General features: G+C 45.6%; 1 protein-coding gene across 1 annotated transcript; it reads right to left on the bottom strand.

The window, feature by feature from the left end:
• Window positions 1-14,235: 14,235 nt before the first annotated feature.
• On the bottom strand, window positions 14,236-70,533 carry fam20a (FAM20A golgi associated secretory pathway pseudokinase). The gene is made up of 11 exons (XM_070858212.1): window positions 70,181-70,533; window positions 46,332-46,507; window positions 43,180-43,230; window positions 39,905-39,983; window positions 34,576-34,668; window positions 31,011-31,126; window positions 29,555-29,735; window positions 27,428-27,537; window positions 23,199-23,280; window positions 16,859-16,918; window positions 14,236-14,556 (listed from the first exon to the last, which is right to left on the bottom strand). The coding sequence occupies exons 1-11, from the start codon at window positions 70,531-70,533 to the stop codon at window positions 14,289-14,291; spliced, it is 1,569 nt and encodes a 522-aa protein (XP_070714313.1). The 3' UTR covers window positions 14,236-14,288.
• Window positions 70,534-72,089: the final 1,556 nt, after the last annotated feature.

The raw sequence follows: 72,089 nt of genomic DNA, 5'->3' as shown, positions 1-72,089 counted from the left end.
GCGCTGATGAAAGACCTGCTCCAACCCGAGAAGCCGGCGAACAAGTCCTTTGAAGAGCTCAGCACACTGATCGGTGAGCACATCAAATCGGCGAGCAGTATACACATGGCCCGGCACCAGTTCTATACACACCGTCATTGGGAAGGACAAAGCATATCGGACTTCGTTGCGGACCTTCGGCATTTGGCCAGCCTCTGTAAGTTCACAGAAGCCTGCAGGGGGGAGATATTAAGGGATTTCTTCATTGAGGGCATTGGTCATGCCAGGATTTTCAGGAAGCTTATTGAGGACAAGGACTTGACTTTGGAAAGGGCAGCGTTGATAGCTCAGACCTTCATGGCAGGGGAAGAGGAGACCAAGATAATTTACGCGCGCAGCCCTGGTTCCAACGTGGCGATGGACCAGGGAGTTAACATTGTAAATGCAGCTCAGAACCCCGCAGAGAGGCAAGGGCAATTCGACACCGCCCAGGCAGCAACAGACTCTAGGGTGGGCCAGCAACAGAGACAATGGCAGGAGAATCGGCAATTCACGCCATCACAAGGGACAATGCGTCCCGGGATGGAACCATTGACACTCACCAACAGAGTGCTCAGGAGTAATCAAAGAGACATTCAGAGAGGAATGCCTGGTAACAGTTCCTTTGTTCACAACAATCTCAGCTCATGCTGGAGGTGCGGTGGCAGACATGCTGCGAAAACCTGTAGGTTCAACAATTTATCTGTAGAAATTGTAACTTCAGTGGACATTTGGCCAGGATGTGCAGAAAGCCCATAGCAAGGCTAATCTACGAGGCAGAGGAACCAGACGAGGGGTCTGCAAGGCAGGTTGATGCTTGGGGCAAAGCTATGGATGCTGAAGTCCAGTGGGTTCATGTGGCAGACATCCACAGCTCGCATACCAAAACGCCACTTATGATGATTAACGTCCTATTAAATGGCATCCCGGTACACATGGAGCTGGACACAGGAGCTAGCCAGTCACTTCTAAGTGCCCAACAATTTGAAAAACTATGACCACTCAAAGCTAACAGGCCCAAACTGGAACGCATTGACACGCAGTTACGGACGTACACCAGAGAGATCATCCCAGTGCTAGGCAGTGCAAACTTGGTGGTCACACACAATGGGTCGGAGAACTGGCTGCCACTCTGGATTGTCCCGGGGAATGGTCCCGTGCTCTTGGGGAGGAGCTGGTTAGCCGAGATGAACTGGAAATGGAGGGATGTGCACGCCATTTCATCTGTGGAGCGAAGTTCATGCTCACAGGTCCTACAGAAATTCGAGTCACTTTTTCAACCAGGTGTTGGGTCTTTTAAGGGCACCAAAGTAGTGATACGCATCACCCCGGACGCCAGACCAGTGCACCACAAAGCCAGAGCTGTGCCGTATGTGATGCGTGAGAAAATTGAGAGTAAGTTGGACAGGCTGCTAAGAGAGGGCATAATTTCACCTGTTGAATTCAGTGACTGGGCAAGCCCCATCGGTCCTGTCCTTAAAGCGGATGGCTCGGTCAGGATTTGTGGCGACTACAAGGCCACCATCAACCGAGTGCCACTACAGGACCAATACCCGCTTCCTAGAGTGGAGGATCTTTTTGCCACGCTGGCAGGTGGCAAGCTGTTCACCAAGTTGGACCTCACTTCAGCCTACATGACTCAGGAACTGGCTGAAGAATCCAAGCTTCTGACCACCATCACTACACACAAGGGGCTATTTGTTTACAACAGGTGTCCGTTTGGCATTCGTTCAGCGGCCGCTATCTTCCAGAGGAACATGGAAAGCTTGCTTAAATCCATTCCTGGAACAATCGTATTGCAAGATGACATCCTAATCACGGGGCGAGACACCGAGGAACATCTCCACAACCTGGAGGAGTTGCTACGCCGACTGGACCGGGTAGGCCTGCGACTAAAGAAGTCCAAGTGTGTGTTTTTGGCCCCAGAAGTCGAGTTTTTGGGCAGGAGGGTTGCCGCAGACGGGATCCGGCCTACCGAATCCAAAACGGAGGCAATCCGTCGTGCGCTCAGGCCCGGCAACACATCGGAGTTGCGTTCATGTCTGGGACTATTGAACTATTTCGGGAACTTTCTGCCGAACTTAAGCACATTGTTGGAGCCGCTACACGTGCTCCTCCGTAAGGGTTGTGAATGGTTTTGGGGGGACTGTCAAGAACGGGCTTTCAATTGGGCGCGGAAGCTGCTTTGTTCTAACAAGCTGTTGACCATGTATGACCCCTGTAAGAGATTGGTTTTAATGTGTGATGCATCATCCAATCGGGTTGGATGCGTGTTACAGCAGGGTAATGATGAGGGCTGACTACAACCTGTGGCTTATGCCTCCAGGTCACTCTCCCAGGCAGAACGGGGATATGGGATGGTTGAAAAGGAAGCACTCGCATGTGTCTACGGGGTGAAAAAGATGCACCAGTACCTTTTTGGCAGAAGATTCGAGTTAGAAACGGACCACAAGCCGTTAACATCCCTGTTGTCAGACAGCAAGGCTGTCAATGCTAATGCATCAGCTCGCATGCAGCGGTGGGCCCTCACACTGGCTGCGTATGACTACACCATACGGCACTGGCCAGGCACCGAAAATTGCGCTGAACCGCTCAGCAGGCTTCCACTGGCCACCACTGAGGGGGCGTCGGAGCAAAGCACGGAGATGGTCATGGCCGTTGAGGCTTTCGACACTGCAGGCTCCCCCATCACAGCCCGCCGGATCAAAATCTGGACTAACAGAGATCCCCTCCTATCCCTGATAAAGAAATGTTTTCCTGACTGGGGATTGGGTGCCCGCACATGGAACGTGCCTGAGGAGCTCGGACCGTTTCACAGATGGATGGACGAGCTCTCCATCCAAGCCGACTGCCTACTATGGGGCAGCCGGGTAGTCATGCCCAGAAGGGCAGGGAAGCATTTTCAGGGAGCTCCACAGCGAGCACCCAGGCATCGTGCTAATGAAGGCCATAGCCCGGTCACATGTATGGTGGCCGGGAATTGACTCAGACCTGGAACACTGTGTTCGCAGGTGCACGACGTGTGCTCAGCTGGGAAATGCCCCCAGGGAGGCCCCACTCAGCCCGTGGCCCTGGCCCACCAGACCATGGTCACATATTCTCGTAGACTACGCGGGCCCGTTCATGGGAAAACTGTTCCTCATTGTTGTCGATGCATACTCGAAATGGATCGAATGCATCATATTGAACTCGTGCACGACATCCACCACTGTGGAGAGTCTGCGTACGGTCTTTGCGACCCACGGCTTGCCGGACATCCTGGTTAGCGACAATGGCCCGTGTTTCACTAGCTATGAATTCCAGGAGTTTATTTTGGGTAATGGCATCAAACATGTCAGGACAGCACCGTCCAAGCCGGCTTCCAATGGCCAGGCGGAATGTGCGGTTCAAATCATAAAACAGGGCATGCTCCGGATTCAAGGGCCCTCCCTTCAATAGCGCCTATCGCATCTCCTGCTGGCCTATAGGTCCCGACCGCATTCGCTCACGGGAGTCCCGCCCGCGGAACTACTCATGAAATGCACGCTTAAAACGCGGCTGTCCCTCATTCATCCAGCCGTGTCAGACATTGTTGAAGGCAAGCGCCAGTCCTAAATCAAGTGCCATGATCGCAACTCAGTGGGGAGATGGATAGAAATCGATGACCCTGTATTCGTTCTCAATCATGCTTTGGGACCCAAGTGGCTTGAGAGTACTGTAATTGGCAAAGAGGGGAATAGGTTCATAGTGGTCAGACTGAACAATGGGCAGATATGCCGCAAGCATCTGGACCAAGTAAAGAAAAGGTTCAGCATGGACACTGAGGAATCTGAGGAAGTTCATGAGATATTACCCACACCACTGCCAGTGAACAAGCAACAAAGACATTCACCAGCATGCACAGTCCCTGCAGCCAGCCCGGACAGGCCGGAATCACCTCAGGCGACAGAGATGCATGCCAAGGCTCAACCACCAGAGCCCCAACTGCGGCGCTCCACGAGAGAGCGTCGACCGCCTAAAAGACTCAATCTTTGACCCAAAGACGTTGGGCGGAGTTGATGTCATGTTTGTAACCTTCACATAACTGTAACCTTTATGTCACAACACTGTACACTGTATGCACCTGAGAAATGCACACCTTGACCACAGGGGGTGAACTTGTGGGAGACACTCCTCACCTGGTCAGGGACACACACAAACAGCAACCACCAGCACTCTACTGCCAATCACTCACCCAAGATTGAAATAACCCGCCAAGGTTCAACCAGACAGAGCTAAGGGAGGTCCCACGCAGGGTCAGCACTCCTTGGTCCTGGGAATAAAGGTTCAGGTCATGTAGTGACCTTGTCTGCAGTACATGCCTCGTGTGATTCTATAGTAAGGTGTAAGGACACTACAGCGCCCAAACCACGAGGTGATGTGCTGAAGAAAAAGATGGCGGTGGCCAGACCATGAGGTGAAGCGCTGCTGGAGCAACACGTGGCACCAAACGGAGAAGAGGATTGGGGTAAAGATATCGAGGCCTGCAATGCACCATACTTAAAGGGACAGTTCCACATACTCAAGCAATGTAATAGCAACTGTGAGTTAAAAATAAAATGTGTAACTGATGATCAGAGTTGTGCACATGCAATAAGCAAGGAAAAGTCGTGCGATTGCAATCGGAGCTACAGGGTATTCACAATAAGTAATGAAACAGTGTGCGATGTAGGATTTCAACTGCACACAGCCAATGCAGCGGGCAAACACCCATCGGGAGCACACAGGTCCAGCGAGCTACCCAACACTCTAGACTGCGTCCCTGGGACCAGAGTTATGCACCATGGAGTGTGGCCACAAGCAGCCAATACACATGAGCTGCAAAGCAAGCGATCTCAGGAGGGCAACGGCACCAGTATCAATACCCTGCCCCTGATCAGCTCCACCTCTCGGGCACCAACCGCCACGAGCCTGAAAGAGCAAACTGTGCTAAGGCGCAGCCCCCAGACCCCATCACCATCAAGGCCATACCCAGGGACGAAGGGTCACCCGCAACAGACCTCCCAAAGGGGATCGGGACCAGCCAGGATCCCAAACCAAACAACGCCCAGGCTAGCGAGTCAGTGGTTCCCTGTGCACTGCTAGATGACAGCTCCTCAGGGAGCAGCAGCAACCCAGGGTGCAAAAAAAGGACAGGGAGGTCACAGGCATCTGTGAACCTGCCCGACGATAGCAGCAACGGCTACAGCCCCAAGAGCAGGCAACTTGAGCCAACCGGGTTCCCACTGCCAGCACTGGGCAACGCGCCACCACCAGACTGCCTGGACACCATCCAGCAGTTCTGGAACTAGCTTGTCCTTACGCACTGGTTACCCATTCCCAGCATGCATTGATAATGTATCTCACCAGTCTAAAGTACTTGTCTCACAACTGAACCATAAATGCAATACAAACTTGTTTTTCTGGACTTGAATGTACATGAATGTAATGAGCCTCCAGCATAATCTATATGTGTGTGGTGGGGGGCGAGGGGGCATGGGGGGGGGGCGAGAATGGAGTGGTCAGGGACACACACAAACAGCAACCACCAGCACTCTACTGCCAACCACTCACCCAAGATTGAAACGACCCGCCAAGGTTCAACCAGACAGAGCTAAGCCCAGAGCACAGTCAATGCAAAGGTGATTTGCACTAAGGGAGAGTGATGTCATGTATCCTATATGGCTACTGTTGGTACTATCACAAGGTGTGCCACCAGAGGGCACATCAGTGGGAGACTTGTAGGTTACCTGTACAGGTGTGCCTGGCCTAGTATAAAAGGCAGGCCACCAGATGTGATCCTCACTCTGGAGTTATCAGTAAAGGACTAAGGTCACTACAGTTCAAGTACAACACATTGCCTCGTGGAGTCATTATCAGAGCATCCAAGGACATAACATCATCGGAAAATCGGAACTCAGCAAGTACTATAAACAAGATTGTATCGTCATTTGGCAGGGCTGCAGGTGGCAGGGCCTACTCGACTGCGTATGCGAAAACTGTGGCTGCTCAAAGTCCGCCAATGGGAATGAATCTGATTTCACCGTGTTGGCGTTGTGGGGTAATCATCGGCCTCATCAGTGTCGGTTTAAACAGTACATTTGTAAAGGCTGTTTGAGATGGGTGCATCTCCAGCGCATGAGTCCGCAACTGAGCAAGTGTGCTGCGGCACACCACGTGGAGGATGATGACCAGTATAGCGCGGATCCGGACATGCAATCCGAAGTGTATGGACTGTATTCGTTTCTAACAAAGAGCCAACCGATAATGATTAACGTGAAACTGAACGGTGTGCCAGTACCGATGGAATTGGGCGGGTGTGAGTCAATCAATAATGAGCCAGAGAACATTCGACAGGCTGTGGGATACTAAGCCTGTGAGGCCTAAGCTGAGTCCAGTCAATGCCAAGTTGATTACATACACTAAAGAACTCATAACGGTGATTGGCAAGCAGTAGTCAAGGTGTCGATGATGGTGCGGTTCATGATTTACCATTATGGATTGTTCCAGGCAATGGTCCAACACTGTTTGGCAGGAAATTGCTAGAAAAAAATCAAATGGAATTGGAATGATATCAAAGCATTGTCGGCAGAGGGTGATACTCCATGTGCTCAAATGCTGAGCAAGTTCCCCTCGCTGTTTGAACCAGGCAAAATCACAGGAGCCAAGGTGCAGATCCGCGTGGACTCGGATGCAAGATCCGTCCACCATAAAGCTCGGGTGGTGAGGTCGAAATCGAACTGTACAGACTCCAGCGTGAAGGGGTCATATCACCGGTCGAATTTAACGAATGGGCCAGCCCCATTGTTCCTGTGTTGAACAATGATGGCACTGTCAGGATTTGTGGAGACTACAAGATTACGATCAACTGAGTTTCGAAACAGGATCAATACCCATTACCGAAGGCTGATGACCTGTTTGCCACGCTAGCCGGGGGGAAGTAATTCATTAAACTGGATCTGACATCGGCCTACGTGACGTCAAAGAAACTTACGTGCATCAACACTCATAAAGGACTGTTTATCTACAACAGGTATCTTTTCTGAATTCGCTCGGCTGCAGCCATATTTCAGAGGAACATGGAAAGTCTACTGAAGTCTGTCCCTAGAACCATCGTGTTCCAAGATAACATCCTGGTCACAGGGCGTCACACCGCTGAACATCTGAACAACCTGGAAGAGGCTTTACATCATCTGGACAAAGTTGGACTCAGACTGAATCGTTCGAAGTGCGTCTTCATGGCACCGAAAGTCGAATTCCTGGGGAGGAAAATTGCTGCTGACGGCATCAGGCCTACGGACTCGAAAACTAAGGCCATCAAAAATACACCCAAGCCTCAGAATGTGATGGAGCTGCATTCATTCCTTGGTCTACTCAACTACTTCGGTAATTTCCTACCTAGATTGAGCACTTTATTAGAGCCACTGCACATGCTGCTAAGAAAAGGCAACAACTGGGTTTGGGGTGCGTCACAAGACAGAGCTTTTGAGAAAGCTACTAATCTGCTTTGATCCAACAAGCTGCTGGTACACTATGATCCGTATAAGCGTCTAGTATTGGCGTGTGATGCTTCATCATATGGAGTTGATTGCATGCTCCAACAAGCTAATGAGTCGGGTAAACAATAACCTGTTGCGTATGCTTCTAAAAGTTTGTTAAAGACGGAGAGCTTACAGCATGGTAGAAAAAGAAGCATTCGCCTGTGTGTATGGGATTAAAAAGATGCATCAGTACCTGTTTGGTCTTCGGTTTGGACTGGAAACAGATCACAAGCCACTCATTTCATTGTTTTCAGAAAACAAAGGTATCAATACCAATGCATCGTCCCGCATCCAGAGGTGGGCGCTGACATTATTATGTCATTCGCCATAGACCTGGCACCGAGAATTGTGCCGATGCACTGAGCCGTCTGCCATTGCCCACACCGGAGGTGGAGACGCCACAACCTGCAGACCTCCTGTTAGTTATGGATGCTTTTGAAAGTGAAGGAACCCGTCACAGCTCAACAAGTTAAGACCTGGTTCAGCCAGAACCCAATATTATCGGTTGTGAAACGTTGTGTCCTTAGTGGTGATTGGTCTGCCATACCCAAGCAAATGGGCAATGAGACCAAACCTTACAACCGTCGCAAAGACAAACTATTCATTCAGTCAGATTGTTTACTGTGGGGTAATTGTGTTGTTATGCCGAAGAAAGGCAGAGAGAAATTTGTACATGACCTATATAGCACTCATCCCGGTATTGTCATGATGAAAGCCATTGCCAGGTCTCATGTATGGTGGCCTGGAATTGACTCTGATCTGGAATCATGTGTGCATCAGTGCAACACTTGCATGCAGCTAAGTAAAGCACCAGCAGAATCACCGCTGAGTCTGTGGTCGTGGCCATCTAAACCATGTTCCAGAATCCACATCGACTTTGCAGGTCCCGTCCTGGGAAAGATGCTTTTAGTTGTGGTGGATGCATATTCCAAGTGGATAGAATATATAATCATGTCATCCAGCACATCCACAGCGACCATTGAGAGCCTTCATGTCATGTTTGCCACTCATGGTCTGCCCAACATCATTGTAAGCGACAACGGACCTTGTTTCACTAGTCTGGAGTTTCAAGAGTTCATGAAACTTAATGGTCTGAAACATGTGAGATCAGCAGCATTCAAACCCGCATCTAATGGTCAAGCAGAGCGTGCTGTCCTAACCATCAAGCAGAGTATGAAATGTGTAACTCAATGTTCACTGCAGGCTCGCTTGTCACTCATATTGCTTAGTTACAGAACAAGACCCCACACGCTTACCAGGGTCTCCCCTGCTGATCTATTGATGAAGAGAGGTCTGAAGACCAGGCTCTCTCTTGTCCATCCTCACTTGGATGATCATGTTGAATACAGACATCAAAGTCAGCAGTGGTATCATGATCACGCTGCTGTGTCACGCGACATTTCTGGTAACGATCCTGTGTATGTACTAAATTATTATCAAGGTCCCAAGTGGATCGCCGGTACTGTTACGGCCAAGGAGGGTAACAGAGTGTTTATCGTCAAGCTCAAGAATGGACAAACATGCAGCAAACATGTTGATCAGATAAAGCTGCAGCACCCGGATGAACTGGAACAGTCTGAGGAAGACACAATCAGTGACCAACCAACCTACCCTCAGTCATCAGAGGACTCCGATGTCATCAATGAATCTGGACTTTCAATCCCTGACATGGTCATTGCCACTCCCATCAGATCGGCTACCCAGCCCCCAGTCATAACTGACTCAGAACGCTCGCCCAAGGCTGGAGTTGAACTGAGACGATCAACTCGGGAGCGGAAAGCCCCGGACCATCTCAATTTGTAAAAAGACTATTACTAATATCTTAAAGGGGGATATTGTCATGTAGTAGTGAGGTTGGGGACAGCATCAAACAAGAAATAAGGGATGTGTGCAATAAAGGTACAGCAGTTATCATGGGCAACTTTAATCTACATATTGACTGGGCGAACCAAACTGGTAGCAATGCGGTGGAAGAGGATTTCCTGGAGTGTATTAGGGATGGTTTTCTAGACCAATATGTCGAGGAACCAACTAGAGGGCTGGTCATCCTAGACTGGGTGATGTGTAATGAGAAGGGACTAATCAGCAATCTTGTTGTGCAAGGCCCCTTGGGGAAGAGTGACCATAATATGGTGGAATTCTTTAAGATGGAGAGTGACACAGTTAATTCGGAAACTAGGATCCTGAACTTAAGGAAAGGTAACTTCGACGGTATGAGGCATGAATTGGCTAGGATAGACTGACAAAGGATACTTAAAATGGTTGACGGTGGATAAGCAATGGCAAACATTTAAAGATCACATGGATGAACTTCAGCAATTGTACATCCCTGTCTGGAGTAAAAATAAAACGGGGAAGGTGGTTCAACCATGGCTAACAAGGGAAATTAAGGATAGTGTTAAAGCCAAGGAAGAGGCATATAATTTGGCTAGAAAAAGCAACAAACCTGAGGACTGGGAGAAATTTAGAATTCAACAGAGAAAGACTAAGGGTTTAATTAAGAAGGGGAAAATAGAGTATGAGAGTAAGCTTGCAGGGAACACAAAAACTGACTGCAACAGCTTCTATAAATATGTGAAGAGAAAAAGATTAGTGAAGACAAACGTAGGTCCCTTGCAGTTGGATTCAGGTGAATTTATAATGGGGAATAAAGAAATGGCAGACCAATTGAACAAATACTTCAGTTCTGTCTTCACAAAGGAAGACACAAATAACCTTCCGATTGTACTAGGGGACAGTAGGTCTTGTGAGAAGGAGATACTGAAGGATATCCTTATTAGGCGGGAAATTGTATTAGGGAAATTGATGGGATTGAAGGCCGATAAATCCCCGGGGCCTGATAGTCTGCATCCCAGAGTACTTAAGGAAGTGGCCCTAGAAATAGTGGATGCATTGGTGATCATTTTCCAACGGTCTATCGACTCTGGATCAGTTCCTATGGACTGGAGGGTAGCTAATGTAACACCACTTTTTTAAAAAGGAGGGAGAGAAAATGGGTAATTAAAGCCTGACATCAGTAGTGGGGAAAATGTTGGAATCAATCATTAAGGATGAAATAGCAGCGCATTTGGAAAGCAGTGACAGGATCGGACCAAGTCAGCATGGATTTATGAAAGGGAAATCATGCTTGACGAATCTTCTGGAATTTTTTGAGGATGTAACTAGCAGAGTGGACAAGGGAGAACCAGTGGATGTGGTGTATTTGGACTTTCAAAAGGCTTTTGACAAGGTCCCACACAAGAGATTGGTGTGCAAAATCAAAGCGCATGGTATTAGGAGTAATGTACTGAAATGGATAGAGAATTGGTTGGCAGACAGGAAGCAGAGAGTTGGGATAAACGGATCCTTTTCAGAATGGCAGGCAGTGACAGGTGGAGTGCCGCAGGGCTCAGTGTTGGGACCCCAGCTCTTTACAATATACATTAACGATTTAGATGAAGGAATTGAGTGTAATATCTTCAAGTTTGCGATGACACTAAGCTGGGTGGCAGTGTGAGCTGTGAGGAGGATGCTAAGAGGCTGCAGGATGACTTGGACAGGTTAAGTGAGAGGGAAAATGCATGGCAGATGCAGTATAATGTGGATAAATGTGAGATTATCCATTTTGGGGACAAAAACACGAAGGCAGAATATTATCTGGATGGCGGCAGATTAGGAAAAGGGGAGGTGCAACGAGACCTGGGTGTCATGGTTCATCAGTCACTGAAAGTGGGCACGCAGGTACAGCAGGCGGTGAAGGCGGCAAATGGTTTGTTGGTCTTCATAGCTAGGGGATTTGAATATAGGAGCACGGAGGTCTTACTGCAGTTGTATAGGGCCTTAGTGAGGCCTCACTTGGAATATTGTGTCCAGTTTTGGTCTCCTAATCTGAGGAAGGACGTTCTTGCTATTGAGGGAGTGCAGCGAAGGTTCACCAGACAGATTCCAGGAATGGCTGGACTGTCATATGAGGAGAGACTGGATCAACTGGGCCTTTATTCACTGGAGTTTAGAAGGATGAGAGGGGATTTCATAGAAACATATAAGATTCTGACGGGATTGGACAGGTTAGATGCGGGAAGAATTTTCCCAATGTTGGGGAAGTCCTGAACCAGGGAACATAGTCTTAGGATAAGGGGTAGGCCATTTAGGACTGAGATGAGGAGGAACTTCTTCACTCAGAGAGTTGTTAACCTGTGGAATTCCCTGCCGCAGAGAGTTGTTGATGCCAGTTCATTGGATATATTCAAGAGGGAGTTAGATATGACCCTTACAGCTAAGGGGATCAAGGGGTATGGAGAGAAAGCAGGAAGGGGTACTGAGGGAATGATCAGCCATGATCTTATTGAATGGCGGTGCAGGCTCGAATGGCCGAATGGCCTACTCCTGCACCTATTTTCTATGTTTCTATGTATATATGCTTGGAGTTACTAGCAACTAGTTGGCGTGACTGTCGGAGGTCATTGGGCTGTACGCACGTGCGTGCAGCCCAGGTATAAAAGGCAAGCCATCTTGTAATGTAATCACTTTGGGCCCTAATAAAGCAGAGCCAGGTTTGTACCTGTGTTAGTTTACAGTATTCAGTCTATCGAGTTATTACATACATAACAGAATCACCCAATAATTTCACAAGAATGATTCCTGAGATGAAGGGCTTGTCATATGAAGAAAGGTTGAGCAGGTTGGGCCTGTACTAATTGGAGTTTAGAAGACTTAGAAGTGATCTTATTGAAACGTATCAGATTCTGAGGGGGCTTGACAGAATAGACGCAGAGAGGATGTTTCCCCCTCAGTGGTGAAATCTGGAACTAGGAGGCATAGTTTCAGAATAAGGGGTCGCCCATTTAAAACGGAAATGAGGAGGAATTTCTTCTCTCAGAGGGTTGTGAATCTTTGGAATTCTCTACCCCAGAGAGTTGTGGAGGCTGAGTCATTGAATATATTTAAGGTGGAGATAGACAGATTATTGAGTGACAAGGGAGTCTCAAGTGTTATGGGGAGTGGGTGGGAGGAGAAGTGGAGTTGAAGCCAGGATCAGATCAGCCATGATCTTATTGAGGCTCGAAGGGCCAAATGGCCTACTCCTGTTCTTATTTCTTATGTTCTTATGTTGAATGAAGCAACAGAAATAACACCGCAAAGAGAATTTAGTGACAGAAAATTTGAATTGTCAGCACATATTAAATTAAGTGGAACAGACTGTGCTTGCGTGGTGTCTAAAATGTGACAGCTGCAAATTCAGCACAAATCTTTTATATCGATAGATATAAATATAGATAAAAAATAAATAAAATTAATGTCGTCATCGTAGGATAGACCATTTTTGCTTTGTATGCGATGTCCATAAATTTGTAGAATACAAACTGGACACCAAAACTCCTTTCTCTCTTGCTTCTCTGTGTTCTGACATGGCGACATTAGGACGAGTTTAACTCTCTCCATCCGAGGGCAGTGGGACGGTAGCAGAGTGTTCTTGCCATGTTAGCCTGGGCCTTCCATTGGGTGGCCCGGTCACCTGACTGTGTCAGGTGGGAGCCCCATGAATCTGCGCAAATCAGGGTCCTGTGATGTACGTGGGACCCCAGTGCAATGTTGCAGGCTTAGTGGTTGGAATGTGCATCGTAGATGCTCCATTCGGTAAACCCGGTGGTCAATAGGAAGAGACGCCAAAAAGGTAAATCTAAACTTATTTTTGTGGGGGCAGCAGGCTCGATGAGAATCTGCCACTCCAGGCTATTCCCCAGCTCCCCCCCCCCACCGCCCCCTTCATTCTTTCCATGATTGCACCCCTCCCAGACTGACCTCCCCGCCGGTCGGGACAATCTCCAGACCGCTGGCTACTGTGCCGACCTGCGATGGGTCACCCTTACAGAGCGTGCAGTTCACTGGCGGCATGTTAATGAGGACTGGCCTTCAAAATAGACCCAGCCTCCCACCCGAGGCTTAGGTCGCCTGGCGTGTATACTCTGCAGGGGGATACACTTGCTCCAACTCGCTTGCTCTGCAGGCCGACCCACGCGCTCTGACCCCCACGCTCCGACCCCTGCGTTCTGACCCCCGCGCTCCGCAGGCCATCTGCCCGACAGTGAAATTCGACCCCATTACCTTTTCAGGCTACTCAGTCTCCAGTAAAGTTTCGTCAGCACAAAGCAAGCAACAGAACTCGAGCCACAATCCCATCTCCTGTCCTCCTCCATTTATCCCCCGTTAAAAGATGTGGAAGTAGCAGAGTGTGACAACCCTACAAATGGTATTATACTGGGAGTACTGGGCAGGATTGCAGTCCAGGTGTGGACTTCCCTGCTGAAGTGCCTGTGCCCACCTCGGAGCAGGGGCAGCTCACGGAGCAGGACTTGATGGACAGAGGCTCCTTCACCCAACTAGTGCAGTATTCACCGATGATCCGGTGCTCCACCTAATGGCTCAGATAGGGAATGAACATGTTAACCTCATGCAGCGAAATCAAGTAGTTTCTAGGAAGCTCCTCAATCTGTCCTTCAAACTATCAGGTTGGGGAGCCAAGCCACTTAGATGGGCAAAATTGCCCCATTTTAAACATCGCTGAGAGTCAGTCGACAGTAGTGCATCTTCAGAAATAGTTGAAAGTGGCACAAGAAATCAAAACAAAATCTAACACATCAACAGAGAGTCTTCTTTTTAAAGGCGGGGAGAATTCTATTCTCGCTGGAGTTTCCGTCCTTGCCTTTCTGTGGCTCTGGTCCATTGTGATTATGACTGGAAGCACGCAGCCAGTTACCTGGCCAGCACGCTGCTGTTAAAGTCCATGATGTCAAACGCATCTCCCACATCGTCATTGATCACATCAGCAGCTCCGTGTTGGTGCACACATTCCTGAACTGCCTTCAGTATTGCGAGCAGACGCCTGTCGAGTGCAAGCAGGTGAGGCTCTGTCAAAACTGGTCTGAGGGCATCGAGAAGCAAGGACTCCCGCATGACGTCACTCAACCGATAATCCGGCTGCGACAACAGCTCCAAACGCAAGAGTGTTGACTTCTTTATTCTATAAAAGAGACAATAGGGTGTTGAGTTAGAAACGTATAGAATCATAGAAATTTTCAGCACGGAAGGAAGCCATTTCGGCCCATTGTGTTGGCGCCGGCCAACCAAGAGCTATCCAGCCTTATTCCATTTTCCAGCGCTAGGTCCGTAACCCTGTAGGTTACTGCACTTCAAGTGCACATCCAAGTACTTTTTAAATGTGGTGAGGGTTTCTGCCTCTACCACCCTTTCAGGCAGTGAGTTCCAGACCCCCACTACCCTCTGTGTGAAGAAATTTCCCCTCAAATCACCTTTAAACTTCCCCCAATTACTTAAAATCTAAGACCCCTGTTGTTGACCCCTCTGCTAAGGGAAATAGGTCCTTCCTAGCCACTCTAGCTAGACCCCTCTTAACTTTATACAGCTCAATGAGGTCTCCCCTTGGCCCAGATTATGCATTAAGAATAACAGTGAGGCTCTCCGCGCTCACCATTATTGAGGAGTAAATCAGACAGCAACTTCTGGCATCCACACATGCGCAGTCAAATCCGGAGATCAGGAAGTTGCTGTACCAAGTTGCCCTGCTCCTTGACAAGCTTCACTACACCGGTACCTCACCGAGTGATTCAGTATTGAAACACATGAAGGGTGTGAAGTTTGTGTACTTACCCATTAGATACCCAGTAAATACGCCAGAAAAAGTTAGGGCTTGTCCATTCAAGTGTAAGTGAATGTTCAACGCGGCAGTGCATTGATCGGGAGATCCCATGCAGGCTGCTCACCAAGTGTTGCTGCTGGAAAAGATACTGTGCATGCGTGGCCTGACAGTAAATTTAAAGGGACCGTGCATGAAAAAAAATCTAGAGCGCTTTGGGGATAAGTTTTAATTACTGTCAAACAACCTCTCTAGCACTGAAATTTTACTTTTAAAAGTGTGGAGTCTCATTGCTTCAAATTTTAATTATTGTTGGAGATTTTTTTAAATTATTATTTTTTTAACATTTTCTTTCTGTCCCTTTTATCTATATTAATCCCATCTTTCTTTCCTGCTCTTTATTTTGCTTTCTGTTCATGATTTTGCATTGAATTAAATATTCTAACTCACACTTCCTGGTTTAGACTCTGCGTGTCTCAGTGAGGATTCTTCAATCTGATTGGTTGAAGAGCCATGCTTTTGCTTGCCCTGTTCACACATGCCACAGATCCCCTGTAAAGGGCGCCCCGCTGGAAAGGATCTTTAGTAACTGCAAGTTTCCGCTCAAACGCCCGCTGTGGGCAGCTGAAAGCGTAATGAATGGTGAGTGCCATTCCTTCGCCGCTGACAGCAAAATCCAGGCCACAGTTACTGGTTTATGCAAGAAAAAACCTGCAATAGCTAACACAGTATGCACTGGTCAAAAGGCATCCTGCTAATAGTAACGCTGTCTAATTCAGTCACTCTTTCCAACCCCAAAAAAGTGTACAGCGAACAAAGGGACTATTTTGCTAACCAAGGCAGTGATCCCATCTTCCCAGTTTACAAAAGCAATATTTAAAAATGGTTCCAGACATCTCAATAATCACATGGGTTGTCAGCATTATCTCTGAGCACCAAGCAAGTTTGACAACCAGTTTCACAGAGCCAATATAAAAAGAAGGCAGCAAATTCACTTAAAATATTAAATATGTCCCTGGTATCACAAAACTTTACTTTATCATCCTTAACTCCTTATAAATTCAAAACATGGAACGGATGAAAAACACAATTTACTCCAGCCAATACTACATCATTTTGTACTAAAAACTGATGTCCCGTAGTTTTAAGAGTGTTTGTCGCTCTATATAAATACAAGTTGTTGTTGTTTTTGTGCTCCCGAGTGTACTGACTCCAGTTGGCTGGCAGCCAGGGGGAATCTCAAAGCCCATGTGACCAAGAGCAGAGCTGCATCGGCTTCTGTCGGGCTTCACTAACTATTCAATTTTTTAAAGGTGGCTATTTGGACCCTGAATTTGGGGTGAAGCTTATCCAGCATGGTCTGAGAGTCAAATAGCCGAGCAACGAGTCTGAGTTTTGTTTCGGGCCCAGATACGATGCCGTGCGGCCAGCACCCGCCCCGAACCGAGAGACCCAAGGGTCAATGCAGATCAGTCCTCGGGCCACATCAGCAGTCTCGGGGCGAAAGATTAGCAGCGCGACCAATGCCCATGCAGATTGGGCACAGACCATCCCACTGCTAAATTCGTGTGCTTTGCACCCGTTTTACACCCGAAACACAGGCACAACACATACCAATTTCGGACCCATTTGTTCTCTATATGATATCATGCTAACAGTGTGGGATTACCTGCAGCACTGAGTCAGGGGGGCAAGGATGGAGAGTTCATCATGTGAGTGTTTCCCAAACCTAAGAGAAAGAAAGAAATGGGTTTAAAAACTGGTTCGGCAAAGTTGTAATGCATCCTTCAATTAGTTGTTACTTTGCACAATAAGCAGACTTATTCATTTTTCTGCTCATGAAAAGCATGCAATATCACACCATGGTTAATAGATTATATGAATTTGCCCTTGCTTCAGCTCATCTACTGCTGAAGCCCTCATCCATGCCTTTGCTAGCTCTAGACCTGACTATTCCAACACACCGGCCTCCCATCTTCTACCCTACATAAACTTCAGTTCATCCAAAACTCTGCTTCTTGTATTTTAGCTTGCACCAAGTCCCATTCACCCATCACCCCTGTGCTCACTGACCTACATTGGCTCCTGGTCTGGCAACGCCTCAGTTTTAAAATTCCCATCCCTCCATGTCCTCGCCCTTCCCTATCTCTCTACCCTCCTCCAGCCCCACAAGCCTTTGCGATCTCTTTACTCCAACAATTCTGGCCTCTTGCGCACCCCTGATTTTAATCGCTCCACCATTGGTGGCCGTGCCTTCAGCTGCCTGGGCCCTAAGCTCTGGAATTCTTTCCCTAAGCCTCTCTACCTCTCTCTCCTCTATTAAAACCCTTCTTAAAACCTTCCCCTTTATGACTAAGCTTGTGATCATCAGTTCTGTGGTGTATGCAGCACACAAATCACTGACTCCACACGGTCTGGTGTTAATCTAACTGCTGTGACCTTCGTCCTTTATTGAACAGCCTCAGAGTGACTCTCGGGTGTGGTGGTCAGCCTTTTATACTGCCTCTTGCAGGTACTTCCGGGTTTCCCACCACAGCACCCTCTGTGGTGTACCATTGTGCTTATTATACATTTAAGGTACCAGGACGATACACACATCAATACATAACATCTCACTCCCCCCCCCAATCCCAAAGCCGTTGCCGGGGATCTCGACTTTGTTTGTCCAACGGAAGGCAGGTAGGCATAGAGAGTGCGTTAGTATGGTACATGTTATCTGGTACAGATGTGCGTCAACGGGTTGCGGGTACACTGAGCGGTTAGTTATTGACCGGTTAAGGATCCCTGATTTCCTTATTAGCTCTTATCATTAATTGTACTTCATATCCATTATTTTACTCAAACACAGTGACCATTCAGCATTAAAATATTAATTCTTATTATAAATCCGCCATCTCACATCAACATAGCTCATGTTAGACTCGCTCTTGCCTTACAGAAGTACTTTATGGGGACCACCACGTGGTAAGGCCCTTTTAAGACTCCCGGGTGCATTTCCTTTTTAAGGCGCCATCTTTGATGCAGCAGGATTCCATGAGGTTTCTCCTTGGGCGCCGCCAACTTTGATGCGCTGCTGCTCTGGACACGAGGCCGCCGCCATCTTGCTCTCTGCCGCTCCGGATGCCCTCCGCCGCCGCAGCCTCCGCTCCCCTCCGCTGCCACCTGACTTGCCGCCTCTCCTGCGGTCGTCATAGTCGCTTCTCCGGCTGCCACCGTAGCAGCCTCCTCTGCGGCCGTCATGGCCGCCAACTGCTGCCGCCGCCCGACTCTCCCTCTGTGTTTGCCCCTCCGATCCGCCGGCCATCCTGGATCCCTCGCACCCCGCCCGCAGCGCCCCGCCGGCTCACCCCCGCCCCCCCATTATCCTGCCTCTGCAGGGCTACTTGCCTGTGGGGGCTAAGGCTGCCGGATCTCTATGGCTTGAGGTCCGGGGCTGGGGCTTGCTCTGCTTCCCTGTGGGTGGATTGAGGCTGCAGCTCCAGCTCGGTCGGCGCTGCTCTCTGGGGACCCGGGGCACGGCAGCACCCCGGGGAGCAGCAGCCTGTGGAGTGGTGAAGTCTTCCCAGCTCCCACGGACCAGGAGTGTCGGCCCATCGCCTGCAACGGCCCACAAAGGTAAACCGTGCGTCTCGTCCCGGTGGGATACCTGCACCATCGCTCTGCCGAGAACAGGTATCAGTTCCCTGGTGTAGGTACGCAGCTTCGCCGTGACCGGGACCAGCTTGGGTCGTGCAGCTGGGTTAATCCACAGTTTATCAAAAGTTCTCCGACTCATCAACGACGGACCCGAGCCCGTGTCCACTTCCATACTCACAGGGACTCCGTTGATTTTTACTTCCATTATCACTGGGGGCGAATCGTCGGTGCACGTGTACAGTCCCAACACCTCATCTTCTTCTGCCTGCTCCTCGCTGGATGGTGGATCATCTCCCATCACCTCAGCCACATGGTGAGTCCAATTTCTTTTACACATACGCTGAAGGTGGCCTTTCGTGTGGCAGGTATTGCACGTGTACTCCGCAAACCTGCACCGGTGAGCCCCATGGCTTCCTCCACAGCGCCAGCATGGTGCTGCTTGATCGGCCCCCCTCAGCGGACTCTGAGTTCCAGGACCCAAGGTCCGTGCTCTCTGCCCTGGGCAGAGCCACGTTCTGCAGTTTTGTCCGTGGTGGGCGCTATCCTGTGGACAGTGCCTGCCGGGTTCGAGACTGTGTGGATTATTTGCTTGGTGCTGCAAGTCGAGGTCATATGTGCCCGGCTGATGGCGATGGCCTTTGTCAGAGTGACTGTGGGTTCCGTGGCCAGCAGCTTGTGAAGGAGGCCCTCGTGGCCAATCCCCATAACGAAAACGTCCCGCAACGCCTTGTCAAGGTGTGCACCAAAATCACACGGCGCCGCGAGTCTCCTGAGGTCCGCAGCATATTTAGTGATATCTTGGCCCTCAGGTCTGCAGTGACGGTAAAATTTGTATCTGGCCGTGAGGATGCTCTCCTTCGGTTTCAACTGGTCACGAATGAGTTCAGTCAGCTCCTCGTATGACTTGTCCCTGGCGCTCCCAGGTGCCAGCAAATCCCTGACGAGACAGTAAACCTCATCTCCACAACTGGAGAGCAATATCGCCTTACGCTTATCTCTCATTGCATCCGTGTCCTCCATCAGGTCATTTGCTGTGAAGTAGTACTCGAGCCTTTCCGTAAAGGCCTCCCAATCATTGCCCACGGTAAAATCCTTTAGTGAGCTCAGAGTAGCCATGGTTGTGTGGAGTTCGTCCGCTTCCTTGTCGCCAATGTGGTGTATGTAGCACACAAATCACTGACTCCACACGGTCTGGTGTTACTCTAACTGCTGTGACCTTTGTCCTTTATTGAACAGCCTCAGAGTGACTCTCGGGTGTGGTGGTCAGCCTTTTATACTCCCTCTTGCAGGTACTTTCAGGTGTCCCACCACAGCGCCCTCTGTGGTGTACCATTGTGCTTATTATACATTTAAGGTACCAGGACGATACACACATCAATACATAACAAGTTCTACTATCTCCTTATGTGGCTCAGTGTCAAAGTTTGTTTGATAATGCTCTTGTGAAGCACCTTCGTTAAAGGTGCTATATAAAAACAAGTAGTTGTTGTTCTAGAGATACCAAAAAGTAGGTTTGTGACGGCATAGGTGCAACAACAAGAGTATAATGGATGTCTGCAGCTGGGTGGAATTCCAGGCAGACTATCTGTAAATTCCACTAGAAATGACTAAGAAAGTTCATGTTCGAGATTACAGTGATTTAACAAATAATCTGTTAGAACCAGCAAAACCAAGCAATTACCAGGATGATTAACCAATCACTGAAACTCCATGCTGGGACAGTGCCACATTCCAATTGCGGATTTGACTGATATCTAGTGACCGGCAAGGCTGAACAATTGTCTTGTGTTTTGGGCAGTGCCAGAAAGCGTGACGCATCTTTAAATCAGATACAACTTCTGACATTTTCCAAACTTGTTCATAATGCTTGTTGTTATTGCTAAGCTGGCTGTTCCGTGATCAGCAATGTTAAAGAAACTCTAAAGATACCAGCTCAGCGAGGAGACGGTAACCTGCAAAGCTCAGACACCTTTGCATCTCCAAGTAGCGTGTTTTTCACAGGTGTCTGGAATATCGTTTGTCTCTGTGCTCGTACATGCAAACCGAAATATTTAGAGGAACTGGAATCTCACCACAGAAATCACTTCTACGTAAATCGCAAAGCTAGCCTAGACTAGCTATAATAAACCCCAGCTGGCTGCCTACTCATTTCATACACATCTTTTGGAAACAGTGACAGTGCACTGGTGGTTTTCCATCAGCCGACTTGTATGCAGACTTATTTTTCACCACAAGCACCGTGGGGGTGTTTTCAGTTCAGACTGCCCTGCAGTTACCTGGACTGAGATTCTGAGACACCTCTACGTTCATTTTCTGCTTGTAGTTTGCAATCCCGATCATCGATAGTCTTCATAGTCTGACAACTTTTCTTTAATGGCCCCGAATTTGCGGACCAGATGACAGTGAACTGGCAGGGTTCGCTGTCATTCCGCCTTTGACACTGACCGCAACTTTGAGATTTGGCGTATGCACCTGATAGCTGCAGTTGCGGTCTGTCATTCACTGCTCCTTCACAGGCTTCAAGGGCTGCACTAAATCATTAGCCTTAGTAATGGTCCCTGTCCCAGTCAGACATCAGCAGTGACGGGCCATTTTCCACTGGAGAAAAGAACTGCTGCCCCGATAAGGGCTAAAAAAGGGAGGCCACCTTTAATAGTGCACCAGCCAATAATATTTTTTAAATGCTTCCCTCAACACAGCTGGAGTTGTGTTCTCAATGGGCAGGATTCCAGCTCTATGTCTGCTCAGCAGCTGGATGGTCTTAAAGACTTTTTAAAAATTCTCCACTGCCAAGCTGCAGTTCACAGCTGGGCCAGATGTTCCTACCTTCCCTCCCTTTGCTGCATCTGGTAAGGAATCAAGTGATTGAAATCATTCCCTCAGAGTCAGAAGTTAAAGGGAGCAGAAAGCATGGCTGTTCTCCACTGGTGGTTATTTGTCATGCCCCACTAATCAGGACATTTATCCCCTTGGTCCGAATGCTCTATTATTCAAATAGAGTTCCCACAGAATTTATAATGATACCATCATAAGTAACTTATTAAGTATTAAACATGGACACAATGCAGTGAGACTTGACAGGAAATTGTGACTGCAAATGTAAAACAGAAAGGGGTAGAAATTCTACAGATATCCCGATCTTCTGTGACTCCGGCAGAAACTCTGGAGAAACGGCTGTTATTTATCCGTTTACAACTTTCTGCATAAGATCATAAGAAAAAGGAGCAGGAGCAGGTCATTCGGCCCCTCAAGCCTGCTCCGCTATTCAATAAGATCATGGCTGATCTTCTACCTCAGCGACACCTTCCCGCACTATCCCCATATCCCTTAGTATCCAAAAAGCTATCGATCTCTGTCTTGAATATATTCAACGACTGAGCCTCCACAGCCCTCTGGGGTAGGGAATTTCAAAGGTTCACAACCAGGGGTTCTGCTGACCTCCACTGAAGTTATAATAGGAGATTGGAAGTAACCTTGCAGAACTTACAAGCCAAAATCTAAATCAGGACAGTTGAGGTCACGCGAATTTGTGTGTGTACGTGTATAAGTGAGCATGTGACTGCAAGTGACAAGAATCTGAGTGTACGATTGAGTGCGTTGTTTTATGGCCTATTTGTTTGTCTGTGTATAGAGTAATTTGATTCCTTTATGTTTAGTGAAATTGTTTGAAATGCTTGAGAACAATAATCACCCAGGGCATTGTAAAATCTGATCCATCATATTTCTGTATATTTCCCTCTCAATGTTTCTCAATAAACAGAACACAAGACATTTGGAACAAAAGCAAAATGCTGCAGATGCTGGAAATCTGAAAATAATAACAGAAAATGCTGGAAATGCTCAGTGGAGAGAGAGACAGAGTTAACATTCCAGGTCGATGACCATTCGTCAGAAATTCTGATCGACCTGAAACGTTAACTCTGTTTCTCTCTCCACAGATGCTGCCTGACCTGCTGAGCATTTCCAGCATTTTCTGTTTTTATTATACCCTGTATACAGTGTTGGCTTTGGACTGTTTGAGGATAGCGAGTTACAGGAACCTTACGGAGGTCAGCAGTCAAAAGTGCCGATAATTCCATGGGTTAAGAATTCTCTGACATGTGCAAACAGTTGTGTGAGCTGCAGGTAAACTGGAGGTAGACTGAAGGGAACCAATCAGGAGTGCAGAATCTGAATGGGGACAAGGTGACTGAATGAGCCTTCGTTGTAGCCTTGCTCTCTCATCCTGCTCTGTGTCAACTTGTAATATCTAAGAAATCAAATTCTAAATCAAACCCTAACCCTAACCCTAACCCAAAAAGGTTATAATATGTTTTACTTGTTCTCTTTGGCACTCGGATTACATTAATGGCACCGTATATATAAACTGTTACCCTCTCGCGTTGTCAAAGTGGATGAGATAGCCGTCATTTCCAAACTTTGTGAAGACCTCAAAGTGATGTCGATCCATATTACCTGAAAATAAATGTGGAAACATTGACTGAATTAGCAGCAGGAGGAGGTTTTCCAGGGATGACTTCACACTGAGAGATTCTTTGTTTAAATTCACTTTTTTTTTTTAGCCCAGCTGAACTGCTTTTGTCCTCAATGAGCTTGACATAATTCATGATGCAAGTCAGGTGTAATTAAGTATAAATATTAATCATTGAATCTATGGTGGAGCCCCTGAATCTCCTCGTGGGGTTTTTTTGTCTGGCAATGGTAAAATGCCTTTCAATCCTTCAGCTGTTTGCCTCACTTTCACTCGACAAAAAGAATTCCTTTTACACAGAAAATGTCCCAAATATGCTTCACACAAGAGAAGCAGACACCAAACCACAGTGAAAGGGCTGGGAGAGATGAGCAAAAGCATGGCTGAAAAGATAATGAGGAGGCTTTAAAGGTGGAGAGAGAAGTGGATGGGTTTGGGAGGGGAAGGAAGTTGCAGAGATTAGGGCTAAGAATGGTACAGAGGGGGAGGGGCGACGAAAGCAGGTATGAAGGGGAGCTGCATACAATAGCAGCAAGCATTTCCTTATTCTGATACAATTTGAATACAGTAGGAAGTTCATAGAATCATAGAAATTTACAGCACAGAAGGAGGCCATTCGGCCCATCGCATCCGTGCCAGCCGACAAAGAGCTATCCCGCCTAATCCCACTTTCCAGCTCTTGGTCTGTAGCCTTGTAGGTTAATGCACTTCAAGTGCATATCCAAGTACTGTTTAAATGTGGTGAGGGATTTTGCCTCTACCACCCTTTCAGGCAATGAGTTCCAGACTCCCACCATCCTCTGGGTGAAAAAGATTCTCCTCAAATCTCCTCTGAACCTCCTACCACTTACTTTAAATCTATGCTCCCTGGTTATTGACCCCTCTGCTGAGGAAAATAGATCTTTCTTATCCACTCTATCTAAGCCCCTCATAATTTTAGACACCTCAATTAGGTCTCCCCTCAGCCTCCTCTGTTCCAAAGAAGACAACCCCAGCCTATCCAATCTTTCCTCATAGCCAAAATTCTCCAGTCCAGGCAACATCCTCGTAAATCTCCTCTGTACCCTCTCTAGGGCAATCACATCCTTCCTGTAATGTGGTGACCAGAACTGCACACAGTACTCTAGCTGTGGCCTGACTAGTGTTTTATACAGTTCAAGCATAACCTCCCTCCTCTTATATTCTATGCCTCGGCTAATAAAGGCAAGTATCCCGTATGCCTTCGTAACCACCTTATCTACCTGTCCTGCTACCTTCAGGGATCGGTGGACATGCACTCTACGGTCCCTCTGTTCCTGTTTCTCAGTGTCCTACCATTTATTGTGTATTCCCTTGCTTTGTTAGCCCCCACCAAATGCATTACCTCACACTTCCAGGAATTGAATTCCATTTGCCACTGTTCTGCCCACCTGACCAGTCCATTGATATCTTCCTGCAGTCTACGGGCTAGATTTTTGTCGAAAACGATAGCTTTACACCAAAATTACCATTTTCGTTGCGCTACCATTTTTAGTCCTAACTTTTGGCCTTTACATTTGCACCAGGGTTGGTAAAGTCGGCGTTGTCGACGATTCGCGGCGCAAACCACGAGTTTCGGCAACTTTAGTCCGGGGCTGGTAGTGCTGCGAGAAAGGCCTGGGGAGGGGGGAGAAAAAAATTGCAAAAAACATTCACAAAACCCTTACCTACTAACTCGCTGAAAAAGAATTTAAAAATAAGAACTTTAACTTACCTTTTTTGCAGGTCTTCATACTTACCGCTGCTGGCAGGGCTGCACCGACAGGTTTGACCCTGTCACTGCTCTGGGCGTGGCGTAAGGATCGGGAGAGAGCCGAAAGTATGACGCAAACGCAATCTGTGTCCTTGCACGTCAGCGCATCTGTCCATGGCGGTACGTCGAAGCACCACCGCAAACAGGTGCCCGAGGATCCCGCTGACCGGGTTTTTGCCGCAGAGGGTCAAATTGTGGCGAAAACCTGATCGCAAACGTGGCAAAAATCCGGCCCTTTTCTTCTTCATTATCAACCAAAGGTTGGCAGTGGTTACACTCTGAAATTATTGAAATCAATGTTGAGTCTAGAAGGCTGTAAAGTGCCTAAACGAAAGATGAGGTGCAGTTCCTCGAGCTTGTGTTGAACTCCGTTAGAACAGTGTAGGAGACCGAAGATGGCGAGGTCAGAGTGGAGTGAAGTAGAGAATTAAAGTGACAGCCAACTGGAAGCTCAGGGTCACACTTGCGGACTGAACGGAGGTGTTCTGCGAAGCAGTCACCCAATGTAGAGGAGACCATATCGTGAGCAGGGAATGCAGTATACTAAATTGAAAGAAATACAAGTAAATCACTGTTTCAACTGGAAGGAGTATCTGGGGTATTAGTCATACATGACCTTTCCTTAACAAATCCATGCTGACTGTCCTTGATTAATCTGTATCTTACTACATGAAGATTTATCCTGTTCCTCAGAATTTTTTCCGATAATTTTCCCACCACCGAGGTGGCCTGTAATTACTCGGTCTATCCCTTTCTCCCTTTTTAAACAATGGTACAACGTTAGATGTCCTCCAGCACCACACATGTAGCCAGAGAGGATTGGAAAATGATGCTCTCCCTCCTTCCCTCTCTCGCTCAGTGGCACGAACAGCTGCATAATTCTCCCTGGCTGAAGCACTTTCACACAGGTAGGAAGATGGTTTATTTAATCTTTTCTTGGCTTATAAATGTTTATTCAGGTTGGATTTATTTGTATAATATTTGTAGAAGTATAAATAAGGATTTATTGTCGAATTTAATGAGTTCCCTTCCCCCCCACCTCGTTCTGGACGCCTAATTTGTAACCTGCGCCTGATTTTTTAATGTGTAGAACAGGTTTTTTCAGTTCTACAAAAATCTTCACTGGCTCCATTCTACTTTAGTTTGGAGTACATTTTCACTGTGGAAACTTTCAAATCAGGTGTCAGTGGCCGGACACGCCCCCTTTTTGAAGAAAAAATTCTGTTCTAAACTAGAACTGTTCTACCTGACTAGAACTGCAGAAAAAAAAATGTGGAGAATTGTGATTTCTAAAATAGTCTGTTCTCCACCAGTTGCTCCTAAAAATCAGGCGCGAATCATGTGGAAACTTGGGCCCATAGAGGGGTAAGCTGGTTCAATCAAACACAGAATCAATCTGACAGACTTCCCTTCGCTGTGCTCCCTCTGCTGGAGTCTTCTGTTACTTCAGCTTGGTTTTGGAAATCTTGTGTTAGAAGAATTATTTGCTGTATTAAAATGTGATGTCTGCCTGTTGTGTTGGCATATGATTTATTGCTCATTTTAAAGTAACTATTGCTTGTATTGAAATGTGGTTTGTGTTTGTTATATGGAGATGGGACTTTGTGTTTCTCCTTTACTTTCTCTCATCCTGTCCTGAAAGCACTGAATCACGCTCGGGGACATTCCTGCAGGTGCCAGCTGCCCTCTGGTACCTTGGCCAGCCTTCCTGTTTGTGTAACTGTCAGGCTAATCAACTGTAAGGGCATCACAGCTAAACTGATCCTGCCTTTCTCCAATGTCCTCATAATGCATAAACCAACACAAATGACTGGATGCGAATAAGGGTGAGACTTCAGGCCAAATTTCACCTTCGTAATCCAAGGGCATTGTGGTCAATTGTAGCAATCCCTGAGCTAACTCATCACTGCCTGGGGAACGCACAGAGGATGTTGTGATTTCTGAGGGGTTATTGAGTGACAGATTGGGGTGTGGACGGGGGGGGGGGGGCGGTGCGGGGGGTTACTCCTGCAAATCTATACGCAGGCAGTTTCCAACATCAGCAAAAGTGTTGTTGAGGCACCAAGGTTAGGCCAGCCAGTTCGCCACAGGGAATTAAAGCCAAATAGTGCTTTATTAGTAGAAACCTCTCTGCCTCTCTTTCTCCCTTTAAGACGCATCTTACAACCTACCTCATTGACCAAGCTTTTGGCCGTCTGTCCTAACATCTCCTTATGTGGCTCGGTGTCAAATTTTGGTTTGATGACGCTCCTGTGAAGCTGCTTGGGAAGTTTTACTACCTTAAAGGCGCTATATGAATACAAGTTGTTGTTGAAACAGTTGGAAGGTGATGAGAAAATTATTTTCCTGTGAATGGTTACCTGTTAAAAAGTCAAATATGGCCATATCGATAACGTTCAGTAATCTGCTACCCATGTTGTATGGAGGAGTACGTTTGATCTTTTCACAGTAGTTTGGATTGGTCTCCCACCTGCAGGAAAACAAAGCAGCAAGCAATTATAAAAATGTTCAAGCTCCACATCATAATAACATGAACAGCACATCATAATGTCAACATATCCATTAGTGCTTAGCCAAATAAAGGTTACTCCAAGGCAGTTCAAACTGGTCTCATTTTTATCATTTTGACTACATAGGACCTGACGGGTGGCTAAATTGTTCCTGACTTTTCTAATTGCTAATATATTTTGCCTCCTTCCTTATCAAGACCAATTATATTATTGAATTAGACCGACCAAGGCCGTTTTGACAAATACTTCAGGGAGATTACTTCAGGAATCCTCATTACTCTTCTCTGCTCCGTCCCATTATCAGTTGTTTCACTTCCTGCAGGGTTCCCCCATGGTATGTTCCTTTCCACTGCTGAGACCACAACCAAGGCCCAGCTGCCAGGCCCCCTCCAATGTGACTCTCTGTCCAGATGTTCAGTTGTATGTGAATGTTTTGGATGTATCTGCACCGTGACTGTCCCCTCATCCCTGTAAGGAAGTGTCACAGATCCTCATCTCCGCAGACTTCTCTCAACTGTCAGTGGAAATCGAGGAAATTGCACATGGCAATCGTGGCTGTGCTCTCGTGCCCCAGCACTCCCAGGTCAACCAACTGACCGCCTCAGAACTCGGACACTGCAGCCCCGATATTGACTGGGGGTTGGGGGGGGGGGCGGGGGAGCATAAGGAAACCCCGGCAAGGCAGAGGACGTGGAGGTCCTGCCGAATTTGATGGCAGGACTTCATTATCATTTTTTTCCTTCTGTTTCCCACCTGGCAGCATGGCCAAATCGACATGCTGGACAGCTTTCAGGCGGGAAAAACCACTGGCAGGATGGGGACGGCAATCAGGAGGGAGGATGCAAGAGATCGGGGCTTGTGCAGGTGGTGGAAGAGAAAGGCCATCGCGAGAGGGAGTGAGATATTGGGGCTTGTGTGGGGGACGGGGGAGGAGGGGGACAGGGGGAGGGGAGGAAGAGAGAGTCCAACATGGGAGGGAGGGAGCGAGACATCAGGGCTTTACGGGAAGGGGGGGGGTGAGGGGAAGAGAGAGTCTGTCATGGGAGGGAGGGAGCGAGACATCAGGGCTTTGCGGGGGGAGGGGGGGGAAGAGAGAGTCTGTCGTGGGAGGAAGTGAGAGAGAGATTGGGGCTTTGTGAAGGGTGGGAGAAGGAAGGCGCCTTGAGATTAAAACTGGATGGGGTGGAGGGGGGCGGTGTGAAGGCCGGCAATTGTGGCAGGAAGGAGACAGAGGCTGCGATCGGTAAAGGGGTGGCTGAAGGCCTCATTGAGAGGCTGGGGGAAGCACTACTGTTCCTCCTGACCCATGAGGAGTGCTGTAAAAGGCTCATATTATGGAGCCCGCAGCTCCTGCCTTCCGTTCACTGCCGGGTTTCCTGAGCCCTGGGAAACCCACGAGGCAACTGTTAAACAGTGGGAGCCTGATTTGCATATGTTGACGAAGAGCCCCTCCCTCACACGCCTTGAAACACACTGCCGTCAAAAATGGTAATGGGCACATATGTAGTGGGTTAGGGCCACGTTCCCTCCCTCCAGCCCTCTCCTGCCCATCGTGGGGGGGTTAATATCAAGGCCTGCATGTTTGTTACATGCTGTCTCAGCAAATTGTGGAAAATGTGATAAGTGTATGTTACTCCACTGGTAAGATGCGTCCGCTGATTGAGTATCATTGACAGGTGGTTGAATGCCATCACTTGAACAGGATTGTCCTAACTCTTTTTTATAATACAGACCTCTTTCGTACATATTTGGGGAAATTCATTAATCAAATTAAATAGAAAGCATGCAAGCGGAGAACAAAGAAACAATGAAGTCATGGAAAAAGAGTTGAACATAAATCCTGGCTGGTTTGTTCTTCTCGTGGTCCCCAAATTGCTGGCCCTAAATAAGCCTGTTCTACTTCAGTTGCTAATATCTGTAAAGAAAGAATGTTGTAACTCCCCTGGAGCTGACACATGCACAACAATAAATCCTTACTCTTCTTTATCAACGAATGTGTAGGACCTGCTCCACGGGTTTGCGATGAGTTCTCGCTGTGCAATGTAAAGGTCAGGCAGGAAAGCAGACACTGACCCTTCCAGCAAGTAAGGATTCCCACATACTGCATACTCTGTCTTGCACGAGTACAGGCATTTTGAAAAGAAGCATACATTGTTCTCTGTGGAAGAATAGAAACAGAATGAATGTTATTAATTTTGTTATGACCATGTACAAAACTTACTTTTTTAACTTGAAAACTAATTAGGGTTGCCAACTCTGGTCGGGCATATTCCTGGAGGTTTCGTCACATGACCTTCTTCCAACAACTGCCTCGCCCAATCAAACAGCCGCTTTTTTTTGCCCATCTCCAGTATTTTCCTAACTAATAAACAAAAGTGTTGCAAGAAAATCAGGAAAAAAATCACTTTTTTAATGCCTCTGTGATCTTTCCCCTGGGTTGCGGGCAGCAGTGTCCAGGCGATTAATCTCTAACTCTTGGAGGTTCCAGGACAATCGTGGAGGGTTGGCAGACCCACAAAGCATATACAACAGAAAAGGGGGGAGTACATTTTGTTATTTCAGCAGCTTCCACAGAAACTAATAAAACTGTTAGGCTTTCGGCAAAGGGAGGAAGAAAGGAACTTCCGTCTGTACAGATTCCCTTTCAAAATGCTTCTGTACATTCTTTACTTCTGTGGGCAGGCGTATGGCACATTCCAGGAAAGTTCCTCTTAAGTATTTCTTTACCATAACCCTTCCACAAGGTATTCAACGGCTTTTGTTTTGAGCTGAATAAAACACTTGCAAAATAATTTGACACAAGACAGATTCTTTCTATTGGCACTGGCCAGCTTTGAATAGCGTGGGGGATGGACCGACAGTTTGGAGCTTTGTTTGCTTATCTTTGGGGATCAGGAAGTACTTACGTAGAAGTTTCCCTCAGGAGGTTAAGAAAGTGGGGCGCAGTCCATAATAGGAAAGGACTGCACGCAGCATATGAAAGGAGCGGCTTGTTGGGTCAAGTAGCATTCTTGTTCCACACTCCCGTATGTTCTTATAACCATCGCTTTAGATTAACTAAATAGTTGAGTTGCCAACTTTTAAAATGTTAGAAGATTGTCTGTCTGGCCATTTTTGCCAAGTTGAAATCCTCTGTGATAGTGAATGCCTCAGCATTGTAGAAAAATGAGGAATTGTGTCATGGGTTTATCAAATTAAACAATAATAAAGCACAAGCCTTTATATGGTAAAAACAGATGATAATTAGCTACTGTTTTTACACTGCTGAAATTGTTACTGAATTTGGACATTGTGAGAGCAGAATATCTGAATATCTTGCATTACATTAACTACAGGATGGTGCAAACAAATTTCTTTGACTAAGCTGCTTTTGAGCTGCCATGTAGTACATAAATATTCTGCTTCTGTAGAGTTCGGCTACTTTCTTCATTACCTGGCGAGATGAAAAAAGTGGATAGCAGCTCTTCATTTCTAGTCAGGGCTTGGATTTCTTTACTTAGGTTAATCTTTCGGCCAGCCACTGGTGGAACACGCCGGAAATCAAGAATTCTTTAAAAGAAAGTATTAGTTCGTCAGCGAATACAATGAATACAATGAATAATAGATTTGAGTGAAATAAAAACAGATAATGCTGGAAATCTCAGCGGGCCAGGCAGCATCTGTGGAGAGAAACAGAGTTAACGTCCATCGACCTGAAACATTAACTCTGGTTTTCTCTCCACAGATGCTGTGTGGCCCACTCAGATTTCCAGCATTTTCTGTTTTTATTTCAGGTTCCAGCATCCGCAGTATTTTGCTTTTGTAATAGATTTGAGTGATATATTTTCAGATACAAGTATGATTATTAACATAGAAACATAGAAACATAGAAAATAGGTGCAGGAGTAGGTCATTCGGCCCTTCTAACCTGCACCGCCATTCAATGAGTTCATGGCTGAACATGCAACTTCAGTACCCCATTCCTGCTTTCTCGCCATACCCCTTGATCCCCCTAGTAGTAAGGACTACATCTAACTCCTTTTTGAATATATTTAGTATTTAGTATTAAAGTGTATGTGTTTCGATACACGGGGTTAAATTGTGTGTGTTTGGACACACGGGGTTAAATTGTGTGTGTTTGGACACACGGGGTTAAATTGTGTGTGTTTGGACACACGGGGTTAAATTGTGTGTGTTTGGACACACGGGGTTAAATTGTGTGTGTTTGGACACACGGGGTTAAATTGTGTGTGTTTGGACACACGGGGTTAAATTGTGTGTGTTTGGACACACGGGGTTAAATTCCTGACCAATGCTACTTTAGTACATATTCTGTTATCAATTGTCACTAATAGCTGAAAGGGACTATTGTCTTTGTATGTTACTGAAGTTCTTTATCTATGTCTGCCCTGTCATGTTCATCAATGTCATTGAAGGTTTTAGATCAGCTACTGGCATTGATTGATTGAATGTGTAAATCCCGTCTCTCCTGCCTCATTATTACCTATTTTATTGTCTTAACTCAAACCTCAAAAGAAGCTCCAGCCCCCGTTGGTTCACTGCACGCAGGTTATGTTTGAGGACAATGAGAGTGACTGCTAAATCAGTGGCAACTTGAGTCCGATTTGAATGCATTTTGTTGCTCTGGATTCTCTAGGGATTCGATTGACTCTCCGAGGGCTCAAATGGAGCTTCAACAGCGACACAAAACAGGCGGTTGTGGATCAGCCGCCCGATCTTTCTTTCCAGTGCCCCCACCAGAGTTGAATTTGACCCCCTACATCCCTGGGATAAATTTAACCCTAGGTCCTGGGGGCAGGAGGACTGTGTTGTGGTTAACTAACAGCAGACGGTCATGTGTTGTAGCTGAACGTGTGATGTATCAGACCTCAACCAGGCTGCTAGACGGAGCAGCTCTTATAGTCCATTCTCCACCTTGGGCAGAGGAGACGAAAGGCCAGCTGCCCTCCTCCAAGCACACTTCCCAACAGAGAACTCAGCCTCAACACCACCACCTTTCCAGCTTAGGGGGGATAGGGGGAATGTAAATGGATGGCGGGGAGTTGCTCCCATGAACGGATAACATGGGAGGAGGAATAGATTCAATACAGAGGTCGAGTATTTATTTACAATTCCCATTCCACAGTTGAGTTTTAGGAATGGAATGCGAATTAAAAATAAAATCCCTTCTCCACCCAGTTGTTTTCATAGATAGATGTGTCGCCCTACAGAGAAGCTGTATAGGATTACACTGGCTCTGAAAGATTTAAGTGGTTGACATAATTATAGCATTTCGGCTTGACTATAGGTGGAATGTGAGCCATCTGTAATCTTTACAATAACAGTGTTTATAAAGAATCTCAAGTACAAACTTCACAAAGAAACTTTCTTACAAATCCGGCACTTGCTGTGCTCCTCAGAAACAGCATGAACTTATCGCAATGCCATGTCTCAGTTGGGTAGTTTATTTATATTTTAAAATGTAGAAATTCTCTTTTTGCTCTAGTGAAAAACAGACTCTGATCGCCTGTCTGTAAAATGAATAACTTCATCGGCACGAACGGCCGCAGGGGGAGCACCAACATTCTCTCCTCCCAGTTAGATGTGCATTTATGCAGGTGATAATCCATAGGGAAAGGATTTTCTTTTAAACTGTGACAGGGGAGATTATAAATTACAAAATATAATCAAATCACATAATAGCCCAAGCATTAAGCACCAAAGAATCTATCTGCGTTCACATAGCTTCCTCTCATTGATGGAGCGTTGACATTCTGGTTATCTCTCTCTGTCCCCGAGAATCATATGGCTCTGATTTTTCTTTTAAGAGATATTCACAATCGGTTGAATTTCAACTTTCTGGGGAAACAGAAAATCCTCTTTTTTTACTGACATTGACTTTTTCCATAAAAATGGACAGGAGAAATGTTACTCCCCAAGATCACACAGCTCAAAGGCCTTGCGTGCTTTTGATCCTTCTATAAATCTGGCCATTTGTGGACCGTAACCAGAAAAGAATGAGCAAGACAGCAGCTGGATTGTTGTTATAAACCCAGGTGGTTCACCAATGTCCTGTCATGCCTACTTGGTCTGACCTACACGTGACGCCAGTACAACACGATGGGGCTGACTCTTAACACCCTCTGAAGTAGTCTAGCAAGCCACTCAATTATAAAATCAGAGCAATTATGAACAGACAGTAAATGTGGCTTTGGCACTGTTGCCCACATCGTTCGAACATGCACTAAAACATGCTGGCATCAAAAATATTACCACTGCAGAGCACTGCAATGACTATCAAGAATGAAAGATTAATACATTAATCTACATAATGAAATGGATTATTGTGCAGCCTCAGTATGCTGGCTAACTAGCCTCAGGGAGCTCTTACGATTTATAATCAGCACAAGTGTATATTCAGCACAAAATTCATCCCATTGTCAATTAACAGTTATTGAAAATTCTTTGGGGCTGAAATTGCTCTCTGCCCCAAATGGGGTGCACTTACCGATTTTTAATGTTTTGGGGCAGAGACTCGCCCGATATTGAGCACTTTAATTTCTTTTTTTGCAGCAGGGCGGAAGTGCCATTCTGTCGGGTCGTCCGGCACTCGAGTCATCAGCGCCGCGCTGACCCTTCAGTTAAAGGGGAGGGCCACTGCGAACTCTGCATATATTTTAGTTAGGTCCACATGGCCACCAGGGAGGGTTTCGGCCGAGCTAGCAGCCTACCACCCAAGAGGGGGTGCCAGGCGGCCGAACCCGTGGTCACCATGGTCGCACCGCCCAGCCACAAACAGCTTCCTGCAGGGGTCGGCGCGTGCCCGACGGGGCAGGAAGACAGGCAGTGCGGAAACCCATTCCCACCACTCAAGGCCCGGGGTCGGCTCATCCGCTCTCCGCTCCATTCCTGCCCCTTGGAGGCGTTAATGGAGCTTACAGAATGGGGCAATTTCAGCCCCTTTATGTATACACACAATGATGTTGGGTTTCTTGCACTAGATAAAACCAGGATCATACCTGTCCAGGTGAAAAGCGGCTATTTCAGCGTTATGCCTTTGAATGTCAACAAAATAGAAAACGTCTCCTGGAGTCTCCTCCTCTCGTTTCTGCCTGAGGAAATGAATGGAACTTTTTTTGGTAATATGGGTCATTCGTCATGCAACAAATCAAAGGTTGACATCTACAGTCAATTACACACACAATGGTGCCCCCTCAAAATCTTCCCCTAATTCTCTTCTTATTGCTTCTTCCCGCATGATTCCTCAGTTACCCCCTGACCTCTTTCAGTCTGCCGTGTAGCCAACTGACAGAAGATGGCTACCTCTACAGTGAGAATATCTTCTCTTAAGTTCTCATTCGAACTGTCGGACAAATACATTGCCAGTCTTGGAGCCAGGGCGCTCTGAACATGGAGAGATGTACCTCAATATCCCCCCTCCATAAAGTGACATTTGATGGCCATAGTTACAATCTGTAAGAAAGACCATGGAAGAATGTAGCCGTTCTTTGTGTTTCTGGCTGGCTGGATGGTTTCAACACACAGCATTGACATTGTAAAAAAGAAGAAAATGGTACTGATACTAAATCTCCTTACAATCTTCCTTGGTATGGAGTGAGAGTGTGAGTGAGTGAGAAAGAAAGAGAGAACAAGAGAGATGCACCCAGAACGGAATCAGGTTGTCAAAATCACCCACCCATTTTAGGTATTCACCCATTACCATCTTTTTTCGCCTTGTCGAAAGTGTCAGCTGTGGCTCAATGGGTAGCACTCTCGCCTCTGAGTCAGAAGGATGTATGTTCATAATCCCACTCCAGGCACTTGAGCACAAAAAGATCTAGGCAGACACTCCAATGCAGTGCTGAGGGAGTGCTACACTGTCAGAGGTGCCGGATAAAACGTTAAACCAAAGCCCTGTCTGCTGTCTCAAGTGGACGTAAAAAGATGGTGTGGCACTATTTTGAGCAGGGGAGTTATCCCTGATGAACTGGCCAATATCCCTCAATCAAAAAAACAGGTTATCTGATCATTATCACATTGCTGTTTGTGGGAGCTTATGCAAGTTGGCTGCCGCATTTCCTATATTACAACAGTGACTATACTCCAAAAGTACTTCATTGGCTGTAAAGCACTTTGAAATGTCCAATGTTTGTGAAAGGTGCTATATGAATGCAAGTCTTTCTTTACACCATCGTTCTTTTTGTCATTTAATCTCTTGCCTTCCACTCTATCATCGACCTTCCCTTTTGTTCTTTCCTCCCCTCCCCCTTTTCCCTGCCTCTGTACTTGCTTAAAACCTGTTACATCTCTAACTTTTTCGACTTCTGATGAAAGGTCATCGACCTGAAACGTTAACTCTGTTTCTCTTTCCACAGATGCTGTCTGACCTGCTGAGTATTGCCAGCATTTTCTGTTTTTATTTCAAAATTCCAGCATCTGCAGTATTTTGCTTTTGTTTTTCATTTTAAGAAGAGACTGTGCTAATATTTCATATCTATGGAGAAGTAAAACTATGAAAGAGGGAAAATTAAAAGAGAAGTACTGGGTTCTATAATTACCATATTCCAGGAAGACCTGAACTTGTGCTCACTTTAAAATTGGATTTCTCCAAATAGAAGTAAAAAGCATATTTGCCTGTTTTAAAATCAAACCTATTCAAAGTAAGCATGACCCTGGGTCTCCCTTAGAATATGGACAATTTGCACAACTATATGGTGTGAACTGGGCATTTCTGGGTAATGCTCAGCCCAGTGCAAGCATTTAATCCTTTGAAAATGAAATATCCTTGCAGCTTTTACAGTGTACATTTTCCGAGGCTGACTGCCAAGATCTTGTTTCAAAATCTGAACTGCAGCAGTTTGAATTTTGAATCTTGCCTCGGGCTGGTTTATGAAAGCAAAGTTACTGCCCAATCGGGTGAGACAAGAAGCTGCTGATAAGTTGCATTGTCCTGTTTTGCAATCCTAACCTGAACCGGAACTGGGATTCCAGAAGGCCTGAGATCAGCACCCAAGTCAATTGGGATTTAAGCAATTCATCCACTGGGTCCGCATCTGGTATCACATAACAATATCAAATAAAAAAGACTTGCATTTATATCGCACCTTTCCTGACTTCAGGATGTTCCTAAGTGCTTTACAGCCAATGAAGTACTTTTGAAGTGCAGTCATTGTTGTAATGCAAGAAAAGTGGTAGCCAATTTTTGCACAGCAAGCTCTCACAACAGCAATATGATAATGACCAGATAATCTGTTTTAGTCAGGTTGATTCAGGGATAAATATTGGCCAGGACACCAGGAATAACTCTCCTGCTCTGCTTCGAAATAATGCCATGGCATCTTTTACGTCCACCTGAGAGAGCAGACGAGGCCTCGGTTTAATGTCTCATATGACAGACAGCAGCTCCAATAGTGCAGCACTCCCTTGGCACTGCACTGGAGTGTCGGCCTATATGTATGTGCTCAAGTCTGTCAGTTGGGACTGGAACCCACAACCTTCTCAGAGGCAAGAGTGCTACCCATTGAGTCACGGCTGACATGACCTAGATCCAAGTTTAATGGCCTCACACAGCAGGTCAAAGTGAGTGAAGGCTTCAGCAAATGCCATATCCCACCATCTGCACCAGAAGCCTCACACACTGCTCAATGCACCACAATGCATAATGTGGATAAATGTGAGGTTATCCACTTTGGTGGTAAAAACAGAGAGACAGGCTATTATCTGAATGGTGACAGATTAGGAAAAGGGGAGGTGCAACGAGACCTGGGTGTCATGGTACATCAGTCATTGAAGGTTGGCATGCAGGTACAGCAGGCGGTTAAGAAAGCAAATGGCATCTTGGCCTTCATAGCGAGGGGATTTGAGTACAGGGGCAGGGAGGTGTTACTACAGTTGTACAGGGCCTTGGTGAGGCCACACCTGGAGTATTGTGAACAGTTTTGATCTCCTAACTCGAGGAAGGACATTCTTGCTGTTGAGGGAGTGCAGCGAAGGTTCACCAGACCGATTCCCGGGATGGCGGGACTGACATATCAAGAAAGATTGGATCAACTGGGCTTGTATTCACTGGAGTTCAGAAGAATGAGAGGGGATCTCGTAGAAACATTTAAAATTCTGACGGGTTTAGACAGGTTAGATGCAGGAAGAATGTTCCCAATGTTGGGGAAGTCCAGAACCGGGGGTCACAGTCTAAGGATAAGGAGTAAGCCATTTAGGACCGAGATGAGGAGAAACTTCTTCACCCAGAGAGTGGTGAACCTGTGGAATTCTCTACCACAGAAAGTTGTTGAGGCCAATTCACTAAATATATTCAAAAAGGAGTTAGATGTAGTCCTTACTACTAGGGGGATCAAGGAGTATGGCGAGAAAGCAGGAATGGGGTACTAAAGTTGCATGTTCAGCCATGAACTCATTGAATGGCGGTGCAGGCTCGAAGGGCCGAATGGCCTACTCCTGCACCTATTTTCTTTGTTTCTATGTTTCTACATGATAGTTTCTAATGTTCAGAATTCTTATGTGTGATAACTGAGAGCTATATCTCGATTAGCAGTTGGGCTTGAATGCATTATATGCTGTAATATACTTGAGTATGTTCAATTGATATGAATTACTCTGCTGAACCTTGAGCCAGTGTTGCAGTGCATGGAACACACTCCAACACAATTGCTAACTGCTGCATTATACAGAGGTTGTGGGTTTCTTTATTTAAACTTGGCAGCGGCTGTAGTGTTGCAAGGTCTGCTGGAGTCACATGACAGGCTGAAAGCATATCTCGGTTAAGATGAAAGATTGGAGGTTTATTGCACCATGTGACATTGAAAGCAAGCGAATGTCATTGGCAGTGCGGGTGGGGGGTCCATAAAAGTAGAATTTCCGCAGGGGGTTCTCCCAATCTCCCGCTTTAATTTCAGCATAAATCCCAGAGAAACGGCATCAATGACCATTTACGCCAATTCTCCGGGGTTTCCGCCAATCTTATACCGGGATCTCCGGCGAGCCCCCTTGAAAATTTGACCCCTTATTGTAGAGTAACAATTTCCTATTAAAAGGAATGTAGGGCATTAATCTTGCCACTGATGAGAACGGTCAGATTTCTGGGTGCAGTAGCCTGCCCGCAAAGTGTGGCGTGAAGTGGAATAATGGATTTCTCTACTTTATCTGAGAACTGAAGATCTACGGGTCAAGCTAAAGGACAAGACTGTCATTCACGTCGTGCAGATATCCCTTTACCCTTCCATTTCTGTTACAGAGATACAACGTCCATTTCTACCAGTGAACCACATTTTCTTTTGCTGTTTTGAACGAGTACTTTGTTTTTCTGGCTCTTTGTAATTTTTTAAAACTGTTATTCAGTATTGGAGAAGTCTAAATTGTCATTAAAGGGTTGACTGGTTAGTGTCATGAGGGTATTTTCAATTGAGTCGAACTGTCTCCAATGAAATTGAAGATAAAATATATAATCTATTTGATTGCCTTTGAAATAGTTGGAAAAGGTTTCCCCTGTTTGCTCTGTGTAGCAAAGTTATAACCGTGTTCTTTATACTCATATTTACAGTTTTGCGACAAACAGCAAACCTTCTCCCTGTGTATTTAACTCCCGATACTGTTTCCTGATAGCTCGGTGGGTTTGTCCACTGAATAGCTGAGCTATACAAGTTAGGAAGGTCCCAGGTTTGATATCCAATCCGTGCCATGTTTGCTAACCGCAGCTGATGTGGTCATGGGGACATCGGCCTCAGCGCGTCTGGTTTGGTGTGGGGGGGGGAAATCAGCCAAGCTTCCGACAAGACATTCAGTGACTCCAGTTGGGAATGTGTGCGCATTTGTAGATGTTGGGTGAGGACAAGACCAGGGTCAGCTGTGATGACCCTAGTGGTCAAAGAGTGTGAAACACTCACTGTAAAGGCTCCCACATGCAAGATGGCCAAATGGGTGAATCATCAGAAGATGCCCAGTACTTTTATAATTATTCACAGTAGAAAGCAATGTATTTAAGGAAAGAAAATTGGTGAGAAAAAAAGCAAATTCTGATTATTGTTATAGAGTTATTTTCAATAAAATAATCGGAGCACTAAATCTCAAGAATCAAGATTAGCATGGTTCATCCCAGGGTATGAATTTAATACTTAGTCTCTCAGCAGTATCTCTGGAGTTTGGTTTAAGCTTGTAGATATCAAGAACTTACAGGACAAGCTCAAAACTCCAATAATTCTCTTATCCTTTCTCATATGTTTGTAAGTAACTGTGATGAACAGTTATGCATTCTCATTATTCACTCCAAAGCAAAAGAGATATTTAACTCCTCGGTTCTGCAGTGGTTTAGTGCTGGGTGCTGGTGAATTAATTTACCTCATAGGCTTGAACATTGCTTTTCCAAAGTTCTGAAATTTTAGGAGTAATTTCAGGTGGACCCCGCTTGGCTTCACAACTTGTGGAGAAAAACAGAAGAAGAAAATAGAAGATTATAACAGATAAAGTCGTGTTCCATAGAATATACACTACCTTCATTGGAATAGTGCCCTCAGATACTGCACACTATCCAAGACAAAACATAACACAGTATAAATAACTTTGGAGCCAAGGTGCAGTGGCTTTATAACAGAGCTACCACTTTGGGTTTTATGATGGAGGGCAGACTGAACACAACTGATATTTTTTAAGTGGAAAATCTATATTTTCTGCCCACATCTCTCATCTTTTATTTATAAACTGTAATTTTCATGGTTTAGGGAAAAGTGCTATCTTCCGCAGAATGATGCACAAAGTCCCAAACAATTAAGTTAAGTGTAGCTTTACTTGTGCATTTCAGAATGAAAAAAGTGTCACTGGCGCCATGTACCAGTTCACAGATAGCTGTACTAATTTAGGTCATGACCTTCCATTTCAGGGAATGACATCGATGCTGGATAAGCTATATTTAGAACCTTATACACATGCCACTAACTGCCTTAAAACTCTTGCCCTATCTGCACACCAGTACCAGACTAGGTAGCAAGAACGCTATTATGTCTGTAATGCACTTATGAATGACTTCACGAGGCAATTTGTTGCACTCAAACTGTAGTGACCTTGGTCCTTTATTCATAACTCCAGAGTGAGGCACTAGCATGGTGAGCAGCCTTTTATACTGGGCCCTGCACACCTATGCAGGTGACCCTCAGGTCTCCCACCACACTGCCCTCTGGTGGACAGCCCCCGCCACAGGCATGCGGTCTCCACCAGTTGCACCTTCAAATGGTGCCAGCATAGTATATACACAGAGTAAACCTTATTGAGAGTACACCAGGTCACAAGTCTCCATCTTATGCGACTACACAGAGAGCATTATCTATAGTCTGCATATATAACAAATGCCAAGGCAGGGATTTCGGTTCTAAAATTATCTTTCTATCATTATCGAAAGTGCTGTACACAATGGGGGCAATAATGTGATGGTGAACACACCATATTATCAGGTGCCGAGGTCTAAGGCCTTCAACGTACCTGAGACACTCAGCCAGCGGCACACTGGGAGTCAAATTTAAATATTATAATGAGCCGATCTTGCATAATGGGGTGAGGTCTGCTCACTGGTGGGCAGCCTTTTATACTGGGCCCTGCACACCTATGCAGGTGATCCTCAGGTCTCCCACCGCAGTGCCCTCTGGTGGACAGCCCCCGCCACAGGCGCAGGAAACCCCGGTCTCCACCAGTGTGTGAAGCATCTCTGGAGCCTGGATCACATGATCAGTTCCTTTATCTTCACAACACTGAACATGGTGGGAAATTGTTAAACACAGTGGCCCGATTTTACTCGGTGTAGGTACAAGTGCAATCTTGAAGGTGAAAGTAACCCTGTTAAATTTGCAGCTGAGTTGCTATTACGACCTGTAGTATAATGATTTTCAAATTAGCATACAACACAGAAATTCTGCTACTTTGACCTTTGCCATTTGACCTTTAAGTCCAGGAGGACTGGCGATAGAGAGTGCCTGTCATGCACTTTATTTCAAAAGGATACTTTTTCGAAACAGCATTTTCACGAAATTGCTTCAACAATATTTCAAAACTTCATGTTCCAATGGGATGATTTTTTTGTTTGAATTTAAACTGTTTTCCGTGTAGGAAACAAGCTTCACACAGTTTGGTAAGACTTTTAGCTGAGTTAAAAGAGAAAATAGTATAACAGGCCTCATAACCTGCTCGACTTCAAGCTGTTGCTCTGTAAGATACAGCTGTGTTGTCAGCTTCTGACTGGATAAGCAACAGAGAGTAGGAAAGAGAACAGCCCATGTAGTCCATTTAACTCACCCATTCGCATCATCATCATAGGCAGTCCCTCGAAATCGGGGAAGACTTGCTTTCACTCCAAAAGTGAGTTCTCAGGTGACTGAACAGTCCAATACGGGAATTACAGTCTCTGTCACAGGTGGGACAGACAGTCGTTGGAGGAAAGGGTGGGTGGGGAGTCTGGATTGCCGCATGCTCCTTCCGCTGCCTGCGTTTGTTTTCTGCATGCTCTCGGCGACAGGACCCGAGGCTCTGCGCCCTCCTGGATGCTCTTCCTCCATCTGGGGCGATCTTTGGCCAGGGATTCCCAGGTGTTGGTGGGATGTTGCACTTTATCAAGGAGGCTTTGAAAGTGTCCTTGAAACGTTTCCTCTGCCCACCTGGGGCTCGCTTGCCGTGTAGGGGTTCCGAGTAGAGCGCTTGCTTTGGGAGTCTTGTGTTGGACATGCAGACAATGTCGCCGGCCCAATGGAGCTGGTCGAGTGTGGCCAGTGCTTCGATGCTGAGGATGTTGGAGAACACTAACCCCATTCTAGGTAATACACAGAACCTACACTGGCAGTTTTGACTCCAGCCTTTATCCTTCTGCCCAATGTTGAATCTAAAATCTGGTATGGACACATTTGGACACAGGGTCCACTTTTCTACTTACCTTAGATACAAACACCACTTTATCAGCTTCAAACAGTGTTTGTGCCTTTCTGCCAATGAGAAAATCATGCTCGTGTGGGTGTAATCAAATGCTATGTATTTATAGTAATCATATATACTAAAGTTAAACAGATTTAATGCAAACATCAGCAGTGTTCAAAGCAACCAGGTTAAATGTTTAAAACAAATACCCATTCATAACAAGGAGCGAGTTAAACTAATTGTCCAAAACATAACTGAATGTGAAAATGTTACTGAAGTGCTAATAGTGTCAGTGAACTTCAACCACAAGTAATACAATGTAGGAAAATCAAGTTGCCTTTTCTCTCTTCTGCTGACTCATACAACCCCTTCCTGCAGCGCGAGCAGCTGCCAGGTTTACTTTAACCCAATACAAACAGTGCAGGCATGGCACAAATAAATGGCTGACTCAAAAATGGCTAAAAATATCCAGATTCCCAAAAACATCAGTAACCATTTTCTCAGTTACATAACCTCGTTTTGAGCTTTAAAACTAATTGCAAAGTTGCTTCATTTTGCCCATCACTGTAAAGAATACCTTTATTAATGAAGATTAAAATTTGATGATTTTGGTTCTTCTGCTATACTTGATATCAAAGATGTGAGGTTGCACCGAGATCAGCATTTCTACTGGGAAACGTGGGAAACTGCTGAGGATAGAGAAAGTTAAATGTCTCTCCTACCTTCTTTACAGTTGCATTTCCCATTCAAATCCTTTCCATCGTATGTGTAATCTATAAAATATGGACAAATATGTTACATATAAAATGATAGCAAAGATTAATAATCTCAAGAGCAGTTAGACTGCCATTTTGGGGTGCCTGTGAAGCAGTTTACACTTTGGAGTGATCACAAAAGATGACCGTGCAACTTCAGAACACAACTCGAGCCGGTTTCCGTTGCACAGCAATGTAAGGCTCCTTGGGGAGGCCATCTCACACCACTTGCGTCTGACAGCATGCAACTCATGGTATGTTGGCCTTTATTGCAAAGGGGATGGAGTATAAAAGTAGGGAAGTCCTGCTACAACTGTACAAGGCATTGGTGAGACCACACCTGGAGCACTGCGTACAGTTTTGGTCTCCTTATTTAAGGAAGGATATATGTGCATTGAAGGCAGTTCAGAGAAGGTTTACTAGGTTGATTCCTGAGATGAAGGGGTTGTCTTATGAAGAAAGATTGAGCTGGTTGGGCCTATACTCATTGGAGTTTAGAAGAATGAGAGGTGATCTTATTGAAAGATTCTGAGGGGGCTTGACTGGGTAGATACAGAGAGGATGTTTCCCCTTGTGGGGGAATCTAGAACTAGGGGGCATAGTTTCAGAATAAGGGGTCGCCCATTTAAAACGGAGATGAGGAGGAATTTCTTCTCTGAGGGTTGTGAATCTATAGAATTCTCTACCCCAGAGAGCTGTGGAGGCTAGATTATTGAATATATTTAAGGTGGAGATAGACAGATTTTTGAACGCTAAGAGAGTCAAGGGTTATGGGGAGCAGGCAGGGAAGTGGAGTTGAGGCTAAAATCAGATCAGCCATGATCTTATTGAATGGCGGAGTGGGCTAGGGCTGCCGGGTGGCCTACTCCTGCTCCTATTTCTTATGTTATGTTCTCCAGCGCCGTGCCAAACCGGGTTTCAAAAGTGCTCAGTGCGTCAGTTGGACCTCCTGGACACTTTCTCATCTTAAGCGGAGCATATTTAAATGTTGGAAGTAAGCTGGCACTCCCATCCGCATCCCGCGTGTAGGTGCGCTTGCGCTGAACTCTCCCATAACCATGTGAGTCTGATTCACCACCAACCAGATCAAGGTGCTGCCAGCTATGAATCTATAGCTGACAGCCTGAGATTTCTGACTACAGTATAACTGCAATCTTCGGTTTTCATAAGATTCTTCTTAAAATAGATCAACTCGAGAATGTATAAAATCTCCCTGAAATAAGGAAAAATTACAAAATCTGTTTTATTTTTCAAACCGAGATCCAAGAAGATTTTTGAATAAAACAGGTCTAATCTGTGGCAGCTTAGTAAAACAAATTCAGTGAAAGCAGCTTCTGTTCACAATATATAAATAGCCTGAAAAAGAAACCCAACATCTGGGTGTGCACAGCTGCTACTACCAGTCTTCACAGCTGATCACTGACCCCTGTGTTACTGGCAATAACCTTTAGTACCATCTTCATGGTACAATTCATTAACCCTTCATATTTCACGCGGAACCCCGACAGTGGAAAGGTTCAACCCATCAGTCTGGGCCTGATTTATGGTCTGGCCCTTGAAATTACAGGACAGTGTAAACCTTTGTGCAACCCAGTTTCTCTGCTCCACATAGATATATATTTAATTCACCCCCTGAAGATCTGTTATTTTATAGTTAGTGGGACAATCAATTACAAATTTAAATGAACCGAACTTAAAATAATGAATGAACTCATCGGTTATCAAGCAAGCCAAAGTGTGCATGTTAAAATATTGAAACACTATGAAAAAGATTATTCAGAACTTTTCTGTATCAAACTGCACACAGTACAAACACTGTAATTTATGTGGTCTTTAGTTCATTAGCAGTTTGCTTGTTTATTTTGTTTTGGCTGTATTCAGCTCAGACCTTTCTCTTCAGATCTGCTGGCATCAAATAATCGATAATTTTACTTACTCCAACAATGCTAATTACTTTTGACCTGAGGTATAAGCACTCCAAACATCACATCTGCCACTTGCATAACCAAGGAGTCACTGTTGCTTTCCACCCCCACCCAGAGACCACCACCACACACTTCTGGATTAGCACCGAGTGCTGTTGATCTCTCAATGAGATGGAATGAATTCACAAAAAAACATACCTGTGATGTTTTCACCACTTTTATTGCTATTTATAATGTTCCTTGGATGGTGATTTGCCTATTAAATGTTATAGATCAGGAAATGGTTCGAACAATGCCTGATTATTACTATTCTTCTCTGCTCCTAGCTGAAATCCTGGACCCAACATCTTACAAAGATTTATTGTAAATTTCCCACAAACTTCGCAGCAAACCTTTGTGATGAGCTAGCCTCACGATATTCCTTATAACCCATCTTCCCTCCATCTAATACACCTCACAACTGTCACTGAAACGGTGATGCACAGAAGCACCTGGCAAAATCGGAATTTTCCATTTGCCGCTTAGGCACACGCCCAGCGAATGAATAATATAACAAAGTGATGGAAGGTGGGTTTGAACTTGCAGAATCTATCCAAAGAACTTGAAGATCTGGTCTGTGATTCCCGTGTGAGAGGCCAGTGAGTGAGCCTGGCCAGAGTTTCATGTCCTGGTGGTGGGAGGCGGGGGCGGGGGTGGGGGCTAGGGGGAGGGGGGGTGGTTTGTTGCACTGACTAGTGCTGCAGAAGAGGTGCCTCTCCCAAAGTGCCCGACAGAAAATCGGAGCAATGTCCTGCCACTCTGATGGGTGTAGGTGCCCACCCCAAGTGCCCAATGGAAAGTTGAAGCAGTCATTTTGATGGTGGTGGCGGGGGGGGGGGGGGGGGAGGGCAGAGCTAGAGGCTTCTAATGGGTTGAAGTCAAAACTGCAATAGCAAAACGATTTGTTCCGTTTTTCCTAAAGCTGAAGTTTACAGTGTAACTTTCATACTGCCAATATAACTTGGGAGACGACTGTAGGGTGGGAGGAGGCTCATATGGAGCATAAACCCGTTGGGCCAAATAGCCTAAGTCTGTGCTGATCTAACGCTCCGAGGTGTGAATCCCTTTCCAGAAGGCCATCACGTCAGTTTGCACCAATGCAATATAACTGCAGCCAGAAATGCCTCTATCTCTAACAGAACTGGGATTTCTTACCAGCTTCAGTGATGCCAAGAACAGCCAATTCTTCCAGCAGGAGATCAAGAAAGGGCTCCGATCGTGGGTACAGTGCATAGCGATCAATTGCTAAGTGGAACTTTAGCCAATTAGAAGTCAGGTAAACCCGGGAGCTGTAACGTGCACCTGTTAAGGTCTCTGTTCGTGCTCTTTTCCTTAGTGTAGAAGATACAAAAGAAAACACATTGTTAGTGAACTGCTTGGTGACACAGCTCTTAGGATAAGGGCATACAGCTGCATAAAATTAAAAGCAATCCCTCGTGTAACTTTTTTTTGATCTTTGGTTGCACTTTGCAACGTAAACAAACCTGCTTCAGAGATCAGCAATTATGAATTGGAGGATAAGAGGATCAAAATCTACTAAGAAAAAGACCAGTAACCCAGAGGTGTACACAGATTTCTAGCTGAAATGTATTATTACTATTGGTCGAAAAGTATTTTCTTCAAGGCCAAACTGTGACTTAAAACGCAGCAGGTAAAATGAAATCAAAATTAAGGCCTTCACAGGAGGTTTTTTTAAAAGAGCTGTAAATAAAAGACTGAATTTTACAGCGAGAAATTATTTGCCACTTTTGACCCCGATTTCCCACAGGTGCAGAGGCACCAGCTCCTGAGGTTTGTACAACCTTGCACCGTTCACTTCTATCAAAGCTATGAATACACTTTCAAATCTTCCCGTTCTTTAAACTCACGAATATTGGGTCTGACATAATAGCCACTTTTTGTCTTGATTCTGCAGCCGTGGCACACTGAACAAGTTGCTCAGTAATGAATGACCTTGAGGTAACAGAAATTTATGCTAACATTCAGTCATCCATTTTTGGAAGAATACATACACTTAGATTGACTAAACCCAGGGGAATTGTCCCATTGTGCTTTTTTTTTAAAATACAGATTTTGAATCATCTTTAATGTATGCCTTTTTTTCCCCTTAAAATCATCAAATAAAAGAAAACATGAGACTCAATTTTCCGGTTCCTGGTTCTGAAAGGGTGGCTCGTTAACGCACTGAGGTTAAAACTCGCTGCCATTCACTGGGCCAAGCGCACAGGATCACTCAATGTTGGCCTCATTACGTATGTACAAGATGTTCCTGGCCTGAATTGGGTCTGCCAACAGGAGTTCACTGTCACTGTGGGGAGGGGAATAATGCACTGCTGCAACTCTTAAAGGCCTTTCTCAGCTGCAGAACACAGGGGCTTAGACCTCACGGGCCTTCGTTTTAAAAGAAGGATCCTCTCTGGGCACCATTTTTTTGTTGCCATTAGCGGGCCTGCCACTATGAGGGGTTCACTACCGGTGTCTGTGCAATTGCGCTTAACAGAGCTGCAGTCCACCATGAAATGTGTGCTAACTTCACTGGATTTGACGTTACCCAAATCCAGGTCACTAATTGTGGAGTGCGGGCAGGTACAGCTGGAGCGGTGATGTTGGGACGAAGGAGCGGCGAGGTCAGGGCGGAGGAGCGGCAAGAGTTTGTAGAGGGACGTGATCGGGGCCCGGGAGAGGCGTGAGTTCGGGGCCCTGAAGAGGTGAGAGCCCACACTGCGATATGTGTGCGCGCTAGGTCCACGCAGCAGAGCTGGTCTCCAGTCATCTTGGTTAATCCTTGCCACTGGACCAAGACCTAGCTCTGTCAAGCCCGTGTGGTGGCTGGTGTGCAACGGCCACCACATGTTCAAAAAATCCACGCACAGGCAACTTCCACCATTCAACATGTAGTTTGGGACCTGAAATATTAGGTCCTTCATTGAAACACCTGTGAACTCATCCCTTTTGGTGTGGAAGCAAGTCATCCTCGACACAAGGGACCGCCTATGATAATGATGATAACTCCACAGCAGAGCTGCCAATGACAGAGGACCTAAGCCTAGACAAAGTATCTCTTGTGGATGTTCAGACAGCTATTACAGAGGCTTGGACCCGATTGTACAACAGCCTCTTTTCCTGGCCTCAACATGGTGATGACTGAATGGAGAAAGCCATCATGCAGGGCATCACTGCCCATGTAGTTGCTCAGAGGTCGGCATCCATACAGATCAACGGACCTGCTGAGGGAGTGCCAAGCCGCAGAGGTATAGATGGACTAGGCACAGATAAGGTTGCTGCATCTCGGTCAATGCCACATTCAGCGTATCCAGCCCCCATCTCCCTCCCCCGCCAAATGACAAAATATATGCGAGAAAGAGGGCAGAATCAGATGGTCACCCCAACAGTTGCATCAGATTCAGGGCCGAATCATGACTCCGTCAAGGGGTTACGTGGCACCTCATTCCAACAGCTTCCCCCTGACACCCAGAAAACGGCCATGTCACCGCCAATGGGAACAAGGAGTTCAAGATTACTATTGCCTAGGACAAGCATGAGGCTGAAGATGGTAGGTGAGCTCTCGAAGCCATCCTCGCTGTCTGTCTGCTCCTTCAGGTGGTTAAAGCACAGAGAACTGTCCTGGGATGAAGGTATCATGACTGATGTCACTGACCATCTGTACACCAGATGGAACCCTTGTACTTGGGCATAGACTTGTGTGCAGGGACACAGATGGTCTGACTTTGGAAGGCCCAGATGTGAAAGAATTGCTGGGTAGCATAGTGGCAGGTACAGATATTACATCTTTGTGCCAGCGTGCTTTCCTGGCAGCCCTGCTCTCGCTCATATTTCCAGACACGTTGAGTAACAGGTAAGCACTGAATGGTCTCCATTGTGCTGCGTGCTCAGAATAACATTGTTGGAAAATGACCTGTTTCCCAGGACCACAAGAGATGTTGCCTCAGCATCAACACTCGAATTACATGGATGCAAAGAACAAATGGAAGGTTCGATGCAGAAGTCACAAATAATAGTTTGCACCTAGCGTTAATTAGCAATTATGCTGATTTTAGTAGTGCTCATTGCTGCTTGTGCACTTAAGTGTACAGAACTGCCTTTGTGTGGCCATGGACGGAACTGTAGAGCAATTTTGAAATGTGAACTCTGGATTTTACTGCTGTCTTTAAAAAAAATTCCTGTCTTGACACCAATTGTAATTTCCAGGCAAAGGTCCCAATTATGAGTAAATGAACATATGGTAATTATTGTCAAGCTACGACAAGCTCAATTAACTTATTGCCAAATAAGTACTGTACTTAAATGCATGAGCGAACAGGTTATTGCACACTCATAAATGAACATAATTTATGTAAAGCTCTAATGCATTTCATTATGAACACCTTAAACATAAAATGTTGCAGTACATTTGAACAATATTCCTATATCCTAAAATATGCATCATGTTCGGACAGACAAAACATTTCAACATCTGAGTTCTCATTACATGTAATGGGAAAGGATTTAACTGTACAGACAGGAGGATCTAATTGTGAACAGCACATGTTTAATCTTGATTTCACAATCTCACATGGTAATTTATTATCAGTGATAATTTAACATGTTAATTGCCAGGTAAATTCCAGGCTCTCTGGGCTGCCCATATCTTTTAAGTTTTCAGCTCACACATCATGATCCTGAAGATACAAAGAAAGAACTTGCATTTAGTTAGCGCCTTTCACACACTCGGGACATCCCAAAACACTTTACAGCCAATGAAATACTTCTAAAGAGTAGTCACTGTTGTAATGTAGCAGCAAGGTCCCACAAACAGCAATGTGGTAATGACCAGACCACCTGGGGTTTGTTTTTTAGATGTTGGTTGAGGGATAAATATTGGGCCAGGACACCAGGGAGAACTACCCTGTTCTCCTTCAAAATAATGCCATGGGATCTTTTAAATACACCCGAGAGGGCAGGCGGGGCCTTGGTTTAACACCTAACCTGAAACACAGCAGCTACCAACAGTGCAGCGCTCCCTCAGTGCTGCACTGAAGTGTCAGCCCAGATTATGTCCTTGGAGTGGGACTATGAACCCACAAACTACAGACTCCGAGGCAAGAGCAATACCAGCTGAGCCACAGCAGACACTGCAGCAATTTCCAGTAATAAACTCACTTGATTATCTACAGATGTTTTACTGTAATATTAACATTATACAATAGAAACATAAAAATGTTAAACAAAAATAAAAATATTTTCAAGCACAATTGTTCACTCTGCCTTTCCTTATCTCAATTCTCACTGATTTTGATGAGTTAAGCTTAAATTCTACTTTCCCTTTTACTATTATAACTCATTTTACCTTTGTTGTATATATTTTTTGTAAAATATGTAACTTTGAAACACTTTATTCATATTTTCTGTCCTGCAATTCATCCGGTTGGTGGGAGCAAATGATGGGCTAATCAGCCTGTGACTGACTGAGAACTGGCTCCAAAAGTTTTTTTTACAGCCAAATGACTGCCAGAACCATAAACATATTGTCATGGCCCCTTCATTGACATGACCAGGTTAAAGATTGCAAAGTGCCGCAGTACAGCGCGACCTGTGCATGAAACACAAAAGGATAGTATGCAGGTACAGCAAGTGATCAGGAAGGCCGATGGAATCATGACCTTTATTGCAAAGGGGATGGAGTATAAAAGCAGGGAAGTCTTGCTACAGTTATACAGGGTATTGGTGAGGCCACACCTGGAATACTGCATGCAGTTTTGGTTTCCATATTTACGAAGGGATATATTTGCTCTGGAGGCAGTTCAGAGAAGGTTCACGAGGTTGATTCCGAAGATGAGGGAGTTGACTTATGAGGAAAGGTTGAGTAGGTTGGGCCTTTACTCGTTGGAATTCAGAAGGATGAGAGGTGATCTTATAGAAACGTATAAGATTATGAGGGGGCTTGACAAGGTGGATGCAGAGAGGATGTTTCCACTGATAGGGGGCATGGTCTTAGAATAAGGGCCGCCCATTTAAAACTGAGATGAGGAGAAATTTCTTCTCTCAGGGGGTTGTGAATCTGTGGAATTCACTGCCTCAGAGAGCTGTGGAAGCTGGGACATTGAATAAATTTAAGACAGAAATAGACAGTTTCTTAAACGATAAGGGGATAAGGCGTTATGGGGAGCGGGCAGGGAGGTGGAGTTGAGTCCATGATCAGATCAGCCATGATCTTATTGAATGGCAGAGCAGGCTCGAGGGGCCGTATGGCCTACTCCTGCTCCTATTTCTTATGTTCTTATAAATCTTTCATGTGTTTTAAAGCATCTAAACAATGTTCTGCTCTTGTGGAATGATTATCTTGTCTGAAGTACCAAAAGCACCATTGTGCCAGTTAGGTAAATTAATCTGAATCGCAGAATGAGTTAACCCAAATAATAGAAAGCAAGGAAATAAATTAGTATAATCTGTACCTAAACAAATGTGAATGAACCACTTGGTCTTTGTTAGTGAGTCCGGCTTCGTTTTTAATGTTAATAAAAACCCAGTAAGTTAATGAGTAAAACTAAGCTCATCAGAAAAACATGTTTGGAGAAAACAGGATTGGTAAATGGTTTACCAGACAGGTATGGAGCCAGCTGCACTGTCGCCTGCAGCTCGGGGCTGGATCCAATCAGACTTCCTAGTGGCCTGTCTGGTGCCACTGGAGGATCAGCCTTGAGATGTAACAAATTTTATTTTACATTTACAGAATATTTGGTTATCTTTAAAAGTAAAGTAAACTAATGAAAGACCAGTTTATTGCTACTGCCAAACAATTTTTGCTAGTTCTGATGCAATTTTAGACGTACATAACTGTGTGATGTACCACTTCACTCTGAAACTGACTTTGTAAGTTTCGTTCCACTGTTCTTTGATTCCTATTAATTACATTCTGTTCATCCTTTAATTTTGTGGTGATGAATCTGCTTCTGTTTTTCTCTTCTATGTATAAAATGAAATGTATTTACTTTCTTTTTTCTGAAGGCTTAGGGGGAGAAAGTCCCCAAGGCCCCGATTGGGCGCGGTAACCGACTCGAGGAGGGACTTCCTGTGCTTGGAACGGAAGTCCCGCCCCGGTCACGGAATTGCAGTTACCGCCCCTCCGAGGAAGTGGAACGCAATCTCGCGCGCTCCACTTCCTCTTGGGGCGGGTTCCGGGGCGGTCCTGGGGCGTAGCGCTAACACGTTCCAATGCCTCTTCCCCTTCGATTAAAGGGGAGGGCCGCAGCGCACTCCGCCAGGCCTCTGATGGCCTCCACCAGGTCACCAGGGCAGTGTGGTGCTGAGGCCGCAGCCCGGCACCCAAACCGGAGTGCCGGGCTGTCATCCACACAACAGAAGGCGTCGTCAGGCCGACCAGTGGGTCAGCAAAAGTGTCAAGGTGGCAGCACCGGGCTCCCCAACTTCCCTATAGCTACTGTCCCGTGAGTGGATGTCGGCCCGGTTCACAACCCGTGCAATATCCGCCACGGGGTCACCACACACGGCGGGGCGCAGCGCTACCCTGGCAGTGCCTCTGCTGCAGGAGCCAGAAGCGCCCCCCACCCCACCCCAGGCGAAAAGTGGTTCGTGCCCCATTAACCTCCTCCGGAGGCACTAACGGGCGTCACAAAAAGGGGCAATTTTGATCCCTAAGTTTCCTCAATGTCTGTTGTGTTCGAAGGCTACACCATTCTCCAGCAGAAGGAGTTGGATGCAAGTTTCCTGGGTAAGTTCATTTGCATATGAAGTGGTGTGGGTTCTGGCTTGATTGCGTAATAAAAGCGCACTTAGGCCTTAGGAAACTTCAGTGCAGAAGTGGTGCAGCCTCTGTAAAGATTGCAGTCTTCACTTGGGCACAGCAAGGTGAGGCTACAGTAATTCTCTCCTCAACCCTGTGCCTCTTTTATATGAGAGGCACTTTCCCCAAGTCCAATAGTGGTGTCGAAGCAGGAAATTCCCAGCTATCACACCAACAGGTGAGTCTCCTCCTGTGTAAATGAGGCTTAGGCAGGGCGCGTCATCAAAGATTTCCAAAAGACTGAGGAAACTTGCATGCAGCATATTTGGGCTAATTCTGACTCTGTGGGATTGTGTAAAACGGGTGATCGCAAGTCGGCAGTCCCTTTTAAACAGGCTGTCGATTCGCTATCGCCCGTTTTACACCAGTTCTCAAAGTCAAACTTACCTCCATTGTCACCAGCTGTCCCTCACAAGGTAAATCTCTTTGTCTTTCTCTCTCCATCCTTTCATTCCTCTCTCCATGTTCAGTATTTTCAGTTTCTGAAATGTTCTGGAACATGTTGTGCTATCACATCCTATTATATCCTCTGGGTGTTGATTTTCAGAGCTGATATATGTAGAAGCTGGTTTGGCGATTAAAAATGTTTCATTAATTTGTTGTGAAATGTTGCATAGCATGGAAAGGGAAATTATGTGAATATTTCTTGTGCTCCTTTAAATCAAATACACTGTAAGATTAACCCATTGATTAAAGTACTTAAAATTCATCAAGTGTTGCATCACAGTAACGACTAATGAAGCTCGATAGTTTCATGACTCACAGCAGATTTATGTATATGCAAAATACATGGCATATCTGTGAGTAAGTATCAGCGTAAGACAATTATAACTAATGACCTTGCTTCCGATTTGATTTTAATATCAAATGGTTAGCACTGAAACAGTGCAGAGAATTAAATGTTTCATTCAAATGAGATCCATCCTTAATCATTTTTAAATTGATGTTTTAATCTATGCGTGTTCCTTTTTAAAACTGATTGAATGTCACTTGGAAAAATTAGGAGCAGCAGTCATCATTGTGGTGGGTTTGCGCTATTGCCACTGGTAATCAACATAAATGTGCAGTAACACCACCCCACACAGGATGTGCTCAAGTCTCTGGAGTGGGACATAATCCAGAGCTTGAACCCACAACATTCTGACTCAGGTGAGAGTGCTAGCACTGAGTAACTACTTAGATTTCAATCTCGGATGGAAATATTATGCTGATTCAATGCACAGTGTTTGTTGAGTAAGGATATGGAACTGAGGTACAGATCAGCCATGATCTAATTGAATGGCGGAGTAGGCTCGAGGGGCTGAACGGCCAACTCCTGTTCCTATGTTCCATTTTCCATTTTAAGGGCCTCTCTGCTTGAAATGGGCATTTAAAAAAAAGTTGCGGGTGGTTTTATAATTTGACTGGGCTGAGGTTACACAAACCCATTTCACTTAGCACCCTGATAGACATCGTGAAGATAGCACTCGTCGCCTGGAATGGATTCAACCCTGGATTCCACACCAACCAGTCCTCATAAGTGAAATTTTAAAAATAGATATTCATATCAACAAACACATTTGAAAAATATTTATCTCCATGACCAATCCATGGATTTACATCAGCCATAAACAAAAGCATAAAAGTAAACTGCAGCTTCGGCCAGCAAAACAGGAATATTTCACACAAGTACAATGTCTGCCGGTTTGTACTGTGTAAAACTTTCCAGGCCAGCCAAAAAACAAATAAATCATGTAAATCAGTATAAAACACATCTATCAACCTTAAACAAAGTAACAAATCCCTATATGGACTCGCCTCTCCCTATCTATGTGAGGTTATCCACTTTGGCAGAAATAATAGAAAAGCAAATTATAATTTAAATGGAGAAAAATTGCAAAGTGCTGCAGTACAGAGGGACCTGGGGGTCCTTGTGCATGAAACACACAAAAAGTTAGTATGCAGGTACAGCAAGTAATCAGGAAGGCAAATGGAATGTTGGCTTTTATTGCAAGGAGGATAGAGTATAAAAGCAGAGAAGTCCTGCTACAACTGTACAGGGTATTGGTGAGGCCACACCTGGAGTACTGCGTACAGTTTTGGTCTCCGTATTTCAGGAAGGATATACTTGCAATGGAGGCTGTTTAGAGAAGGTTCACTAGGTTGATTCCGGAGATGAGGGAATTGACTTATGAAGATAGGTTGAGTAGGTTGGTCCTATACTCATTGGAGTTCAGAAGAATGAGAGGTGATCACCTTGTCAAGCCCCCTAAGATAATGAGGGGGCTCGACAAGGTGGATGCAGAGAGGATATTTCCACTCATAGGGGAAACTAAAACTAGGGGACATAGTCTTAGAATAAGGGGCCACCCATTTAAAACTAAGATGAGGAGAAATTTCTTCTCTCAGAGGGTTGTAAATCTATGGAATTCTCTACCCCAGAAAGCTGTGGAGGCTGGGTAATTGAACATATTTAAGGCGGAGATAGACAGATTTTTCAGTGATAAGGAGTAAAGGGTTATGGGGAGCGGGCAGGGAATTGGAGCTGAGTCCATGATCAGATCAGCCATGATCTTATTGCATGCCGGAGCAGGCTCGAAGGGCCCAATGGCCCACTTCTGCTCCTATTTCTTATGTTCTTATATTCTTATGTAACCTCCTCCGGCCCTACAACCCTCCGAGATCTCTGTATTTCTCCAATTCTGGCCTCTTGCACATCCCCAATTTTACTCGCTCCAGATTTTGAACGATAAGGGAATCAAGGGTTATGGGGAGCGGGCAGGGAAGTCGAGTTGAGGCTAAGATCAGATCAGCCATGATCTTATTGAATGACGGAGCAGGCTCGAGGGGCCAAATGGCCTACCCCTGCTCCTATTTCTTATGTTCTTGTGTTCCACCATTGGTGGCCATGCCTTCAGCTGCCTAGGACCTAAGCTCTGGAATTCCCTCCTTAAACCTCCAGTCTACCTCTCCTCCTTTAAGGCGTTTCTTAAAACCTACCTCTTTGACTAAGCTTTGTCCCAATATCTCCTTATGTGACTTGGTGTCAAATTTTGTTTGATAATGCTGTTGTGAAGCACCTTGCGACATTTTATAATGTTAAAGGCACTATATAAATGCAAGTTGTTGTCGTAATATGGAGATATTTGGAATAGGAAGGTGGAAAAAGTAAGATATTGATGGGTTACTGAGTTTCCTGATCTGAAGTTTTTTTTGCATGTTTACTCCCAATCTTTTGCTTCTATTCCCTTGGTTTCCTTCGCTTTGTCACAATTCTGTATCCTGAATCTTGCTCCTTCTTCAATCTGGGGCAGGCAGAGTTCTGGTTACCTGACCAAGCTTAACAGGTTTAATGTCTCCATACCTGATGGGTTAGGTATAATAAAACAAGTAACACTTGCACAGAGTCGTTTGCCAGCTGCAGAATTTTGATACGGTATAAGCACTTTTGTGCTGCAAAATAAATAAGGTCTGAAAAATCCCATGCTTGGAAATCAATTCTACCTTGAAAGTAATTCATAAGCATTACATCCCCTGCACCATTTTTAAAAAACACTCTATATTTGCAGACAATTTCTCCCTTCTTTGAGGCTCTCTCCATCTTGTTATATTTTTATGTTGCTGTTTTTCCTGTGAGGTCGTAGCCAGTTAACATATAAAAACACAAGTCTGATATTTTATTGCTCAATACAAGTAAAACAACGAGCTGCCTGACTGTTAAAAAAAAAATTGGTAAGTCAATCTGTTGAAAACAAGTAGTTAAACCCTTGGCAGTCAGTTTATAATTACTTGCATAAATTGTCAATCTATCTGACAGTTGTTTAGCTTCTCTCTCTGTCTTTGTCTCCCCATATTCACATTGTGAAGTGGTAGCTTAGAGACTCTTGTGTAGAGTCTCTACATAATGACTTGAATTTTTCATAAGGTGAATTGCTGAAAATGTATAACCAAACCACCTCAAACTGAAAATCTGAGTTATCAAGCATCAAACCAGATCTTAACGATAAACTATATCTGTCCTAGCAAGCACTGTTTCATTCTTCTAGTGGTTGTGTTTATGCCATTGTGTTGTTAAGAACCGATCGATGCACAGAAGTATAAACACTAATAATGACTGATTCTCCATCACAGATTCCTTTAAGAAACAAAACAAAAATGATTATAAAAATGGATGGATAAGGATTGAAAAGGTATTTCAGTGTTCAGATAACTAACACTATTCGAAGAAGAGCAGGTTAGTTCTCCTGGCCAATATTTAACCCTCAACCCACCAACAGATTATCTGGTTATTTATCTCATTGCTGTTTGTGGGAGCTTGCTGTGTTCAAATTGGCTGCCACCTTTCCGACAGTACAACTTTTCAAAAGCACTTCATTGGTTGTAAAGCATTTTGGGACGTCCTGAGGTTGTGAAAGGCGCTATATAAATGCAACGTCTTTCTTTATATATAAAGCACCCAAGCTTCAATTTGACTATTTATGATGTCACTTGAACTTATTGGCTGTGCTATTGGCTTGTATTTCCTTGTGACCATTACTTTTCCTCTTATATCATTGGTCTGAAAGGCTAAAATGCAACTGGTTGAAGAACCACCATATGTGAAAAAGAGCTGCAATAAGTCAGTGATGGGCATTAGTGGCCAACATCTTTCTGTGAATGAAAACCAGACACTAGAACAGAGACTATGGTTGCCATCACAGAGTACAGGCTTGTGCAGAAAAGGTAAAAATGTTTCCTGTTTTTAAAATAATTTAGCTCAAGTTTTGGCTGCAGTTTGTTTTCAACTATAATTGGTTACAAAATATATATGCAATGATGCCCTCAGCTTTAAAACACTGTCTGTGACCTCAGTAAACCGCAGGTCAATGATTACTGCTGTCAGCCAAATTTGCAGCCATAAACAGACTTTTGATTGGAAAATTTGGTGGGAAGTAACGGCTGCTGAGCTGGACAGTGCAAGTGAGACTAAATTGATTTCCATTTTATGTTAAGAATTTGGGAGGAGAAATCTGGTCTCGCTGAATTGTTACACGGATTGATGATTTTTATGGGGAATAAATTGATTTTACTGAATGATTGTGGAGGATATAGCTCGGTTATTTTTTCTGAGTACGGTTTAACTATTATATACACAACATTTTGATTGGTGGAGAGGGTCAGATTGTTCTTGCTGTCGATACTGCTCATGTTAAAGTCAATATATAAATTATCCTCTATCCAACACAGAGAGTATATATTTATATAGGTGAAAATTGTACTCGAGCCTGGTCGACCATTCAGTTAGATCAAGCCTGATCTGTACCTCAACTGCATTTAATCCATATGCCTTGATACCCTTACCCATCAAAAATCTTATTGATCTCAGTCTTGAAAATTCTGGCTATCAATCTCATAACTGTAACATCAGTATATATAAAAAAATCCTGCACACTTCCAGTAAGTGTCACACTTCTTGTAACATTTTTCCCACCCACTAAATGCTTCAGTCACTGTGAGTAGTGTTACGAGAGATCTGCTAATAGTAAAGAAATAGTATGAAACATCCTCTTCCCAAACACAATAAATATAATTTATTTATTGGGGAAAATGGACGATTTGCAGAATTCCACAAGAATGTAAGTAGGTTCCTAAGTTGTGAGATATTTACTCCAGTAAATATTAAGTCCAGATTTCAGTTCACTACTGAGGAAATGCTGCATTGCCAGAGCTACTGTCCATCAGATGAGGTGTTAAGGCAAGATCCATCTGCTTGTTCCTGTGCTTCAGGTGAACATAAAAGATCTTACGGCACTATTCAGAGTAAGGAGTTCTTCCAGTGTCCTGACTAACATTTCTCCCTCAACCAACACAACCGAAAACAGATTAGCTGGTCATTCATCCCATTTGCTATTTGTGCCACATTTACCTATAGAGCAGTGACTGCACTTGAAAAAGCAACTTATTTAATGTGAAGTACTTTGGGACATGTGGAGGAGTGTCTTAAGATGCTGTATAAATGCGAGTTCTTTCATCTTTTATATGATCTATATCTGCCTGACCTGATTGCCGAAGTTATGAGTGGGTCACGGACAACCTCATGAGTGCAGGATATGGAGGATGCAGAATGAAGAGAATATTTATTCCAGTTTTTTGGGTCAGGTGGATACCTGCCATGTGTAAAAGCCCACCCCATGTTTAAGAACCTCCAAACCCAATTCACTAGAAATTTACACAGGTAGAATTTTTGGTTACCCAATATAGAGTACACACACTTTCGCTGTAGGGAATCCTCTCATTTAGCTAAATCCAAACCACATAGGGGCAAGTTTGCAAGGTCCAGGGCTAATGCATATTCAGTAATGTGCAGAAGTGTTGTTGGAGTTTAACCAGCTAAAACTGCACAGTTTGCCAATAAGCTTCCCACTGCTTATCAAGTCTGGGCCGTCTAATCCATTAAGGCACTTGCTTGCCAGGTTAGCTGGAGCCAAGTGGGAAAAGATCATAGTCCCTAACGACAAGTCTATCCATCCAGGTTCTAGAGGACAATATTGGGAATGGTGTTTTGGGCCATCGTGTAGTGTACATGTGGACAGGCCAATTAGGGAAATGGCTGCTGAATGTCTTCACTATGAGACCCTGACATATTACTCTTCCCGGCTGCAAAGCTGTTTCAGTGTCAACGTCCTCAGTGTCATGTTTGTAACTACAATGTAACACCACTGTATTACTGTATACACTCAACTCAGATGCACACCTTGACCACAGGGGGTGAACTTGTGGGAGACACTCCTTACCTGATCACACAGGTATATAAAGGGAGGTCCCACGCAGGGTCATCACTTCTGGAGTCCTGTAATAAAGAGTTAAGGTCACAGAGTGTCCTTGTCCCTGGAATGTGCCTCGTGTGGTTTCATGCTGTAGCGTAAGGACTTTACATTGGCGACGAGAAACGGGAATTCATGACCCACGAGAATGGTCACCGGTAGCACAGAGGAACGGTACTGTGTTGGGGAAGACTGAGATGATTTTGTCAAGAGGCTTCAGCAAAGCTTCGTAACTAAAGACTGGCTAGGGGATGCAGTGGCCGACAAGCGACGGGCTCATCTCCTGACCAGCTGCGGGCCAAAGATTTATGCGCTCATGAAGGACTTACTGGCACCCGAAAAGCCGTCGGACAAAACCTTTGAAGAACTCAGCAAACTAATCAGGGAGCACCTCAAACCGGCGAGCAGCATACACATGGCTCAACACAGATTCTACACCCACCGACGTCGTGAAGTACAGAGCATACCGGACTTTGCATTTGGCCAACCTCTGTAAGTTCACAGATGCCTGCAGGGGGGAGATGTTAAGGGACTTCTTCATCGAGGGTATCGGTCATGCGGGAATTTTTCGCAAGTTAATTGAGACCAAGGACTTGACCTTGGAAGCGGCAGCGTTGTTAGCTCAAGCTTTCATGGCGGGGGAGGAAGAGACGAAAATGATTTACTTGCGCAATTCTGCCTCTAACGCGGCGATGGATCAGGGAGTCAATATCATAAATGCTACTCAGAGCCCCACAGACAGGCAGGGGCAATCCGACATTTACCAGGCAGCAATAGATCCCAGAGCAGGATCTCAACAGAGACAATGGCAGGCTGAACGGACGTTCACGCCATCACAATGGACAATGCGGCCCAGGATGGGGCCATTGACACCCACTAATAGGGTACTTAAGAGCAGTCAAAGGGACAGTCAGCATGAAATTCCTGGCCATGGTCCCTTTGTCTCCAACAATGGGAACTTTAACTCATGCTGGAGGTGTGGGGGTAAACACTCAGCCAGATCTTGCAGACTCCAACATTTTGTCTACAGAAACTGAAATCTCTGACTATTTAGCTCATATGTGTAGAAAACCTGCAACCAGACTGATATATGAGAAGAGGGTTCGTGAGGCAGGATAACTTTTGGGGCAAATCAACGGACGCCGAGGTTCAGCGGGTCCATGCGGCGAATATTCACAGTTCATGCACCAAAACGCCAAAAATGATGATGAGGGTTTTGTTGAACGGCATCCCAGTACGCATGGAGCTGGACAGTGGGGCCAGCCAGTCACTCATGGGCATTCAGCAATTCGAGAAGCTATGGCCACTCAAAGCCAGTAGACCCAAATTAGAACGTATTGAGACACAATTACAGATTTACACCAAGGAAATCATTCTGGTGCTAGGCAGTGCAATGATGGCTGTCACACACAATGGGCTAGTGAACCGGCTGCCACTCTGGATTGTCCCGGGCAATGGTCCCACTCTGTTGGGGAGGAGCTGGTTAGCTGAGATGAACTGTAAATGGGGGAATGTTCACGCAATGTCCTCGGTGGAGCGAAGTTCGTGCTCACAAGTCCTACAACAATTCGAGTCACTATTTCAACCGGGCATCGGTACTTTCAAAAGGCACTAAAGTAGTGATACACATCACCCCGGACGCCAGACCAGTGCACCACAAAGCCAGAGCAGTGCCGTATGTAATGGGGGAAAAAATTGAGAGCGAATTGGACCGGCTGTTGCGAGAGGGCATCATCTCGCCTGTTGAATTCAGCGACTGGGTGAGCCCCATCGTTCCCGTTCTAAAAGCGGATGCCTCTGTCAGGATATGTGGCGACTACAAGGCCACCATCAATCGGGTATCCCTACAAGACCAATACCCGCTCCAAAGAGCGGAGGACCTTTTCGCCACGCTGACAGGCGGCAAGCTGTTCACCAAGTTGGACCTCACTTCAGCCTATATGACCCAGGAACTGGCTGCGAATCCAAACTACTGACCACCATCATCACGCACAAGGGACTGATGCATATAACAGATGCCCGTTTGGCATTCGATCAGCGGCCGCGATTTTTCAACGTAACATGGAAAGCCTGCTTAAATCCATTCCTGGAACGATCGTATTCCAGGACGACATCCCCATCACGGGTAGAGATACTGAGGAACACCTCCACAACCTGGAGGAGGTGCTACGCCAACTGGACCGGGTAGGCCTGCAACTCAAGAAGTCTAAATGTGTGTTTTTAGCTCCTGAGGTTGAGTTTCTAGGCAGGAGGGTTGCTGCAGATGGGATTCGGCCCACCGAATCCAAATCAGAGGCGATTCGACGAGCACCCAGGCCCTGCAACACATCGGAGCTGCGTTCATTCCTGGGACTGTTGAACTATTTTGGGAACTTTCTGCCGAACTTGAGCACGTTGTTGGAGCCGCTACACGTGCTCCTGCATAAGGGTTGCGATTGGTTTTGGGGGGACTGTCAGGAACGGGCTTTTGATCGAGTGCGAAACCTACTTTGTTCAAACAAATTGTTGACCCTGTACAACCCCTGTAAACGTTTAGTTCTGACTTGTGATGCATCGTCCTATGGGGTTGGGTGCATGTTGCAGCAGGGCAATGCTGAGGATCAGCTACAACCAGTGGCTTATGCCTCTAGGTCGCTCTCTCAAGCAGAACGGGGATATGGCATGGTCGAGAAGGAAGCGCTTGCATGTGTCTATGGTCTAAAAAAAATGCATCAGTACCTCTTCAGTAGGAAGTTTGAATTAGAGATGGACCACAAGCCACTCACATCCCTGTTGTCAGACAGCAAGACTGTCAATGCTAACGCATCAGCTCGCATACAGCGGTGGGCCCTCACGCTGGCTGCTTATGACTACTCCATCCGGCAACGGCCCGGCACTGAAAACTGCGCTGACGCACGCAGCAGGCTCCCACTGGTCACCACTGAGGGGGCAGCTGAGCAAAGCGCTGAGATGGTCATGGCTGTCAATGCCTTTGACAGTGCAGGCTCCCCCATCACAGCCCGCCAGATCAAAATCTGGACAAACAGAGATCCCCTCCTATCCTTGATTAAGAAATGTGTCCTGACTGGGGATTGGGCGCCCGCACACGGAGCATGCCCTGAGGAGGTCAAACTGTTCCACAGACGGATGGATGAGCTCTCCATCCAAGCCGACTGCCTATTATGGGGTAGTCATGCCCCAGAAGGGCAGGGAGGCATTCATCAGGGAACTCTACAGCGAGCACCCAGGCATTGTGATGATGAAGGCCATTGCCCGGTCACACCTTTGGTGGCCTGGAATTGATTCAGACCTGGAACACTGTGTTCACAGGTGCACGACCTGTGCCCAGCTGGGTAATGCCCCCAGGGCGGCCCCGCTCAGTCCGTGGCCCTGGCCCACCAAGCCATGGTCACGCATTCACGTTGACTACGCGGGCCCGTTCATGGGTAAGATGTTCCTCATTGTAGTAGATGCATACTCGAAATGGAGCGAGTGCATCATCCTGAATTCATGCACGTCATCCACCACCGTGGAAAGCCTACATGCGATCTTTGCAACCCATGGCCTGCCGGACATCCTGGTTAGTGACAATGGTCCGTGTTTCATGAGCTATGAATTCCGGGAGTTTATGTCGGGCAATGGCATCAACCACGTCAGGACTGTGCCGTTCAAGCCGGCCTCCAATGGCCAGGTGGAACGGGCAGTCCAAATCATTAAGCAAGGTATGCTCAGGATTCAAGGACCCTCCCTACAATGCCGCCTATTGCGCCTCCTGCTGGCCTATAGATCACGCCCACACTCGCTCATGGGGGTCCCACCCGCAGAGCTACTCATGAAACGGACATTCAAAACTCGGTTGTCCCTCATCCACCCAGTCCTGACCGACATAGTTGAGGGCAAGCGCAATTCACAAAACGAGTACCATGACCGAAATTCAAAGCGGAGATGTATAAAAATAAATGATCCTATATTCGTCCTCATTCACGCCATGGGGCCCAAATGGCTTGAGGCTACTGTAATTGGCAAAGAGGGGAATAGGATCATCGTGGTAAAACTCAACAATGGCCAGATATGCCGTAAGCATCTGGACCAAGTAAAAAAAGGTTTAGCATCGACACTGAGGAACCTGAAGAAGACCATGAGATGGAGCTCACACCACCGCCAGTGAATGTGCAACAAGGGCAATCGGAAGAATGTACAGTCCCTGAGGTCAGCCCGGACAGGCCGGAATCACCACAGGTGACAGACACTCACATCAGTGTCCAACAACCAGAGCCCCAACTGCGGCGCTCCACGAGGGAGCATAGACCACCTGAAAGACTGAACCTATGATCCCAGTAAGACTTTGGGGTGGGGGGCGGGGGGGGAAGTTGATGTCATGTTTGTAACTACAATGTAACACCACTGTATTACTGTACACACTCAACTCAGATGCACACCTTGACCACAGGGGGTGAACTTGTGGGAGACACTCCTTACCCGATCATACAGGTATATAAAGGGAGGTCCCCCGCAGGGTCATCACTTCTGGAGTCCTGTAATAAAGAGTTATGGTCACAGAGTGGCCTTGTCCCTGGAATGTACCTCGTGTGGTTTCATGCTGTAGAGTAAGGACTTTACACTCGGGGTTATTGTCTGCATCATATTCCTGGGAAGCACCTTGGGATGTTTCACTATGTTAAAGGCGCTATATAAATACAAGTTGTTGTTGTGTTTTCCTCCAGTGTTGCCTGCAGATGGGCCTCTCCTCCACAGTTTGAAATGGCAAAATCACTAAACATTCAGCAGGCAACAATGACATTGGAAACTGCTGCAGTGGAATACCTCCCTGACTTGTCTAATTATCTGAAGTGCTGTTTCAAGATGGGAAAATGTGTTCTATAATAGTCCTAGGCAGTAGAAAAAGAAGCAGAAACAACTTGCAACATTATAGCTCTTTTCATGTCCTCAGAATGTCCCAAAGCACTCACAACCAATTAAGAACTTTTGAAGTGTAGACACTGCTGCAGTTTAGGGAAATGCAGCAGCCAATTGGCATACAGCACAGTCCCATAAATTAGATAATGACCAAATAGTACTTTTATTTGTTGGCCAGGTCACTAGCAGAGCTTCCTTGTTCTTCTTCAAATAGTGCCATGGGATAATTAAAGTACACTTGAGAGAGCAGACAGCGTCTTGATTTATTGTCTCATTCAAAAGACGGCATCTCTGACAGTGCAACAGACCCTGGACTGAAGTATCAGTATAGATTATGTGCTCAAGTATCTGGAATGGGGCTTGACCTGTGACTTGTTAACTTAGAGGCAAGGCTAACACACAAGTGGATACATGGTCACTGTTTTATTTACTTTCTGAACCCACATGTACATGTCATTAGCCAAGGCTGCAGAGGACAGCCTTTGTCTTCTAGGAGCCATTCTTCAAGTCTACCTTTTCCTTCAAATAACTCAGGCATAAAAGATTGCCTTAAAGTAAATTAACAGTGACTGCTGCCTGGGGAGAGGGCATTGACCTGCATCATACAGTGCTGCTGGAGACTGACCCATATGGACATTGATAGAGCAGAAGTTCTTACAGTTCATGTATGCCATGGCCAGGGCCGGATTAAGGGCCTGATAGGCCTGGGGCAAACTGATCCAAATAGGCCGATAGTTATGTTTGTTCATGTTCATTACTTTATGTCTGATTCTGATCCTGAGTATGAAAACATAGGCCAGCATATTCAACAATGAAAGCATATATTCTGCATCAAGTAGGTATATATTCTGGTTCTGGTAACATTGCAATACTACATTCCTATACATATATGCAAATTTCTCTCAATAACATGTGAAATAAAGCAGGATAGTACATATTCTGTTCTGTATATAGGTACACTAGTGTATATAGGTACTCTGCAAAAACAGGTATGTATATGTTAGGCCAATAAACGATATTTTCTTCGTTCTTGGTTTTCCTCTCATTGTCTATTCTATTAAGCCTATTTGGGAGGCCTTATATTTTTTTCCCTACATTTATTTGGTGGGCCTATGTTCTTTGGTGGGCCTGGGGCTGCAGCCCCATCAGCCCCGTGGTTAATCCGCTCCTGGCCATGGCATTGTGCTTAGGAGTCTGGATGGCTAATGAGTGCCATCAGTAACAACCTGGGCTTCATCCAGAGATGTGGCAGAATTCGAAGGCTGTTTCTGTCCCCCTGTGAACATTGATACAGGTCTTTGCCCAGGTGAACATAATATCAGTGATTTGGTTCATAGATCTGTACACTTCTGATTAACGGCTGTCATGTTGACTGCAATTAGAAGTGCAGGCCTTGAAGCTGTCTGGAGTAGATGGTCCAACTCTGTCACTACCTCCCTGGTGAATCTTAGCCTGTGAAGGCAGCTCTCTTCTGGCAGAACTAGGTAACTGTGCCTGGGCCGTAGATTTTGTGGGTAATGGTGGGTCAGGCAATAGGGCCTTCCTGGCATTCATTCATACAATAATCTTCATCTCCAAAAAAGTCAGAGATAGATGATCGGTGAATGCTATAACCATTTGGACAATTCTGGATGTAGCAATCCAAATTCAAACAATTCCCCCTTTTTAAAAAAAAGTATTGGCTGAAAAGGGATATCATGGTTGTCTCTAACACCCACGTATATGGACAGAATGAACGCACTGTGCAAATGAAGCACTGGCACCATGAAATGCCATATGATCTCATTTGCATGAGACGGCATTTGTAAATTAAACTGTTCCACAATGTTAAAGGCTCCCAAGAAATTATGTCGTGTGCAAGCGGAATGTCGGGCCGGTGAAATGAAGCCTGACGCAATTCTCGGGCACGTGTGCTGAAACCTGCAGCAGGAACTTTCCTAACAAATACGAAATCTGACCCCTGCACTCTAACCCAAGATGGAGCTGATTGTCAGTTATTGACTGCTGAGAGCCTATTGAAATCATCATACACAATCTGGCGGGTGTCTCAATACAAATTTTGGAAATGGTGTTAAACTGTGTTTTTCAGTGAACTGGGGAGTGAAGCAGTAGTGGAATACACTTGTGGATCACTTCCAACGGTATTGCATAACTTTTTGTGCTTCAAACTGGTTTAGCAAGTTCTAAAAGTACATTGTGCAGAAAGCATTTGAACTTACTAGATAACTGACTGGATAGGCACAAAATAAACATAAGAGCATAAGAAATAGGAGCAGGAGTAGGCTATATGGCCCCTCAAGCCTGCTCCACCATTCAATAAGATTATGGCTGATCTGATCTTGGCCTCAACTCCACTTTCCTGCCTGTTCCCCATAACACTTGACTCCCCTATAGTTCAAGAATCTGTCTATCTCAGCCTTGAATATATTCAATGACTCAGCTTCCACAGCTCTCTGAGGTAGAGAATTCCAAAAAATCACGACCCTCTGAGAGAAGAAATTCCTATCTCCATCTTAAATGGGTGGCCCCTTATTCTGAAATTATGACCCCTAGTTCTAGATTCCCCCACGAAGGGAAACATCCAGCTCTCATTCTTTTAAACTCCAATGAGTATAGGCTCAACTTGCTCAACATTTCCTCATAATTTTCTTCATCCCACGAATCAACTTAGTGAACTTTCTCTGAGCTGCCTCCAGAGCAAGTATATCCCTCCTTAAGTAAGGAGACCAAAACTGTACACAGTACTCTAGGTGTGGTCTCACCAACGCCCTGAACAGTTGTAGCAAGACTTCCCTACTTTTATACTCCATCCCCGTGCAATAAACCCCAACAATACCTTTGCATTCCTAATTACTTGCTGTACCTGCATGCTAACGTTTTGTGTTAAATGTACAAGAACACCCAGATCCCTCTGTACTGCAGCATTCTGTACTCTCTCTCCATTTAAATAATATTTTGATTGTCTATTGTTCCTACCAAAGTGGATAACCTCACATTTTCCCACATTATACTTCACTTGCCAATTTTTTCCCCACTCAACCTATCTATATACCTTTGCCGACTCTTTGTGTCCTCCTTACACTTGCTTTTACACCTATTGTCAGCAAATTTGGCTACAATACCCTCGGTCTCTTCATCCAAGTCATTAATACAAATTGTAAATAGTTGAGGACCCAGTACTGATCCCTGTGGCACCCCACTTGTTAGTTTGCCAACCTCTAAATGACCCATTTATCCCAAATCTCTGTTTTCTGTTAGTTAGCCAATTCTCTATCCATGCTAATATATTACCCCCAACACCATGAGCCCTTACCTTGTGTAGTAACCTTTTATGTGGCACCTTATCGAATGCCTTTTGGAAATCCAAATACACTACATCTACTGGTTCCTCTTTATCCACCCTGCTCATTACATCCTCAAAGAACTCTAATAAATTTGTCAAACGCGATTTCCCTTTCATAAATCCATGTTGATTCTGTTTTATTGTATTATGATTTTCTAAATGTCCTGCTACTTCTTCCTTAACAATGGACTCCAGCATTTTCCCAATGACAGATGTTAGACTAACTGGACTATAGTTTCCTGCTTTCTGTCTCCCTCCTTTCTTGAATGGGTGAGTTACATTTGCGGTTTTCCAATCCACTGGGGCCTTTCCAGAATCCAGGGAATTTTGGAAGATTACAACCAATGCATCCACTATCACTGCAGCCACTTCTTTTAAGATCCTAGGATGCAGGTCACCAGGTCCAGGAGTCTTGTCAGCCCTTAGCCTAGTACTTTCTCTCTAGTGATAATGATTGTTTTAATTTTCTCCCTCCCTTTTGTCCCCTGATGTTCTATTGTTATTGGGATGCTTTTAGTGTCTTCTACCGTGAAGACAGATACAAAATATTTGTTCAAAGTCTCTGCCATTTCCTTGTTTCCCACTATTAATTCCCCAGTCTCATCCTCTAAGGGGCCAACATTTACTTTAGCTACTCTCTTCCTTTTTATATACCTGTAGAAGCTCTTACTGTCTGTTTTTATATTTCTTGCAAGTTTACTGTCATAATCTATTTTCTCCCTCTTTATTTTTTTAGTCGTCCTTTGTTGGTTTCTAAAATTTTCCCAATCTTCTAGCCTATCACTAATCTTCACAACATTGTTTGCCTTTTCTTTAAATTTGATACCATTAAGGCCAGTCATATTTGGGAAAATAATGAGTGACATTAATCATTTTTTTAAATTAGTTCATGGGATGTGCACATTGCTGGCAAGGCCAGCATTTATTGCCCATCCCTAATTGCCCATGAGAAGGTGGTGGTGAGCTGCCTTCTTGAACTGCTGCAGCTCGTGTGGTGAAGGTACTCTCATAGTACTGTTAGGGAGGGAGTTCCAGGATTTTGACCCAGCGACTATGAAGGAATGGTGATATATTTCCAAGTCAGGATGGTGTGCGACTTGGAGGGGAACTTGCCAAGTGGCGGTGTTCCCCTGCGCCTGCTGCCCTTGTCCTTCTGGGTGGTAGAGGTTGCGGGTTTCCGCCTCTACAAGCTTCAGGAATATCTATTCAATTTTTTTTGAGTTCGGACAAGTGTGTTGAAAAATTGGCGAATTAGATAAGTTCCCTACAAGAACGGTGTATACATCCCCCCCTCCCCCCACTTTCCAATTATCACTCACTCTGCATTGATTGAGACTGGTTGATCATTGCAGCCTTCTGCTTGCTAGTAAAACACCAGGCTTCCCTCTGGCCTCTTGGCTGATGTATTTATGAGTTACCCAGGGCAGACCAGTTGTAAAAGTATCTCTCACCTAACACAGGGAATTCTGGCTTCACTCCATGTCCCACCCTGGCCATTTGAAGCTGCAATAGCAGCCAAAGGGGTCGCTCAGTTAACATCAGCAATGAGCTCAGTCCATGGGCACAGCACTACTCTACCGGGATGTAATTAGAGAATGATAGGCAGTTTCGGATCAACATCCAGAAACCCAAAAGGATCCCCACTGACTCAACACAAGGAGCCTGTTGCCGCAGCATTCCGGCAACTTGGCCATCTAAAAGTTAGTTGTGCAATAGACGGCGAAGTCAGGGCTTCTTATACACACACACTGGGAGCAAGGGATGATTGAAACTACTTTCAGTCTCTATCTATACCCGTGTGTGCAGCACATGGGGTGGTGAGATGTTAGCAAAGCTCACTGGATGGGAGCGGGGGAATTACATCAATGGACCAGACAGACCTATTTTCCTTCAGTGCACAATTATTTCCATGTTATTGAACTACATAAGATCACAAAGACACTGGGTATCATTACACTTCGTGAATAGAGACACTATTAAAACAGAGATCGCTGAAATCATAACAGTTTACATTCTCAATAGAAACACAGTAACAGAACTGAAACATTTACTGATTAGAAACACAACTGACGGTGTCGCGGAGTAACTGAACTTCACTTCCCTCCACCTATAGTTTCTCATGATCCTCAGACGGAACAGTTAATAATAATTCCGGTATAAAGACGTTTTCCCGACAACTTACCTATTCGCCCGTTTAGCTTTGTAATTGTAATATTTCACAGCATCGTCTTGTTTCAAGAGGTGATCCCCGCGCCCCCGGGACGGGGACTGCACTCGGTACAGCGGGTGCGAGAGGAGTTTGCGGAGTTTGGAGAGAGTTGGGCTGAGCGACCAGCGCCCGGAGTCCGCCGGAGCCCCGCTGCGGTTCGCGGGGTTGGCGCGCAGAGCGGCGCTCCTGTTGGGGAACTCCTCGCACGGGCAGCGGGTTCGGACGGAACGCTGGTGTAACTTTGGCAAGATGTTGAAGAGCAGGTCGACCGTGAATGCAGTCGAGAGGAGCAGGACAATCAGAAATCTGCTTCTCGCACCCCACATGGTTTGTCTCAGTCAGTCAGTCAATCCTTTGCTTGCCAGAGGGGGAAGAGAGAAGTCTGTCACAACACGACCCACGCTTATCAGCCCAGCCGCAGAGCCGTCTTAAAGTGACACATCATTGCTAGGCTCGCGAAGATTTTACAGCACATCACAAAATAAAAAGAGGCGTCCTTTCCCCCGAGCGTTTCCTTTCTGTTTATCCGCGCCACAAAATCTTTTAATTTCTATATGGCCTATTTTATGATCTATTCAAGGAATATCGTAGGAGTGGAATACATTTTATGCCTCATTTAACCAGAGTGAATACTTTAATTGTTTTGCAACTAATTTTATGTTGCTGAATGGGACACGTTCATCATCTCGTCACTGAAAACCAGGATTAAGTGCAAATTATTAATGTCTGCAATGCAAGCATACATTTCTGAGGTAAACCAATAACTCCGCCAGTATGTGGCAGTCTTTCGAATAAGACTTATTTTTGAAGAGTTAGACTATTTGTTAACTTTCTACATGATTGCTTCTAAAAGGTACTGCTGAAGTAGAATGAGGTAATGCCTTTGCCATAACCCTTCACCTCCGCACCAGAATGCCAATGACCCCCCTCACTGCAGTGGGTGTAGTTCACTGAAGTGAATGCAGTGAATAACCTACTGTTAACTCGATGCATTTGACATTAATATTTTGCTAACTACTCCCCCTTCCCCCCACTTAACTTTCTCCTTTTAAGTTAGGATGACCATACGTCCCCATTTTCCGGGGACTGTCCCTGGATGAGTTACTGTGCCCCCGGGGAAACAACATCCCCAGAAGAGTCCCCAGTTCACGGAACTCGTTCCCAAAGTGTACCCCTGGGCAGTGAGTGTGCCCCCCTGAGCTGTCAGATTGCGACTCTAAATCTAAATTAAACAACAATTTGCGCATGTGCGACTGGGCGGAATTTCTGCGCATGTGCTACAGCCACCAGGGGAAGGAGTGGGTGGGCTAATCCTAGACACTGTGGGGGATGGGGCTCAGGAGTGACACTCGGGGCGGGGCTCAGATGTGACCTCAGTCACTGGGGGCGGGGCTCAGGAGTGACCTCAGTCACTGGCGGGGGCGGGGCTCAGGTGCGACCTCAGGCACTCGGGACGGGGCTTAGGTATGACATCAATCACTGGGGGCGGGGGCAGGGCTCAGGTGTGACCTCAGTCACTGGGGGCGGGGCTCAGGTGTGACATCAGTCACTGGCGGCGGGGCTCAGGTGTGACCTCAGTCACTGTGGGTGGGGATGAGGGCGTGGCTCAGGTGTGAGCTCAGTCACTGATGGGGCGGGGCTCAGGTGTGACCTCTGGGGGTGGGGCTCAGGAGTGACCTCAGTCACAGGGGGCGGGGCTCAGGTGTGACCTCAGTCTCTGGGAGCAGGGCTCCGGTGTGACCTCAGTCACTGGGGGAGGGGCTCAGGTGTGACCTCAGTCACTGGGGGCGGGGCTCAGGTGTGACAGTCACTGTGGGTAGGGCTCAGGTGTGACCTCAGTCACTGGTGGGGGCGGGGTTCAGGTGTGACCCCTGTCACTGGG

Source organism: Pristiophorus japonicus, chromosome 16 (assembly GCF_044704955.1).
Source record: "Pristiophorus japonicus isolate sPriJap1 chromosome 16, sPriJap1.hap1, whole genome shotgun sequence".
Taxonomy (NCBI): Eukaryota; Metazoa; Chordata; class Chondrichthyes; family Pristiophoridae; genus Pristiophorus; species Pristiophorus japonicus.
This window is presented reverse-complemented; position numbering and strand designations above follow the sequence as displayed.

Coding starts and splice junctions, on each gene's coding strand:
- fam20a (XM_070858212.1), bottom strand. CDS start 70,533: ATGTGGGGTGCGAGAAGCAGATTTCTGATTGTCCTGCTCCTCTCGACT. Junction 34,669..39,904: donor GCAATGTTCAAGCCTATGAG/GTAAATTAATTC, acceptor TCATTTCCTCAG/GCAGAAACGAGAGGAGGAGA. Junction 16,919..23,198: donor CACTTTGACAACGCGAGAGG/GTAACAGTTTAT, acceptor TCTTTCTCTTAG/GTTTGGGAAACACTCACATG.